Here is a 72,089-nt window from a genome sequence, read left to right on the forward strand (position 1 = left end):
TTTTTATATTGCACAATGTTATTTATATTTATAGGTCTGACTAAAGATATTTTGGTTAAAAGGTGCACTGCAGAGAGTAAAAGAGTAAAAGAGACTAACAAAATAATAATACTTAAAAATATCCAATTTATTATAATTCTGATTATCTTTATGTAAATCTACTATGTAAATAGAATTAGGTGTCTTGCTGAATGCTACTATGATACTACTATTGTATTTCTAGTAACACTGGTATCACTAAATGGGATCTAATCTAAATACTGCTGTGTTTATTCTAGCAGTACGTTTCAAGAACTATATTTGTTTTATTGTGGAAGAAAAAATAATTAAACTAGAACTACACTGGGCCCACATCAAAGCATTCGTCCTATCCTGCAATTTCAAGGATCAACAGCCACAAAAACACAGTAAAACCTATGATTTGTAAATTTGTCCTAAACTCATCTACTATTTTTTCCCTAAAATGTTCATAGAATAAATACACCCTGCAGTCAATTTACTGAGGTTAAGTTTTGCATGGGTTGATGGTACTTGGCCGTACTATTGTCTCCCTGGCTATATGTTTGAACCCTGGCCTCCTCCAAGAGCCTGGGGATAGGCCTTGATTTGAGATAAGTTAAGCAGAAGGAGCAGTCTGAACTATGTGGTGCAGATGGGATTTCCTTGTAGACCAGTGACGCACTTTGAGAGAGGGATGGACACAATGTGCTGTGCCTCTCAAGTGGAGGGTTAGTCACAAGTCCTGCTTTCTATTCACACTAAATAAAGACTTCTGTGAGCTGCAGGAGCTTTGACAATGTATTAGTTACGGTGAAGGTCAGGTTAAGAGAGTGGAAGGAAATATGTAGACATTTCCAGGAGGAAAAATCACTGAAGGATTTTTTGTCATCACATGTGGAAAATGTACTGTAAAAGTTGTATGTAGATGTGAGCAGTTGCAAGGTAGCATCTTTAAAACACATTTTATATGCAAAGCAGGAGAGCTGTGAAATTCTAAAAAAAAAAAAAAAAAAAAAAAAAAAGTATTTGATAAAAAGAAAAATTTTATCTTTTGCACATTTGTGTTTTTCTTTCAAACCATTAACATAATAATAATTATTATTATGCAATCGGCAGTACTTGAACCTGATCTGAGGCAGTTACAGGCACGTTGTAACACATGTCGAAACACATGTCATTTTATTCAATATTGCTCATCCCTTCAACACACTTTAATTGGGCAATGATAGATATCAGCAGGCAAAGAATATCTCCTTGTAAAATATAACAAAACTACTATTTGTGTGTTAAAATGTCATACTGTCAAAAGAAAGAGCGTATTTAATATTATTGTGGTATTGAAATTGGTATTGCATAATAAACTATTTCCTTGACCAAAATTGTTTTATACTTTAGTACTGCAACAACACTACTTCCAAATTTCTTTTATACTAATCTTATTCATGTTATATATGATGGTGCTTTCATTTTTTCCAATGATGATGCGGTCTCCTACAGGATCCAAGAAGAGCGTATAGCAAAGGTCTTTCCAAATATTTAACCAGATAAACAAGGCTTCATCCTGGTTAGGGGACAGTAACTACAAAGACAAATATTACATTCAAACATGAGCAGATAATGGTGAGAAAAGCTTTGCACAGACAGAACCCATTTTGCTCTGAGAGTGAGTGGGACTGTGAGAATATTAAAACTGCCCACATGATTGCACAAGTGGGCAATGACAGAAGACACAGTAAAGAGAAAAAGAAAAGAAGCACTTGGAAACTGTCTAATTGCACAGTTCAAATAGCAACCACTTTGTATTTTTGCGCAATAAAGGCCAGTGTCATTCAAATAATGCAATAATGACCTATCTTATGCAAATTAGCTTAAGTGACTATGACAAAACAACAGGCTACTGATTTTTTCTTTTCCATTACTCTTAGCAATCTATTGTACCCCTTTTCCATGCATAAAGTACACTGAAGTAGCCTCATTTTCACTTATTAGAGACAAATTACCTCAGGATGGTCCCCCAAATCAGAATATTCTTTAATCCTAATACTTTTTTGGATAAGTACTGCAGTCCCTGGACCAAAAAGAAAGCTAGTTACAAAAATATGCTAACAATTTACAATGTGAGTGCATGACTGAGCCCAATTAACTCCAAAGAAAATCCAGTTTTTGCCATTATTTTGATGAAAACCTCCTGCCCAGGCTTTGAAAGTACACAGTTCATAATTTATTTTAATTGTGTGATAATCAACCACTGCTATGACAAAACTAGAACAGAATAATGGTAGCAAACATCCAAAAACTGTGAATTTATCAGGTCTTGGTTACCATACCTTCCCAGCCTCTCCAAAGCTTCAATCCGGGGAGGTCAAATTTTATCACCGTGTACCGCCAGTAGCATCAGATCCAAGTCGAGTCCTGGTTCTTCGTACTGCAAAAACAACAACCAATCGAGAGAAAAAAAACACTACTATATTAAGATTTCACGCTTTTTTCTTCTTCGATGCTTTGGTTGCTCCCTTTAACACACGGTCTCGACGCTGCTCTGCGCTCCAACGCCAAAAAAGTTTTCAAAAATTGGACCAAAAATGGGCGATCCTTTCACGTTTGCGTCGCCGGAGTTGGAAAGCTTTGGAAGTCGCGATCAAAGGGCGTTGTTACTGACAGTGGCCCTCACGATAAATAGTTTTTTTCTGGAGGTTGGTGTTGACATGCTGCTCGTAGTAAAAGCTAGATCTGACTGACGGCACAATCCGGAAACGCGCTGTCTCTCTTCTCCCTGCCTCCCTCCTCTCACTTATCAGCACTATGCATAGCAGTCTTGGTCTATTCTGTGCTCTGGAGATGTCAGATTAGTCTGTCGCAGACTATTCTACATCAGATAAAAAATTTAGTTGCTGTTTAATTACAAATGCCCTGGTAAAACGTTAGAACAACTCATAGCAAGGCATAATAAGGTACAACTCTAACCTGATTTATGCTATATTGTTTCCTCATTATAAACATACTGTACCTGGAGTTGTGTTTTGTTTCATTCACACGTTTAACACACAAACCCTGAAGGTAGGCTAAGTTCTTTGTTCATATGAAAAACACTGTTCCACCTTGTGATGTAATTTGGTAATACAAGAAGCGCTCCACTGTGTTTTTACTCCATACCCTTTCACTAGAATCATTTGGATCATTTCAACCCTGACATTGCCCATCTCTGCTGAACATAAGGTGAAAACTTGAATGTGTGAACTTGTGTGAATGAAACAAAACACAATTTCAGGAGATGTGAGGAGATAAAAAAACATTATAACATGGCTTAAAGCTCACAAGAGTCAGTTTTGTGTTATTGTGTAACGTAGGACCTTTAGTAAACCTATAGGACTACATGTTTTTGATGAGTATAGGCTACACTGATAAAGATTTTTACAGCTCTGTCCTATTTGTTTATAAGACCCAAGAGTTGCTAATAAAACATGTATTTACAGGTTTTATTGCTGGCAATTGGCATTGTGTTAATTGAGCCTAATGATGATGTGTAGCTGCAGCAAATTCAGAGGAAAAAGACTACACCTAATTGCTTCCAGTTATCATTAGGCCTTCTTATGCCCAGTACAGCATCAGTCAAAAGTCTGGACACACTTTTTCATTATTTCTTCTTTGTTTCCTTAATTATGTATATTGTAGAATCTATCTGAAGGCACCAAAATATATGAATGGACACATATGGAAAGTAGTAAACTTTTTTTTTTGCACTCACACAACCTGTGAAGTGCAAGACATTTCAGGAGAATTTATCATGAATTTAATTGAGAGAAGGCCAAGGGTTTGCAGCACTGTAAATAAAGCTAAGAGTGGCAACACTGAGGATATATATATATATATATATATATATATATATATATATATATATATTTGTTGACCTATTTAACTTTTCTTACACCTTGCTTCATATAAAGTAGTAAACATTCAAAAAAAAAAAAAAAAAAAAACATTGAATGAGATGGTATGTCCAAACTTTTAAATGTTTTGGTATCTTATCATATTATATTTTATTTGATCAATACAACAGATCAGACAATGATTCAGTATTTCATTTTGTGCACAGTTCAGTGATTTCTTTGTCTGTCAAGGGTGTAGGCTGTAGTTTAGTGAATTCGGGAAATTGTTTATTTGAATGTTGTCATCAAGTGGTAAAATGTTTTTGTCTATTAAGTTAAAGAGCCGTGACAATGAGGCTATCACACTCATTACAGCTGTTTTACTCCAAAAAGTATATTGATTCTCACATGTTATTGTGTTTTCAGAGATGCAGCAGTAAAACTAACTTGAATCAGGATCTGGCCCAGTGAAACAGCAGTGGATGTTTCTATGGTTACAGGTGAGAGCCAGTAAAGCATCCAACACTCATTAGACACACCACATCTTTTAGATTCGTTAGGGTCATGAGGCAGAAGTGGCAGGCTTATTGAAAACAATTCTTATTTCGTAAACATTAAACTGTGAGTAAAGCCTCAGAAAGACAATTTATATAAGTGCTTTTTTGTGTTTTATGAATGGTAGGCCTAAAGCACATTCATTTTAATGTATTCGGACATTTTATTACTTTGTACTTGAGAGTTATTCGGACTACTAGGTTAAACAGTTAAACAGCTAAACAGGTGTTGTGGAATAAATCTGCAGTGACCAAGTAGATCTTAAAGTTTTGAAGCCTCATTGAACGTGCATTCTTGAGAAATGACTTTAAATCTGTCTTTATAGCTGAGAAGGAGCCTGACAATATTTCAGAAATAATGATCATGCACATTGAAGTAGGCTATTAATGTTCCTAATTTAGGCTTCTGAAACTTCTCAAATGATTTGTTTAGTTACATTAGGTTTCCTACCCACAACAGCGTAATGCTTCCCTCTAGTGGCATAAGTGCACCATTTAACCCTATTACTGGTGTTTAAAAGTGCACTTTGTAACTTTTTGATTGGGGGTCCGTCACCTTACATGCATTTAATTACAGGTAATTTTATTGCATTCTGACCGTGAGCGGGGTTACCTTCCCCCAGACCTGACCTGTAACTTGGTCTGGATTGTTATCCATGAAGATAGAAAGGTTTAATGCCATACTGTGAAATATTCCAGACAAAGCAATAACATCTCCATGTAGAAAGTATTTGACAGATCCTACACCAGAAACATTCCATATTGCACCGTTAAAGAACAAAAGTTACCTGAAAGACTCGTGTGAGGTCTCTTTTAAAATTAAATCAAAGCCAATTATATGTGCCATATGAGCCATATCATATCGGCTGAAGAGTGAAGAGCCATCATAGTCATTACAGAGATTAGATCAAAACTTCCTTATTTATGTGGGGAAAATATTTTTGGTGTGGTCTGGACTTAGTGGCCTGCAAAGAATTGAGTGCTTGAGCAAACAATGAGTCATTAGTGCTATGGAGCCTTCTTGGAATCAGCCACCGAAGATGTTTCTGGAACAGACAATTACCCATCCCCAGCGTGGTTTCTCGCTCCTCTTCCTGTTCACCTGTGCGCGATACCTGATCCAAAAGTGTAGCCTTACTGCACTCACACGCTCACAAACAGACTGACAGAGAGAGGTAGAGAGAGAGAGAGAGAGAGAGAGAGAGAGAGAGAGAGAGAGAGAGAGAGAGAGAGAGCTACAGCATGACATTAAACAAACTGGGGGGAATGGAGATACCAATATTTGTTCAGTATCTTTACATTTGTTTGACACACAGAACTGAGAAAGAACAGCACGTTCCACCTGAAGACCAGCTTAACTTTGGGTAATGTACAGTTTGTTATGCTTATGAGTGTCCCGTTTTGAATTGTTTACTGATTACAAATATGCTATACAATAAAGACAATTAGACAACCATAGATTTCAGAATGATGAAAAATTAGGACAATTAAAGTAGCAATTAACAATTTAAAATTAAATGTTAATGGAAAGAAAGAAGTCCTTAAAATGTTATATAAGAGAAAGCTGAAACCCAGACAAATAAACAGAAACCAGACAACAGAAATATTTATTCTTAAATGGGAGTCATGGAAGTGGTATACCAAAAAGTTGGGTTACATGGAGACCCAAAAATTAATAGGACTTTGCATTTGGTGAACAAATGTGCCATTGCTGTGATAATAGAGTTTTTAGCATTCAAAATTACCACAATTAAATGAATAAAACTGAAAATATTTCTCTGATAGTTAAAAATGTTTACCCCTTTTTTTAGCATGCAACTTATAACTTCAGTGACATAGTTTTTCAATGGGAGATTCGTACTTGGCTGGACTTGGTCTAGTGCTGTCCAGATGGTCCATGGGTAATTCCCCTCAGAAGAGCTCGTCACTAATCCCAAAGGGAATCTGTACTGCCTTGATCTCACGCCTGTATAGCAAACTAAAGCCATACTATGTTAACACATTACAGCGTTAGCTTATCTTCTGTTTCTGCTGCTGGGACACTGCAGGTCAGTCAGGTCAGCATATCAATTTTTGCCATTTTCCTTTCTTTATATTTTGCAAGTTATTGGAAGCTACAGTGGAGTTATGTGTCAGCGGGGACAAATACATAAAATAGTCCAGTCCAGTGGTTCCCAAAATATGGAATCCTGGCTTATTCTGGTACTCCACACTTCAAGTAAATTTGGTTAAATGTGTTTTTTTTTTCTTTAATGCCTTCTTGCACTATTTAAGATATTGTTTAGCATGTGTTCCTATTTTAGTCTTTTAGTTCTTGTTTAGATCAGATTTTGGTGGTCCTTTTCAAAGCCCTTTGTGTTTGTTATTATATTATTCTCAATAGAGTCTTGTTGAATTAACAGTAGCATTATAGCCAACATGGTATTTGTGTGTATACTCCATGTCTTGCTTTTCATTAAATTCTAATTTGAGGGTAAAGGAGGTCAAGTGGTAGGCTACTGTCATCAGGTTCAAATTTAATTGAAGCTTTAATGGGCCAGAAAGAGGGGCAGGGGAGTAATTTGGATTCCCTTTGCCCTGAAGTCTATTGTTTTAGGAAGTAAATAGACTGTGTAAGTGTTACCTTTTATAGATATAAAAATAAATAAAGAAAATAAATATAAACAGAAAAATAAAACTATATGGTTTCATGTTTTAACACTGGATTCATGTAATTTGTATTTAGTCTAAACTCTATAAACATTTTACTGTTGCCAAATGCAACCCAATACTGTTCAATGTTGAAAATCACAGCCAGCAGTTCCTGGACAGGTTTAGGCTTATTTAAAACAAATTATGTTAAAGGAACATGTTTATTACTAAAACAGACGTCTAGAATGTGGGGAATTTTGAGTTATATCTAACATTGATACTTAATTGTGTTTCTTTAACATGCTTTCCACTTGGACATGTGCACTGCCATTGGTGAGTCAACACAACACAAAGATGCTATGCTCTAATTAGTCTACCAAAGCATATCAACAGAAATCCAAATATATAGCCTAGTTATTTCTTTTTCTTATGATTATAGTCAGAATTACCTCACATTACCTCTTCTGGCATAAATTTTACCAAGCATGTTTGATGCTGGATGGGAAGCAAATGCAGCATGCACTTTAAGCCAATTACCTGAGCTTCTGTAATCTGTTTGTGGGCAGAGTCAAGCATGTATATAAGAATGGTGTGTGATTGTGAAGCAAAACGCCTGTGTTTATACCCATTATGTAATCAAAAGAGTACTTTGTGTTTAAGAGAAGGCGTATTTAAATACAGTGGTTCTCTGATGATGTGGAAAATGCAAATTACTGTGGAACAAATAGGAGGGTTAGGTAGGTAGGTCTTACACAACTTGACAAACACAAGCCTACTTTGTTGATTGCCGCAGACACATTTTTACATTTTTTTTTAACATGGCTTAAAAAGTAGATCTTTTTATACTTATTTGTGGTCCAGTAATAAAAAACACAATCTGAGAAATACAAACACACAGTATGTAAACATGCAGTTACTACTTTTTCCCTATAGATGGCAGTGTCTCGTTATTTTACCTTTACTACATCCGCTTAGAACGTCCCATTGTAGCGAATAGACAATTGAAATAACCAATCAGATTGCAGTATTCTGTACAGTAACCTTAGGCAGCCAATGAGAGGCCGTAAAAAGATGTTTTGCACTGTAGGAGGCGGGATATCCAGATGATTGACACGTAGGTTTGAGCTAGGGCCAGATTTTCAGTGTGTGGATTGTAGTAGAGATTTTTGGAGGCTGTGGGAGAGGGACGAGCGCTATTTGGAGGAGAACCGCGTGTGAGGCCACCTTCGATAAAAATACACTTACAAACTGTTGGAAATCACATAAGGTAAGGTTTAATTTCGCCTCTCTTCAAATCACGTGATGTTACCTTCTGATGCATTTGATTGAACGCGTTCTTTCTTGTATTTTCATGTGTTTTGTATGTTAGTTTAGTTGCCTCAAGGAAACGTGTAGCTACTACTTTTACGTCTCAGACATACATGTGTGCTTTTATTCGTAAAAACGTGTAGTTGTCTGCAGTAAAGTCCGCAATTTTGGGCTCATGCCTCCGATGTGAGCGGTTCATGGCGTCTATCTATCTTCCATGTTATCCCAGCTATCGCATCACCTCCGCTGCGGACTCCCCATGCTGTTACTCGGTCATCGGACATCTTTACCGTGGTTAGATCGTCCGCAGAGATGTTAAATCCTCAAAATACACTGTGAGTGAGTTGTATTATTGGGCAAAAGTCAGTTTTGAACAAAAAGCGCTCAGTGTGGAGGTGGATGTCGTATTTCCTGGAGTAGAGTTACGTCGTTTACGGTGAGTTACCTTTGGCGGTAGGTTCAGAAAGATGGACGCTAACTTCAGGGCTAACATGCATTTTAACACCCCCTCTCTGTGATTTTGGAGCAGCCCGTAACTTCTTAAAAACTACTTGTCGAACAAACACGAGCAGAAGAAGGTGCCCTACTGCTTCCTTTGAGGGATTTAACGATGCCCCCCAAAATGAAATGAAAATGATTGAGTCCTACATGTTTCTTACTCTTACAGAGATAGACTATAGAAATGCAGTATTTGTACTTTGATAACACTGTGGACCTTTCCCTAACCGACATATTGCATGGACTCTGCAACTTCACAGACACGTCTCATGAGGTGCTGATGTTCAAGTTAAAAAAAATCCATCTTTGATCAAGGTGTATTTTAGCCTAGTTAGTCTTCTCCAAGTCCCCACCTCCCCTTTTTTCAGAGAGGAGATAATATCAGACCCACTGTACATGGCTGAGAAGAGCATACGGACAGTTAAGTATTATAACTGTTGAAATCCTCTTACAATCCAACCCCTGTCTCTGTGAGTGTGACTAGTCATCACCTTACTCAGCACAAGATGGTCTGAGTTCCTCTTCTCCTCCACTGAAGCATCTTTTTATTATAATAAAAAGTCTTGACAGAGGGAGACTTGATTATATAACACATATCATCATCATGTGGGCATATATCTTTAACTCAGACTCACTTAACTAAAACAAATCGTATTTAAAATGTATAACTGAAAAATAGCTACAGACCTACAGCCCACTGCAACCAAATGTGCTTACAACTCCACATCTAAAGGCTCCTAATATGACAATAGAGTTGATTTTACACCTATTTTTTCATGGTCTCATTACACCAATTGAATGTTGCACGGATCACAAAAGCCTTTGTACTGTATTGCGTTACACGGACTATGGTTATTTAGAGGTGCTGTGGGAAACTGATTGCGTTATTGGATGCCCTGGAAATCTGCATGTATCGTGGCTCATGTTAAGCCTAATGATTGGGTTAACATAATTCTCTTTTTGTGTATTTGAGAGTCTCACAGACCTGTAATTTTGCCCTGATCTAACCTTAAATTTGTCTCAGTGTTCATGTAATATCTTTGCACTCTGCGGTAACCAGGAAGTGTAGAACAGTAGCATCTCTGTACAGCCCACTAATGAGAAGAAGGCCTAATTGGTTGATCTTGGTGGGAGAATTTGCTCATTAAATTTAGCTAAAACCCTCTGGTGTTGAAAATAGAATGGATACAAGCTTTGTTTCTGTGATTGTTTAGTGCTATTGGAGACTGAAAAGAGGTTTAAAACAACTGAGGAATGCTTTTACAGGATGACCCTGGAAATGGAGGTAGCCTAGAGCAGTAAATGTCAGCAAACCAGGTGTGCAGATGAGTACATGCCATGCAGTTTGATATATTCTTTCACCTATAGGCTATTTTGATTGGCCAAAAGCAGAAATGGATGGCTAATAAGACCAGGGAAATGTGTGGATGTTGGAAGAGGCTGAGTGAGAGTGACAGAAAGGGAGAGATATTGCTTAACCATTCGGAAAGGCTATGGGAACATCCCTATGTGTGTGTGTTTTTACTGTGGGGTTGTGGGTTCAACAGGAGCAAAACTTCAGACAGTCCCACGATTGGTTTTATTCTGAAAAAGTTGCATATTATAATAAAATACTACAACAATGTTGATGCTAGCCAGATGATATGCTAGATTCATATCATAATCATACTATTAACTATTCAGATTTTTGCAATACCAAAAAGTTACATGATGTATATTTCCAACCTTCTATCCTTTGTTATTGTTCAGGTATTTTTTTAATTACACCCTATCATCTTTCATTGTTGTTGCAGTGGATAGTCCCAATAATTAGATAGACTTATTATTCTACAAAGCAGCACTCGACCATGACATTGAGTAATAGCCCCTAGCATGCAGGTCTGCTCACCCAGCAGGCATTGTAGGACTTTTGATTCAAGTAGAGGACATCAGAGAGCCATGCATGAATGGAAACTGTATTGCACTGTTCAGCTTATTACCCCAACAAAGAGTTCAGATCGTGGAGGGTGGAGCAATAAGTGAAAGAGGGCTACAGATACACTGAAGAAGAGCAGTAGAGTGTATGGTGTTTTTGAAGTGAGCTATGGGTATATTTGTTTTGTTGGAGGGGCACTACTTAGAAGAAAAGAACATCCTTGTTGTAGTACCAGGGGGGCAATAGCCTTTTTCTGTTCTGAAAGAAGTGATACAATGAAAAAGACAAAAAAAGCTAGTATGAGTGAGAGTAAGCATGTGGTTTTGGCTTCAGTCCAGACATGGTTAAAAACAGATTAATCAGCAGAGGGTCACATTCTCACACAGAGAGAGTGGACAGCGTGGGGCAAATGGCTGCAGTTCTGAAAGGCCATGTCCCAAACACACTGTAAGATATTGTGTTTCAAATGCACTTTGTATTGCTTTTGATACTGATGTGTAAATAAGATTGTTGATGATGATATTATTATATAAACCTAAGCAAAACGCTCTATTTATATTTGGTTTGAGGAGGAAATGCAAATAAAATGCATATTATTTAAAGGGCTGTACTTTTAAACCATGAGGCAGGAACTTCATTTTGACCTATTTGGCCTAGCCACTTAGTCATTTCTCTTATTTTGATGTTCAACCATAGTAACAGGCAAGCTTGTTTCTGTATGGTTCTGATCCAACTGTATGATTGGATTAGACAAAAAGTCTCTTCTGCTTATTACTTGGCAATGTCTGTTTAAAAAGGCTATAAAAGGCTTCAATTTGAACTGGAAGAAGAGAATGTCAGGTATAGGACCTGCTGAAAACATTTGTTGACTTGATCTTTTATATTGTAGATATTTGGGTAATTCTGTATCACTGATGGAGCTAATATTAAAACTTGTGTATTCTGGATTCAGTTGGGTTATGCTTTTTTTTTTTGCCCAGTGGTCCTAGCAATAACTCTGAAATAGACAAACATGACCAATATTACATTTTCTTGCAATGCATCTGTCTGAACAAAGTCGAGGAATGTTGGGAAATTTTAAAGTAAAGCTGGTGTAGAGGAAGTTGCTTAAGTTTGAAAACTGGAGTGTGTTTCTGGCAAAAAAAAATAGGATCAGGATACAGAGAGTTGACCCATTAGCATCCTCTAATTAGCTGGTTTAAGGAGTCTGTAGAAGACATTGAGGTTGAGTTGAAAGAACTTTGTGATGTGTTTGTGTGTGAGGGGAAACCAATATAAAGAAGTGTCAAGGAGGAGAAAGCAGTTGCCAGTGAGGTTGGTTAGATGCCTTGTTTTTTGGAGTTTAAGTCCAAAAGTCAGTGGTAGTTGCAAAAGTTTAATGTTGCCATGATTCTAAAAAATCTCTCTGTTTCAATGGACTTGATACACAATACCTATTCCAATACCATGAGAAAAAAAAAAAAAAAAACACTTTCTTTAGACAATAGAAATAGAATGTAATTTTCAATACAAGCTTTGATTCAATAGTTTTAATATTGATTAGCATCTGATTCTTGATATTTTGACAACCCTACAAGAGCTGAGTTGACCAAGTTTCTAATTGTTTTCATTGGACTTTAATTTTGGAAAATGCATGCTCGATTGTCATCTCAAATACACTTTCTGGGCATATTTGTCTCAAGGGTATTCTTGTGTTTACTATGTAAACAGTTGGTTGCCGTAGAAGAATGAGAATGAATAAGACTCCTCCTGAGAAACTGATTATATTACACAAGGCTCAATAGAGCATTCAAGGGTGTGGCTAAACAATTTTGGTCATATCCATTTCCACTTTAACATTTCAGACAAAAATCTTAGAAATATTCACCACAATGAAACCAGAATAACTTGCCTACCCACTGTAATAAGATCCTGAACATGGACTAATGATGTGGAATATAAAGGGAGTTAGGGATACGGAAAGAAGAGAGGAGGTCATCTTTGGGTTCTGTGCACTGTCCCATTGCCACACTTCCTGCTTCCTGTTTAGAGTTCAAAGGTCGTGGGCCTGGGATTAGCTGATACAGTCGTCTGAGTAATCTGTCTGGCCCTGTCATTGACCGTAAACTGCAGTCACTCAACATCTGGGTAATGCTAGGGTATCTTTGCTCTGTTTGCTTGTGTAATATGCAGCACGTCCGCAGAGTAGTAAGTGAGAAAATGGTTCTTAAATTGGGACATCTTCTGTGGTCGCATGGGAACCACTAAATTTAGAGCAATGGCTTGAGGTTTGCCCTTGTTAGAAAGACGTATTGAGTTCTGAACAGTCGGTTAGTCACTACCTGCGGTGCAATGCCCACTTTTTACACATAGATATAGACAAACGGAATTCTGATGTTCTTTTTTAGTCAAGATTAGTGTTATGTTCTCAATCTGATGCTTAATTTTATGTGTGTGTGTTTTTTTTATATTGCAGTACTATATTAGATTAAACTAGATTAGCTTTTGGAGAAATTCATGTTGGTCTATCTCACTGCACTATGCTAAACCACTGCTTGTCCAAGAGAAATGGACAGTCTGGCGAATATACCGTACATTAACCTAGCGGTGGGACTAGACAGTGACCGTGATTTTGACAAAATCCAATACAAATTCATAAATAATTATCAGTCTGCGCACCTGGAAATTGCACCCAGTTTTAATGCTAAAACACATACTGCTCACTACTACTTTTCCTTGTTGGATCATAACAAATCAAATTCGGTCACGAGTCTCTAACCAATTTATTATTATTATATTTTGCACTTAAACACTCAAGTCTATTTAATTACTACAGTCATACTGTGAATACATGACTCCCTTCTCCCTCTACCAATAACTTACTTACTGTATTCTTGCATTCATATAGCCAGTGTGTTGCTTTAAGAATACAATAAACCACATGTTCATCCTCCACTATCCCTTATCATGTTAGACTTCCTGCACTCATAAGGTAATATAACTCCTAATGTAATCATTGTCTGTCATTTGTTTTGCTTTGGCACCTGTTGTCACTGCTCTCTGTGGGATGTAGGTCTCCACAGCAACACCACACCCACCATTACCCATGAGGCTGTGTTTTTTTACTGTCATTCTTTACCCAAATACCTTTTATCCCAACTACCTAGAAATTTTTAACTGCACAGTGCTTTTTATGCCTGGCTGGTTGCTTTAATTGGAGAAAAGGGGAAAACAGTGACCAAACCAGTTATGAGCTATTCTTCTAATGTAATAGTTAAGTCTTAGAAAATGTTCCTACTTTGCAGCTGTCAAAAAGATGTAATACAAAATGAGTTAATGATTAGACATGGCTAGCAGTACGACGCTAGTAATTACACACCTACACTAGTAATGACATAGTACTAGTCAGTTAAACATCACTTGGGAAACTGCTTGTATTTGCTCAGACGCCAACGAAGAAGATACAAGGGTGTAGTTATGCAGAAGACCCAACAGAGAGAGGAGATAGACTGAGATGGAGATGGATAGACAGACAGACACAAAAACATAGAGGATTATCCCGTGTGTAATCTGCTGTTGGTAGGGTCATAGTGCAGGGACATTTCTACACCGTCATCCACACGTGATTAGGCCTGTCACACTTACACATTTTGAAGTACAATATACTATATATACTGAACAAAATCACAATAATATTCAAAGTATTTTAAACCACTGACATAATAAATCTACAGCAAGATGAACCCAGTAAACCGTATTGCAAGAAATATGTCCAGCAATAAGTAAATGGCACAATTAAACACTTCAGTAGCTGATTCTACTCTAATATCCAATGTATCGTAGATGGTAATTATTCAGCCAACTACAGCACAAATGTAAAAAAGATCATTACTATAAAAGTAAGAATAAATTCACTCCTAGTACAAAGAAAAGGTACAGACCATAATTATTGAACCTTTCTATATTGAGTCAATATAGTAATTATTGCATCAGGTTTACAGTAGACGTGATTGACTGCCTATGACAACCTGGCTTATTGCTTGCTTTGTCTGCATTTTTATCACCATGTCCAAGTAATTCTGCATGCTCTCTGCATATTCCCTTCTGTTTATGTGAGATGTTGCGTGACAGATGGACAGATCATACAAGAGTGTACCAGATTACTACACAGTGTTATGTCCAAACAAAGGCTCAGTGACTATAGGACAACATGGAGTTTAAAAGGCTACAGCGTGTTGCATCAGTGCTGAGCAGTTACCTCAGGGAAAGAGATGTCCCTCTGCAATCGGGATTACAAGTAGAGCTTTTTATGATAAGCCAACATTGTTTTAAATTAATTTTTATCTGTTTCATAATAATGTAACCAGTGTAAATTGGAAGAAATTAGTCTCTAAACTTTAGTTCCCACTCCATGTTTTGGAAATGTTTGTATTCAAAATTTTATATTCCCCTTTCCCTCAAATGTAGCCTAAACAAAACAAAAAAAAATGTTAGGTGTAGTTGTGTCAACCAATTAGCTGGCCTTGACATTTTCCCAACCTACAATGTAAATACTGTATTTACTAACCTTATCTTTTAATATTCCCAGCAGCAGATTTTGTAGTTTGTACTGTGAAACACCTTTGATGTAGTGGCTGAATGTTATTGCCTGGGTCTAAAAACATAAAACTAAAACTGTACAAATTTTATTTAAAAAAAATCTGTTTTGGTTATACATGAACTTTGATCCTGTTCCTTCCTTGCCTTTTACCTCGTGAGCCCATTGCCTTGCTGTGGGGCGGATGCCTGTGCTCTGTGCGTGACAATGAAAAGTAGCTGTCATGATTTAGTCCCTCCATGTAACAGCAGTGGTCACTTTAAACACGTTTTATCCATGGTAATAATCTCCATTGTCACTTCTACGCTGGCACTCTAATCTGTATTTTTGCTGCAGTAATCTCTTGTCTCCATGGGGATTTATTGATGCAGATTCAACCATGAATGCCGCCACCATGAAACCACTTCCTGCTTTGTGTCCCTCAGCGGAGTTCACGGTTTAACTGAAAAACAGGGACGCCTCTTTTGAATCATGCCGTTTTTGTTTTTGTTTTTTCTTTTTCTTTTTATTATGACTGCAGCTAAAAGACATGTCTCATAAACATTTATCTGTTCTGCTCAAAACAGGTCAGGAGGAGGTCATTGCCATGACAACCTCATAAAAACCTGGATCTTAGTTTGTTAAACCTTCTCGCTCTCCTCAGGGTCACATTGACCCGAATATATTATTTTTTTCCTTTTCCTTTTTTCCTTCTTAATAATAAATACATTTTTGGGTCTGATTGACCCTCCCCAAGAGAGCGGGAAGGGGAAAAAAATTCTTCGGGTCAGTGTGACCCCGAGGAGAGCTTGAGGGTTAAAAGCAGTGGCAATTTTCATTACACTGAAACTGGTGCACTTAATTTATAGTAATTTTGTTAGGTTTTTTTTTTATTGGTAGAGCAGTTAGGGACTACCACTGTTCTTTACATGTTAGAATCAAGTTTCTCTCAGTCATGCAACCATAGTTGAAAGGGCAATCCAAAAAATGCACTTGCAAATACTTGATTGATTATAAAACTAGAACCTGCCCCTGTTGTAGAGGTCGAGTTCTCCTGCCTGTAATGGTTTACTGAATGTCTCTATCAACTCTTCACCCCATTTCATGCCACTTGTGCTGGTTCAATTAAAGCCTTTGGCCAAAACAAAAAAAAAAATACAACAAATTTGAGACTGATGTAGTGTTGTGTTCCTGTGAATAAGATATTTTAAGTTTCCCCTCCTTGGCTTTCCTTTCATGCCCTTTCTCCTCCATCTCCTCCACCCCCTCCTTCCGTTGTCTCTCAGTCCCTGGCCTGGTTTCTCAGAGCGTTTGGTCCCGTGGGGTGGATGAGCGGTCGCACGGCAAGGATCAGACAGAGAAAGTGGAGGATGGAGGAGGAAAAAATGGCAATGCCATTTTATAGGGCACATTTTTGCTGAGAGGTGAAAAGCAGATGTAAAGAGACAGTGATCTTGTTTGAAGGTTAAAGCAAGTCAGAACAAGACGAGCAGAAAGTGATAGAAAGTTAAAAGGAAGGAAAGCACCACCACAGGTAAGATGTTTTTAGTTGTCGTCTCTTGCTTTCTTAGACAAATCCTTTTTGAAAGCTCATTTTATATAGCTAATCCCAAGTGACAAAACTAAACTACCTAATGGAAAATAATTGTCGATACAGAGGTACAAAACATGTAAGTGTTTAAGTAAGTATTATGCTAAACTTAAAGGAAAGAGTGAAAGGGTAAGAAATTTAGAAATTATTTTATTCTCTTAGAAATGTTACGGGACATAGGGATTCATATGTGATAGATGTGTTTTAAGGTATTAATTTTGTAATTTGCAATTTTTGTAATTACAACCATTTTGTAATTTGTAGACGGAAAATCCAAACTTCACTTTAAAAGTGCATTGTGTAACTCTTCTGGTGGAGGGCCTGTCATATGCTTTACACTATGGAGATTGCTTTGTCTGGAATGTTTCACAGTGTGGTATTAAACCTTTTACCAAACCAGACCAAGTTACAAGTCAGATCTTTGGAGAGGCAACCCGCTCTAGGTATTTTTGAGGTATAAAATTACCTTTAATTTTAATAAATGTAAGGTAGAGCTGTATAATGCCATGTTGTGGAACATTCCAGCCAGAGCAATGTCATATCCATAGAAACAAGCAGGTGATGGAACCCCAACCAAAAAGTTATAGTGCATCTTTAACATGACTAATTATGTACTTTACTGCAAAGCCCAGATAAGAAATGGAATAGTTTGATCAAAGCATAAGATTTAACCAAAGAGTTTTCAAAGTCTCTCTGGGTTTAGTACATGTAATATTGTGCCGTATAATTGCTCTTCCCACACTCTGGATGGACAGGGATACAGGAGGGGTCTTTGGACTGATAATTCCAGTGGGTGATTGTAGAGTTTTGAAAAGAGGCCCGGAAGAAAGCTATTTGGAAAGGGAGGGAGAGTGGGGGTACGATGAGTTTGGAGAGGAGAGAAAGAGGGGCACTATGGGCAAATGAAGAGGAGGATGAACTGAGAGGAGAAAAGAGAGTGAGAGGTAGCAGAAGGTCCCCGTGGTGCAGAGAGAGAGAGAGAGAGAGGGCCATTTTGAAACAGCCGTGACAAACATGTTGTAAAAAGCTCTAGTCTGATGCCAGCTTTCAGAGTCTCAGGGGAGAGAGGAGAGCAGCATCAGCATATGGTTTTATTTAGTATGACATTTAAGGTGCAGGTATACTGTACTGTAGGATGTTAGGGATGTTAGGGTTGTAAAAAAATGATCAGTATCTGCATTGAACCTTTCCAGAATAGTTAGTTGTCTTGAATAGCACTATATCTTTTTTTGATAAGATCTAGATATTTTTTTGTCATTGTGATCAACAGTGGTATTGATCCTCAAGCCTCAAGTTTGAAATGTACCGTAACAACGCGATTTACAATTTGCAAATGCTTTACAATAACTTATCAGCATTAGGAGTACAACACTTAAAAAGCATAGTGTTATTTCAGCATTGAAGCTCCATTTGAGCAGATACTCTCTTGAAGCCTGTACAACTAGGAATGCGCCGATCCAGCTTTTTCTGTGCCGGTATTATAGCCAAGTATCTGCGAATACCAATATCAACCGATACTGGGACAGAGACTGAAAATGTAATTTATTTCCTTTAATCATAAACAGAATGTGATGAAAAATCATCCAAATGGGGTTTGTAACTGTTATTTATGATTTAAAGTAACTATAGAAGAATAACTTTGGAAAAAATACACATTTAGTATTACAACGTGTTTTTAGCCAACATTGGCCAGTAAATCGTCTTATTATACCAATTTAAAGACTAAAATAGAGTATAGACTAAATCTTTATCTTTGAACATATATCCTATCCATCAATATTTCAGCGGGACTATAAGATACCAGTATCTTATTGGCGCATCCCCACTACAGACATTCAGATGCTTTGACGTAATATGAACGTACGAACAAAGCTTTTTTTGCTCTCTCATTTTGTCACAGTCGGCCATCCTCCCTCCATCCTCACCTCTGTCATCCACCACTCTAATCTCCCCCGTTTTCATTGGCCCATCATACGTAAGATGAGCTATTTTTACACCTGCCCCCCTCCTCTTCCTACCCTAGTACACATACCTACATTGTGGCTCAGGCAGGGTATTGTGGGTGAGTTTGTGTGTGTGTCCACCTTATTGAAGGTGGCGGTGCGGAAAGGGGTGAAAATCTAAGTAGCAGGGGTAAAATACAAATGACAGACCAAATAATAGAATGAGAGGATGAAAGGATACACGTGACGAAACAGGTTGAGGAAAAACAATGTATTTTTGGCATTGGAAGTGAATGAAAAGTAGGGGTGCTGGGCAATCTGCTGAAGAAGATTAACATGATTTTTTTTTCTCATTTTCAGCCATCTAAAGTTTCTGAATTTTTATCTTACACCAACAATACAGATTCTTAGTGCAATTTAACACAAAGAAATCTGTCTGAACTCTGCTCCTTTTTACTAACAGAGGATTAGCTGTAGACCTCTTGACCTCTACTAGTCCAAAACATAGCAGCAAGCTATAGGCCTGTGTAATATATTGCTGAAATAAATGTAGATGATAAAAGGGAATACTGAAACCAAACTATAACACAGAATTATTCTCCAAAAACTATTTTAAATGTGCAATATTGTTAAAAACATGAACTGCAATTGATTTAGCTTTATGGTGCACTGTGTAACTTTTTGGTTAAGGTTCGGTCACCTGCTTGTTTCTATGGTTATGTCATTGTGGGGGGTTCTACATGTATCTGTTGTGGACTGCTGAACAGTCCACAACAGTCCGTACTGAAACGTAAACTATAGGATTTATTGTGACAGGCCTAGGAAGATAAAAGCAGGTGAAGAGCACATCCACTGCATATCAACCTCGACATGTCCTTGAATGTAATGTCTGACGTCATCAGAGAATCGCCATCACGCTTTCTGTAGGGCAATAAGACATGTACATGCAGTCCTGCCTACAGATATTTGGGTTGAAGAGTGCACACTTGACCACAGCCACGGGGTAGAAACTCTACATATTATGAATTGAGTCATTTATATTCCCCCCTTCTCCTCCAGCAGTGTCTTTTATGTAGGAATGTGTGTGTCTGCATTTGTGACTTGCTCAAAGACGCTGGTTGGGACGTCATGATGTAATCCTAAGTCATGTGTCTTTTGTTTACGGGTGTAAGAGGAAAGCTAATGGAAAGGCTATTATGTGAGGTCATACCAGAGCAGATGTAAAACACAGATTTGCTAGAGGTTGGAATAATCATGTATTCAAATGGTTTTCAAACTGCTGGTTTGCACAGAATTAAAATGTGTGATGTCTGTTTAATATTGTGTATGTTGTTATTGACAATGCTTATTTGCTTAGATGTGGACTGACTATCAAAATATCAGTACTTGGAAATATGTAAAAATGTACTTTGAGTTTATCATTTACAGTAGAAATGCAAACGGAACTGAAAAAAACTAAAAAAAAAAAAAGAAATAGAACTATTTCTGCTCTGTTAGTTTTACGTTAATTAGAACCAATGCATTTAACACAATTTTTAACAAATTTCTGGTGGATTGACAATTATATCGTCTGAGTATGTTCAAATTACAATGTTAACATCACCCAACCTCACTCCCATAATGTTTTAAATCCATACCCTCTGACGTTTTCAGAGTCTTGAATATGATAATGTCAAACAGATGGTGGGCAAGATGCAATTTTTCTGTATTGTTTAGATTGTAAGAAACTCTAGAAGAAATCTGATCATATGTTATGATAAAGTCCATGGTGATCTCGTCAACAATAGACCCTATAGGCATATTGGAAATTTTATGTAATGTTTCTCTATGTACATGCTGAAAATGAGGCCATTAGTGGGACAATTATAATGGCTATAGAAATCAGATAGGTGACCTTGAAATTTGTCAATACTTTCTTGTAATATAAATAATGCGTTAGTTAATATATAGTGCTGACATACTTTTTTGACCCACTTTTACAAATGAAAAATGACCATGTGGGTCATTTATAAAATATACTTCAGGCTAAAATTCATGTTGTGTGTGTTTAATAATGTATGTGTGTGCCAATGTAAGTGAAGCAAAGTGATTTTTCTTTGGAAATTGTAGCTAAATCCATTTTAAACCTTTACTGCAGGTAGACTCCTCATATTACATCATTTTTAATAGTCACTATCGTCACTGTGCAGGTTCACGTGTCGCTATGACAACAGAAGCGGGCACTGAGACGGAGGTGAAGGAGAAAGCGGAGGAGTCAGCAGCTCAGCCCGACCAGATCGACCAATCAGAGAAGGCGCCCGAAGAGACCAAGGAAGTAGTCATCGCCGAGGGAGACAAGAAGGAGAAGGAGGGCAAAGGGATATCCCGATACCTGCCGTCATGGCTCAAGAAGCAGAAGTCCCAAACCCAGGTATGTACTATTCTATGTGCATGTAATTATAAAGAGACAGGATTTTATTGTTTAAATTCACCTGGTGCTTTTACAGACCTCACCCACTAAGGACGATCCGACATCAGATGAGGCTGTTGGCAACGAGACAGAGCAGAAGGAGGGGGCACCCCCAGAAGTGAACGGACACGCCGAAGAGGAGGAAGAGGAGAAGGAGGAAGAGAAAGAGAATTCAGAGCAAGTGAATCAAAAGGAGGCAGAACTGAAAGCAGATGTCAAGGAGGAGACTGAGGTATTTAATAATCTTTCTGGTTATAATTATTTGTTCTTAAATACATCTTAAATACAACTTAAATACAACACTCTAAAATACATTTTCTTAGAAATATAATTTACAGGCATACAGCAGGCCTAGACTACAGCATTGCAATAAAATTTTTCACTACTGACTTAAAAGACTGCAGATGAGTAAAGAATAAGATTTATAATCACACCTCAAACCGGTCTATTTATTTATTCATCAGCATTACGCACAATATTTACTTGATCCTGTCTGATTTTTTTTCTTTACAAAGGTAAAATATTTTCTCTGGTTTTGAACATCTAAAAAAAAAAAAAAAAAAAAAAAAAAAAAAAAAAAAGGGGGCATAGAGAAAGCAGTAACATTGTCACTTTCTCTGACTCAGAAAATCGTGACATTTTGAAAGGAGCACTACAAAAACCAATGGACTTAACTATTCTAGAGCAAATTATTGATAAATTATGATACATTATTATAATATTAGTTGTATTTGAATATCCAGAATCTTCATCACTCCATATTTTCACAAAATCTGTTTTTTGCACTATAGTTCCCCTCAGTTCAAATGCCTTAAATAACTGAATAAAACATTGCAGAGACTTCCGCATTGTATACAACATAGAGGACCATTCTCTCAGACACTCGCATTTCTGTCCAGTGATCACATTTAGACCACCCAGGCCCGCCCATTGACATCACTGTAGTCTCCACTCCAAAAATCCTGAAAAATAAACGCCTTAATTTTGTAAGTAGTCCATTTTGTTTTAGTGAACTCTGTTTAGCTCCAGACAAAGAATAGTGAGGGAGACCAGCTATAACTACACTTCGGACAGTTTTATTATGTCACAAACTTGATTATATGTTTACCCAGAGGGACTGCAGTCTGTAACCTTTTAATTGTTGCATTGTGGTCGTTTTTTCTTGTCAGACTGTGAGGGAAGAGAAAGTAGAGGAGGAGAAGAGCGAAGACAAGTGTGCAAAGGAGGAGACGAAGGCTGTCCCAGAAGGAGAGAAGACCGAAGAGCAGCAGAAGGAGCTAGTAAAAGAGACATCAGAGGCTCCTGCTGAAGGGGAGAAGGAGACCCAGACCTCACTTTTCCAGTCCCCCCTTAAACTAGTGAGGAAGAACAAGATGAAGCTGGTGGTGTGTCATGTGACGCTCCTGGATGGGACCGATTATACCTGTGAAGTGGAGGTGAGACAACCAAAACTGCACCATAGGTCTTGTGCGGTTGTTTTTTTTTTGTTTGTTTGTTGAAATCTGACAAATTTAATAATGATCTCATATATTTTATTGGTTATATAAAGTAGTACACAGCATTGTTACTGAAATAAATATATTAGGAGTGGAGCTGGCAGAAGGTTTTATGTAGCTGTAATGAAATTATTTTTTGTTTTGCTTGAAGTTGCATTATGTAGCTTTGCCTGTTTAAGGGTTGCCACTTGCTTGTCTCCATGGAGATGTTATTATTTTCCTAGGAATGTTTCACTGTATGGCATTAAAGCTTTTTTCCATTCACTCAGTTCCAATCATCTGCTTGCTCTATTGAGATACACAAGTCTAATGCCACTGTGGGGCATTCTAGGCAAAGCCATGACATCTCCATAGAGACAAGCAGGTTGCAGGCCCTCCCCAGAAAAGTTATAACATGATACACCTTCAAATAACCAGTTATTCTTGTTAAATAAATAAACCAATTAGCACAATATGTTTAGATCTTTAGACGATCTTGAGCAATATTGTCCGTCTGGTTTACTTTGGCAGGTCACCTAGGCAGTACGTAACCCCTGATGTAATGGTTAATACCAGTGTGCTTGTTTGCGGTAGAGCCATTTAACTTTCTGACTCAAAGTGAAGCGACGGCACAGGCAGGATCTGGTCCAATGGAGTTTGGGCGTGGTTTATGGGGGATAAATGCCGATCAAAGCAGAGCACACTGCAGGGGCTTGTCTAGTGCCCACCACACACACAAACATGGCAGATTACAGGGGTCCCACCAGATTAGAAGCTTGCATCTGCTGCCTAACAAGCACGTGGGCCATTATAGACCCCCCTCACATGCAAACAGGACCTCCCCACATCACATGCCCTTCACACTGGTATCACAGGTTTTAGGTGACACGTATAGGAATTTACAGAGCACTGTTTTCGTCATTCCACATTACACACACACTCACTTTGAACTGTATAAGTATTTGGGTTGTAGGCTTGTAGGTTTCAGCTTTGTGTTGCAGCATTTTGAGGACTTTTTACCCATTTATAAGATATACACATTAGTTTTAAATTAATCACTATAGCTACTGGCCTAATTTTTCATCATTCTGAAAGCCATGGATAGCCAAGATGGTTAGAAATTTAGACATAAAATCATGGCATTTTGAGCACTCCAGTAAGAATACATAGTAGTTATTAATATGCAGTGATGAGATGATGAGATGGCATAGATTGACATTGTCATTAACAAAGTTTTTTAGATTTTATAAAGTAGAGGTTTCTAAGTGTCTGTCTACCATAGACTGTATAAAGAAGATGTCGCTTGTAGCGTCCATAGCCGCTCAAATGAAGCTGGAGATGCTAACGATTACAGGGGCAAATTTGGAGCCAGACTTTATGCTATGAATAGGATTTTTTAAAATGACAAGATAGTGGAGAAGAAAAGAGGATCATATAGAGCGAGTTAATATGAACATTTTAAGACAAATATGATGTGGCTCACTACAGCAGTCACGCAGGGAGGGGCCACAATATTCCAATGCGAACTTCATATTTGGAACGTGGTGACTAGCGTGTTGGCTATGACCATTTATATATACAGTCTATGGTCTGTACCAACTGAGAGAGAAGTGTACATTTTTGTCTAGAGCATAGACTGTATAAAGAAGCAGACTATGGGAGTGTGGCATCACCCATAGCGTTCAGCTCCAGTCAGTTCCATATTAGGTAAAAGAATTTATTTACAGAAAAAATTGTGAAATAAGAACACCGGCATAATGTAGAGCGGGTTAAAATGAACATTTTAAGACCAAAATGATGAGGCTCATAACAACAGTTAGAGAGAGGTGTGACAGTTTTTCAGTGTAAAGTCAGCTCCCATGTTCACTTTTTATTTGGAACGTAGCGGCTGGCAGGTTAACTATAGCTACGGTGTATGTATGTGTATATATGTGTGATATATATATATATATAATATATATATATATATATATATATATATATATATATATATATATATATATATATATATATATATATATATATATATATATATATATATATATATATATATATATATATATATATATATATATATATATTATATATATATATATATATATACATACACACACACACACCTACCTACAGTCTATGGTCTAGAGTCATGACAAAGCCTCATCCTAAGCTACAGTATGGCATCACCCATCATCAGTGTGTGCCCATGTGTCTGTGGCAGTTTGAACAGTAGCTCTTTGTCTGTCAACAGATAACGCTGATACAGCAGCTCAGCACCATTGTCCTGGACTCACACACATCCATCCAGCCCTCCTGCTCTGGCATAGTTTGGTCGTGAGCGAGAGATGCACAATGCATTCCAGAGATTAAATTTTATTTTTTGGCACACACTCCCAACACGCAGTTTATATTTGTTCTAGAGATGTCACGATATCATAGTGTGATGTTATTATGAGAATGAATGTCACAATTTTCTGATTGATTATTGAGGTGACATAAAGTGCACTTCAGATTTTGGTTTACCTTTTTTAAGTATAGAAGAAATTGAAATGATCTTTTTTGCTTCTTACAATTACTATTTTGTTATGGATAAGAACTTGTTCAAAGCAAGCACTTGGTTGGTCACATGGGCTTTTCTAAGAATTTCATTAGTATTGGTTACAACAGGATTTAAGCATCTCATTGGAATTAACCTACACACAATAGAGTAGTATTTATAGGGAACACAGTTAAATAGTGAGCTAAAATATGCAACATACTTACTATAGAAAAATAATTGTTACTTGCTGTCCTAATAGGAATTGAGATTTGGCAAACAGGAAAACTCTAAAAAAAAATTGTAAAATCAGATGTGGTCTAATAAAACTGAACGGTCACATTCTTGAACCATGAAATTTCTGTCTCTGTATGTTTGCCTGTGCATTGGAGCAAGTATAGGAAAATACCACAAATATTTTAGTGTCCCTAGACATTAGAAAATGCATGCTTTCTTCCTCTCTTTTTGCAGTTTTTTGAAGCCTGTCTGTATGTCCATCTCTGAGAACTGCTGCTTGCTGAGAATAAGGAACAAATATGCAAACGTTTCATTCTTTCTTTTTTGTCCTCTCGTTTCTGTCTGACCTTTCATTTCTCTGTGGGGCTTTTGTTTCCTGAATATTTCCCTTTTTCAGAAATGAATGTGTGGTAAATGTCATAGTCGTAATTTTGGAGACGAAGCTTTTATCTAGTTTTTGAAGCATTGTGTCCTTATAGATGGAGATGGGTGGCTATACAAAAAGAACAAAGCAGATGTCAGTTCAAATATTCACAACTTTTAAATGAATCTACTTGCACTATAATATTTCTTTATGTAGTTCAACAGCTTCTTCTCACTTTTTGCGGAGGGAATTTCAAATTTAGGTACAATAAGGGGACAGTTATGGACATTTTTAGTGGGGCAGTAGGGCATTAATAATATCAGTGTGGCAGTTATTTATTTACATAGATTATACCAATCCATAGGTCGGACCTGTAACTTGGCTTTGTAACGTCAGCTGCTTGTTTCCATGGAGGTGGATACAATTAAGACTAATATTTTTTAACATACTAGGCAAAACCATAACATTTTCATGGAGAGAAGCAGGTGAGGGACCCTCGGCCATAAAAGTTACACACCGCACTTTTAATGAATGAACATATTGAATATAAATCTGTATGCCGATTTTCACTTTTGTATCGTCTTTTTTTTTTTTTTTTTTTTTTTTTGTAGAAACGAGTGAAAGGCCAGTACTTATTCTTCAAAGTTTGTGAGCACCTCAATCTGATGGAAAAGGATTACTTCGGCCTCACATATATAGACAACCATAACAATAAGGTATAGTATTTGTCCAATAACACAAAAACACATAACAGGTAGGGCTAGTTTCTTCAAATAACATCTAACCTCTTTTGTTTTCAGTGCTGGTTGGACCCCACTAAAGAAATCAAGCGACAGATCCGCAGTAAGTTTTATATTTCACCCTTTTGGGGTTACGTTACCAAGGTTTAAAAACGTGACAAAATGGGGTTGGATACATGACACTGGTTGATGGCAGTTGTGCCAGTAGTGGACACAAGCCAAAGGTTACCAGATAGTGATCATGCTGTTGCATTATTTATTGATCTTTTTATCAAGTGTGGTTAAAAGAAATGTGGCTCCTGTTGCCACACCTAACCTTTTGTTCATTGGCAAAATGCAGCAACTGAGAAGCAGCCAAAAAGAACAGCCATTTTAATGAAAGTCTATGGTATATGTAGTTTTTAACTTCTGAGTTTCACAAAGATCAGTTTCAATTTGTAGCATCTTATACTAGACATTTCATTATTGCTATTAAAATGTTGATTACTACATTTAAACAATGCTAGATTATGCTGCATAGACAAATTGTTATTAATGCAAAACTGGGCCTATCTCTGTTAGGGGTTGTTGATGAATGGCGAATGGAGCTTATCCCAGGAAGTCAGGTTTTAGTTGTGTTGCTCTTTTGAATGGCAGTTTGGCATTATAATTTGTTATCTTGGTGCATCAAATGAGTATTAAAATAACTTCTGAAAACTCAAGATGTACTGTATATTCTATAACAAGGATCTGATAATTTTCGTGCCTGAACTTACATAATATTCTTCGACATACTGGTATAGAATTTCAGATATATCCACCACAGTCTAAAGTCTTAAATCTACAAAGTCACATCACCCTAGCTCTTAAAATGTTATTTTGAAGGAAGTGAGAGTTTGGGTGTGTTCTGAATCCATAGGTTTACTGAGTGTCAGATGGTGTTTTAAGCGTGCATGCCTGTGTTTTGTGGCTGTCTGTGGCTGAGCCTGTGGTCCAAGGATCAGTGGAATGTAACAGACTGAGCAGGCTAACGGTATATATATATGTGCATGTGTTTGTGTGTGTGTTTAGGAGCGCCATGTGTGTCTGCCTTTATATGAGAGAGTGCATGCATTTGGGGCCAAATGAGTCTCTCTTTAACTCTCTCTCCAACTGCTAAAACTGTCTCAAGCTTTAACACATGAACACAGTTGTTGTGTAGTTCCCATTTCCTAAACCATAACTTGATAACATTACAGGTTAGGGCTGCACAATTTTGAAAAAAAAAAAAAAATCTAATCACGATCTCATTTCTTACCAGAAAAAAAAAAATGCAGTTAGGATCACAATACGTTTAAAAAATACGACCGTTCAGAGTGCACATTGTTATTAACATTTGAGAGAAAACTGAAATATGAGGTTATAAACGAAAGAAGAATTTTAAAATAAAAATACATTTTATTCTTGCAGAGAACAATCTATACTCTTAATAAATGCGGCCTTTATGAATTGATAATTGCGCCAACTAAAATAGCAGAAATGGCTATTGTAATATGTTGTGCAGTATGCCCTATTATCGTTCAAGTTGTTTTGATTTAATCTGAAATAGGTTTGAAATTAGGGTTATGGATTAAGAAAGGTTGAGAAGGTAGATAAAATGTACTAAATGATAATTTCCTATGCTTTGCCTGTCAACCTTGTCTAGCTATGTTTTTGGTGATCTGAATTATGAAAATATATAGTCAATTAAATAAAAATTATACTTTGTTTATGGCGATATATAAAATACATACAATTTAATACAACTAATTAAAACTCTATAAGGAGTTGATAAGAATCCAATTCGTTCATCACACTAATAAACTCCCTGAGCCCTTAAATGCTGCTCTTGGCCGGAGCACACTTTAAATTCAACCGAAGGAGACAGGGATTTGGCCCAGAAGCCCTGGATTTGGTCCAGTTACCTTTCCAGCGTGTGTGATGGTTAAAGTTTAACTCAAGCACTCGTGTCACCTTTTAACCTCTTCTAACCTTCTGAGACAACACAGTTTTAACATAATGAAACTGCAGTCTTTTATGTATACATACTTCTGTATTGTATTGATAGATAGAATTAAATTTTCTATAATTCTGTAATCCACGCTTGAACAGGCAGTTTCTCACAAAGTAAGTCTGAAAAGCCCAATGGAAAAAAAAAAAATCCAACCGTACAATTGAGTTTAAATAAGGCCATTTCGATTTAGTTCCTCTTATTGGTTGTTGAACATATATTCTTTGCACACATGGAAATCAAAACATCCAAACAAATAACAGATTAGCTCCTGGAATTTTCAAAAAATAAAATGTATAATGGCTGTACATAGTCTTTTAGTTTATGTATAATGTAAACCTATTGAAAATGTGACTTGAATAGCCCAATCTGCTACCTACTTGTGTTACTTGTTAAAGTGATGAGCGAAAGAAGCAAATACACAAATATAATGCCTTTTTATAAGAAGAAAACCTGAGCATTGAAGTCGGGGGATTTACTGTGCTCTGTGGGGAGAATAGATGTTTGTTTAGAAACAGGAAGTGGCCACAGGGGAGAATCCAAGCACTGAACATTGGGAAGAGCACCAGCCAATCTCCCGAAATACAAATCTAATATACTAGGGTGAGAAAGACTGTTTATTGAGCTGCTTGATTATGGAAAAAACAAAGCAACTATTGTTATTGTTATTATTTGGTCATAATTTCTGTATTTTCAAATGTTACGCCACAAAGGAAATAATACACATACATACTATTTACTATGGATTGTTTTATGATTAATCTGAAGAGAATGAGTACTCACATTGTATAAGAAGGATAGGAAGGAAAAAAGGAATTTTACATTTTTTTTATTTTTATTTATTGCAGTTCATAATAATAAAATATTATTCACTGAACACAATGTGAATTTAATGCTTTAGTTGCTTGTCTTCATAATTTTTGTAATTGTTTGGAATATAAGTGAAATCCTGACTAAAATGTGATTTTTCAGATTACATCTAATATATACTGCCTGTTTTGCATATTCATGGGATGAGTCATTGTATTCATTTATGCATAAAAGATAGAGCAGTCTGTCGGTGACCTTGAAGGAGGAAATTATTTTGTAGTGATGTTAGCTCCCAGTGGGCATTCTTTTGCTACATTAGTTTTATTGTATTGAATGCGCAAAGATATCCCTGGATGTGGCATGTTTGGTGATGTCTTATGATTTTGAATATGATGGACGATTAAGATTAGTGTTAGATTAGTATTTATTTTTCACAGTCAGAAAAAGGTTATGTAATGGTCTGCTGCATGTTTGTGTGTGTATTTGAATGCTATGCAGTAGGATTACTGCATCTAAAAGCTGTTCTGAATTAGTTGCCCTCATTCACACCCAGCTCAGTTTTTCTCAGCCCCCTACTGCTGTTATTCCCAATATTTCTTACCAAAATGGGTGATAAATATTTAAACATGAATGTGGAAGTTGAAATTTTGTGTGTTGTTGTTTGTGAGTTTATTGTATTTATATATATATATATATTTTATTTTTTTTCAGGCAACAACTGGCAGTTTTCTTTCAATGTGAAGTTCTACCCTCCCGATCCCTCACTGCTCACAGAAGATCTTACAAGGTATTTGCACAAAAAGGCAAGAGGTGGAAGGTATGGCAAAAATATATAATACATTTGACAAGCCAGATCATGATTTCATTTTTAATACCAACAGGAGGTAATGATCAAACTTTATTTATGCTTCATGATGCCTCATGATCTACTTAATCTACTTTATCTTCTTCTTATGAAAGTTCACTCTTGGCTGTAATTGGCTAAATGGCTCTGTCAGTCACTCAGACCATGACAAAAGTTAACCAATAGGAAGAGAGGGTGGGGGAAAGTAGATGGCGTGAATCAGCCATACCTTTCCTGAAGTTTTAGAATGGTCTTAATCTCACCACACATGATAATAGTAAAGATTTTTTTTTTTAAATTGAAATGACTGTTTATTCATTCTATAGTCTAAAGACTGTTTTTATTATCTGTGTGCAATGTAAATGGATTTCATCAACCAGTTGTCACAAAAAAAAAAAAAAAACAGTTTAAAATCTCTGCCCCTTGAATTTATTCATGTTTTTGCATGACACTACTACTAGTACGCATACATATTCATGCTCATTACACGTGGTTGGCTGGAGGCACACAGCATTTAGGAGTGGAATGTATGTCTAATGGGGCGGTCAGCTCCTTAACCTGAAACACAAAACACACACACACACGCATTTGGAGACGTTTACCTTAGATGACCAGGACTCATGGTTACAATGGTGATTTTCCACAACCACATGTAGTCTTTTGTTTGGAGTTAAACTTAAAAGGTTATTATAGTGTCATGCTTCTTAACCTCCTACACAGAATTGTAAGCTCAAAGATGAAAGATGGTGTTTTGAATGGTGAATTGAAATATTGTTTGGGGGCAGTAAAGTGTAGTGAGGAAAACCACTTTGACTGGATGACTGAAGTTTAAGAATGACCTCCTTATGGCTTTGTAACACACAAATGTAAATAGTTTTATCTGTGAATCTCTAAAAGTTTGTGAAAGTCAAGGTTTCTGCTCTACCATCAAAAACAAAAACCATACAATAAAACTTAAATTGAAAGAAAGACATTTAATCCTGCAAAGCTGATTGAAAAGAGGGCAATTTCGCTCCACTTCATTGTTGTCGTGAACACTAGAACTGTTCAAAGCTGCGTACAAAGAGGTTTTCATTTTCCTGTTTAGACTCAGAGTGAGAGCTTAAATCCCTCTCTCGTCTCCTTTCTTTTTGTCAGGTACCTGTTGTGTCTTCAGCTTCGTGAGGATGTGGCCTGCGGTAAACTGCCCTGTTCCTTTGTCACACATGCTCTGCTGGGGTCCTACACACTCCAGGTAGACCTATCACAATAAATACTGTATCACCCTATCAACCACTGCATGTAGCAATATTTTTCAGGCTCAATTTTTATTGCGTGTGCACATTTTCTTTGCACATGTGAGGAACATTTTGTATTTTCTTTCTTCTAAGGTATGATTTGAACTGTAGATATTGTTATAAGTAACTTGTATGACTCAATTACAGTAATTAAAAGCGCTGTACCTGATTTTTATGTTTAAAAAAATAGATTTTTTTTCAGTGGTCCAAAGTTATTCTGAGCATAATTATTCAGTTTATAAGTGCTTTTCACAACTTCCAGAAGCCAGAGCGGAGTTTTGGCATCAGGGTTATGCTAACAATGCACTTCCTGATTTTCCTACAATGAAACACTTGATGCTCACTGCTTGCAACTGGCATATTTGGACATCAACAGCTGTTTATACATTAGATCTGTACTGGCACTGGGCAAGACAAAAAAAATTACTTAAACACATGGAAACAAATCTGATACAGGGCATCTCATTTTTTCACTGTTTTATTTATTTATTGATTGCACCTCTTGTTCTTTAGCAACATTTTACAGTGACACTTAAAGGTGTACTGGCGGAGGGTCCGCTACCAACTTGTCTTCATGGAGATGTTATTGTTTTGCTTGGAATATCCCAGGGTATGACATTAAACGTATCCATCTAGCAAATATTCATTAATATCAAAATTACAATAATTCTTCCATAGAGAACAGTTCCATAGAGCCAAGCATGTGCAGGACCCTCCACTAGAAATGTTACACAGTGCGTCTTTTAAAGTAGTTTCAATGAGATTGTTTGTTGGGATATTTTCTTTAGCACTATATCACACTTCAGAATATTTTTTTGACAGGTATAACTGCAGGTAGAGCTTACATGTGCTGTTATCTGCGGGGCTGTGCATGTGGGCGACTGTCTAAACAATCTGACACTAACCTGTGTTTTGGAAATTACAGGCTGAACTTGGAGACTACGAGCCTGACCAGCCCAAGCCACTCGATTACATGAGTCAGCTGACATTTGCGCCCAATCAGAACAAAGAAATGGAGGAGAAGATTCTGGAGCTCCACAAGTCCCACAGGTCAGTGAATACAGAAAAGTCATCAATTTCAGCTTCTGGTTTACTGGTGACATATGATACAGCGTTTGCTAAATTTTCATAATTTTGAAACACATGGACGCAAAAGTGTCTCTTTATTCACCATAACTTTCTTGCTGTCCTGTCACCACCTAAATTCATAAAACAAACAAATCTTTTTGGTATTCAAAAGAGATATTTTGTCTTGTTAACTGCTATGGAAACAATACAGAAAGTTTAGTACTTGTAATCTTCGCATATTTAGAATGTGACAACAATATAAATGTAAAAAGTATAATAAACACAAGGGAAGAAAGAACACATGATTACACATCAAAGTATAAACATGATGTAAAAACATGAACGAAAGCTGCCCATTAAAAATACAAAGAGTGCCACATCTTCATTGAACATTGTTTGTGCTTGTGTTGTTCTAGGGGTATGACACCTGCTCAGGCTGATGCTCAATTTCTAGAAAACGCCAAGAAGTTGTCCATGTACGGCGTGGACCTGCACCATGCTAAGGTAACACCGGCATCCTCTTTTCTCTTTATCCTTTTCCTGTTGACAAGTGGGATTAGGGCCGGTGCCTCTGATGTGGTCAGTGCTGGTGTGTGCATGTGTGTGTGCGCGCACATGTGTGTGTATTTGTTCATTTGTGTGTATGAATGTGTGCGTCTGTGGCAGCTGTACAAACACTCGGAGGCCATCACCATGGGAACAGGCTGTCTCTCTCGGTGGGATAGAGTGCTAGCCATGGGCAGCAGGCGTGATTCTGCTCCAGAGTCTAAAGACCTCTGCACAGTGTAATAGACCAATTATTATACAAGAATGTGTGGGCATGTATTTGTCACATTGTGGGGGGGGGAAATCTGTATACACATTGCATGGGGACCTATCTGATATCTTATTCATTATTAGATCAGCTTGGTTCATAGATCAAATGCGTTAAAGGAGGTTAAAGTTTGGCAAGTATGTTTAGGTTAGATTAGTCTTCAGGACATGAATGTAAGTCATTGTAATGGCCCAGAAAGATTGAAAACCTAACCATGTGTCTGTCCCTATACAAATGTTAGGTCCCCTTTAAATTCATGCTCCAGTTGTTTTCCAATCGAAGAGGGAAGTGGTCGACCATTTTAGCAGCATTCCAAACATGTGGGAAGAGCTATTTCTGTCCTCCTCTATTTAGTCTGCACATTAATAATAACCCATTTCCAAAACAAGTATCATGAATCTAAGCCAGTTAAGTAATCATTAGTTTACAAAAATCTAATGTGTATAAAATAATGCGTTGGCCTCATAGCCATGCCCAATTAACAAATTTTGAAGTGTGATTTTTTTATGAAGTATAAACGATGTTTATGAATATAAATGATAAATGATAATACTGATACTAATTTATGCCACTGCCACAAAAAGCCCAGAGCAGACTTAAACCACAAAAAATATTCTAAATGTACAATGCTGTTAAAAATTCATGAGCTGCATTAAATAAACAGCAAAATGAAACACATTCGAGGATAATTTACATGTGTAATAAGCCATAGAAGTTATTAATTTAATGTTATAAAAATTGCTAAAAAATAACCCAGAATTCCCCGGTAGTGCAAAGAAATTGTACACATCATAAATATTCACCCCCCAAAAATCCATCTTGCATATACTAAACAATTAGTCAATATAGTAATCATTGTGACAGGCCTATGCCCAAGTTCTATTCTACTCTCCAGACCCTGTTGCATTAATTGGTGTCACTGGGTCATCCTCAGCCGATCAGAAAGACTTTTAGATAAATGGATAGCTACTGTATTGATCATGAAGGAAATTCAAGGTTCGGCAGCAGTAACATAGAAACAAACAAAGCAAGATAAAAAAGAAATGTAAAATTAGCAGTTTATTCCCTTGCATTCATCATCATCATCATTAATCAACTACAGGGATGCTTTGTACAGGCGTAAGGCATGTTGGCCAAAAAAAGCAAATTGGACCAGTTCTTATTGACATAGATGGTTTATTTTTGTATGTTCCCAAAAACCTTGAAAAATGACTTGGGCAATAATGCTATGAGCTAATGAATGTTTGTTAAAGTTGAAACGGACCAGGACCGTGATCTGTGCAAAGTAAATCTGTCTGCTTTTCGTCTCCTGGCAATAGCAGCTCTTTGTTTACTTGGGCATCTGAAAGCCAAAGGGAATGATCTGGGGTTGCATCAGTGAGTGCACTTGTGTGATCACAGGCCAAGTACTGAACCATGTCCGCGTGCAGCAACACCACGATCGATGGGTGGCTAATAGCATGCCAACGCCATGTGATGTGTGCCTGAGTCAAACTGTCCATTATCAACATATTGTATCCTCCATTAGTGCAACAGATTTTTCCTGTGTATTCACTTCTGTAATCAATAACCCTGTAACCAAATGGACTTGGACTTAAAAGCTTTGTTAGTGAATTGTGAACCTAACCACTCTAGTTGGGTGATGGGAGAACATTACTTTATCTGGATATCTGCCTGGCAGTGTTAAGCAATCGAAATTGATTTGATACGGTTCAGTAAAAAACAAAGGCTAAATCATGCCTGTGATACTAAAAGTCTTTATTAAAGCACTAAGCTTGTGCAAAGTTAATTTGAAAAACACCCATTTTACTCATCAAAACAGTGACATTGTCAAATGTATTGCAAAAACAACTTCCCTTTCTCCAAACAAGCAGCACAATGACAGGTCTTTCTCAAAATATTTTAGTAAAATACACCAAATAAATACCCAATATATATATTGCCAATATATCCATACAACAGCCCACAATGTTGATTTTGTACCAGCAATTTAAACAATATGATATATCGATATTTCAGTATACCCCTATTATGCATCTAAAGTTTTAAATGCATCCCCATAAAGACATTAAACTCACTATGACAGGTTGGACAGGTTGTATTTTACTAAAATACATAAGATAGTAATGTTTAAGCTTTCACAAAAAACTGCATACATTTTTCCCCAGTTTGGCAGTTTTTTCAGATTTCAGACTTTACTTCCTGGTTGGAAATCGTCGGATCACTCTAGGGAATTTAATAGCTGTTACCTAGCAACCATATTGTACACTATACCAATCTATACTACTGTACCAAAATGTACACAGAAATTAATATTTGCCAAATAAATGTATAAGTTAAAATGATGTTTAAAACAACAGAAAAATAAGTTTCGAGCTTGTAAATTGTTTTTCAGCTTTTCTTCACAAATAGATTTTTAATCAGGCTAAAACTATAATTTACATTTACAACACGAATTGGCCCACCAAATTAGGCAAAAATTAGAGAACTATCAAAAGCACTTTAACATGTTTTCTCATTTCATAGGACTCTGAGGCAGTTGACATCATGTTAGGAGTGTGTGCCAATGGACTCCTGGTTTACAAAGACAAACTCAGAATAAACCGATTTGCATGGCCCAAAATCCTGAAGATTTCATACAAGAGAAACAACTTCTACATCAAGATCAGACCAGGAGAGGTATGTACTCACACTGACGTTTCAACATTATGTCTTGTTTTTTGCTCAATATATTTTTCTTTTTCAGGCAGAGCAGTTTGAGAGCACAGTGGGCTTTAAGCTGCAGAACCATCGGTCGGCCAAACGACTGTGGAAAGTCTGTGTGGAGAATCACAGCTTCTTCAGGTACACTTCACACTGTAGATGACAAGACTGTTTGCTTAATAATGACACTCAGGATTATTCAGGTCATAGTATTATATAAGGTAACTAACATAAGAGCTAAAAGATTATATTTAGGTTTGCGTGATCCCAAGTTATTCCTCACTTACCTTTATGCATTCAGAGTATCTTAATTAGATTAATTTATAAGCACTTTTCTGAACCGTTTAACCTGTGATGGCAAAATGCAGGTCTAAAAACTAACATGCTAACCACACCCTTCCTGATTCTTGTACAGTAAAACACTTTATAATTAGATCCAGCCAGCACACAGCTGCCTCTTATTGTCCCCAAGAGCTGTTTATACGATGTATCTGTTCTGGGTCAAGTTAACTTTTGCTGAAATACATGGGAAGAAAATCGGATACAAGTTATTTCAGTTCAGTCTATACTGGAAAATAGTCCATTTAAATATAAAATGTGGTTATATATTACGTTTATGTTGATTTCATATAGCTGGTCACATACAAAAGCAATGGTAATCTACTGAACAGCATGAATGATGATGACTGTTTGGTCAGGGTGTTCTTAATTATGAATAAACCAAACTTCCATACTTGGCTGTTTAATCTGGGATAAACATCTGAGCTTTGTTATATATTTCATTAAGGCACAGACTAAAAAAGGTTGATAAGGCTTTGGTCTATCTCCACAGAAGGAACATAGAGATAACCAATTTGCTTTGCCTGTATAGAAAACAGTGCAATAAGCTTCAATATCCTGTCAGAGGAAGAGATTCAATATTTCTGCATGTTGTCATAGAAACACTTGTACCTCATGTTATTGCCAAACCTGAAACTCTACTGTACTGTTTTAATGCAGGTTGTCAAACTTTTCTCACCCATATTTTTAGTTACACTGATAATAGTGTCTATTTAAATTCTCTTGTATCCACTGTATAATAGCAAATTCATTGTCACACAGTACCATCTGCCTTTGAAGGTAGCTTATATGGCACGAGTCTTTTTTTACAGAGGTTGTAAATTAATTAAACCAAGGTCTAAAATGTATTTGAAAATAATATAAAACAGTAGTCCTTATTTTTTTATTTTGTGCATAATTGACTGACCTTTGCCCCTTTCACATTTTAAGAAATTGTAATTTCTACAGCCCAAATCCATTTGGTTGCAGAAATTGGCTAAGTATACAAATTGTCATATAGTTGAGTAGTTAATACCTTTGTACTCCAGTTTAATTTGTTTACATTTGAATTTGTGGTACAATATGGCTGCAGGTGGTGTTTTCTTACTGGCAAAGGCTAATAAAAACACTTTCAACACAAAATCGGTCACCATCTTAACATCTTATCTCATCCTTTCAGGTTAAACGCACCAGAACCTCCAAACAAGGCACGGTTCCTGACTCTGGGCTCAAAATTCAGATACAGCGGCAGAACACAGGCTCAGACCAGAGTGGCTAGTTCCCTCATAGACCGACCTGCGCCCAATTTTGAACGCACCTCATCTAAACGCATCAGTCGCAGTCTCGATGGAGGTAATTGTCAGATCCATAGAAAAGTTTGTTTGTGAATGCATGAAAATGAATGAAATTTGCCTGTGAAAAAGTGTGTGTGGTTTTGGATATGGACCGCTCATGGCTCAGTAGATACAGGAAATAGCTGCAGCATATGTTTCCTTTTGAACAGAGAGGGAGATAGAAAAGACAGTGGTTAAAAAGAATGTAAAAAACAAAGCGGTTTTTAAAATGAAAGAAATGCAACAGGTCTGTGCACCCTAACATTACTACACAATGATTCATGACAAATTACAGGCTAGACTTTAGCATTTTAGACATTTTTACAATTGTTTTAAGTTATTTCGTTGAATTATCAGGTTGTCTGATGCAAATATGTAATTACTATACTATGGGTAATCCTTCAGGTTGTTATCTAGCCAGCAGGCATGAACTTTTTATGGTAGCTTTTGTTACGCTTCGGCTGTGTTGCACTGCCCTCTGCTGGAGAATTTGTAACACTGCAGCATCCAGATTACAGTGTTTTTAGTTTATTATACATATATCATCAACATAAATCTGCAAATCTATGATGAATAAAATTGCACTCATATGTTTAAATTAGTTAGGTTATAAGGTTTAATCTAAAATCTTTATCCTTCAGTTGGTGGTTTTCAGATTCTAGATGCAATGCCATACTCTCAAAATTATATTTTCCTATTCATTACATTGTAGTTTCTTTTGAAATATCTAAAAGGTAAATTCACAAATGTTGAACCTGATCATTTCTATTAGTGAACTTTATTACAACAAAAATTTGCATTTTAACAACATAAATTTTTGCTTCCCTCCATGTGTATTAAATAATATAGGCCTATAGAATGCCATCCAGCAATACAAGAAAAACACCAATAGGTTGTTTTAATGCTCTAAAATGTGATGTCATAATTTCAGGCTAATTTCACAAGTGTTCATTTATGCAAACAGAGAAAATGTTTAAGTTTGTGTCAGTTTTTGTTGCATATGTATTGGCCTAGTCATTACAAAAATATTAACCATAAACCAGGTTATAAAAAATCTTCAGTCTGACAGTTAAACAGCAAAATCCATCACGATCTGCTCTCCAGCTTTATTTTAGACTATGGGGATTCTAAAATTTTTAGATGTTACATTAACAAACCTATTGCTAAAATATATTCTTGTGCTTGTTTTCCAGCACCAGTGATAAGCATCACCGACACCAGCGCAGGAGAGAATGGCCGTGAGCCTCATCTAGAGCTTAACTCTGACTCCAAGGTTTGTATCAGTACATCATATGAGGGTGTATAAAATATGTTTTTTTTTACGTGTTATGACATGTCTACAGGCTTAGAATGTTAGTATGGTTACGGTCAGGAACATATACAATGAGTTTATTATTTCTTAGGGGAATTTGGCCATTTTGCCCTGTTCACTTTTCTTCTATTATCTGTATTAATTTAATCATGTGTTCAACAATATGGGTAGTATTCATAGCGGCAGATAGACAGCAGTATTATGAGAGTTCTTTGTTCGCATGCCCCCACTTTTCCCAACACTGCTCCCTGCCCCCTCACCCTCTTACCCCCCAGCACTGTGGACTTGCCCCAGTCTCTTGCCCCTCGGTGGCTTCCTGTTGAGGCTGTTTTGACACACTATGTACTCTGCACTGCATTTTTAACCTACTGTGATGTGTTTTCACTGACTAATGCTGTGTCTCTTTTCCTCTCTTTCTCCATCACTCATTTGGTTTCTTCTTTTGCATGTTATCACTTCACAATATGTTCTTTTTATTTATTGTTTTACCTTTTTTGCCTGCTATTCCACTCTGCACACTAGTCCATGTTTATGTTTCCTCTTTCTTTCTCTTCATCATCTTCCCTCTCCTCCATCCCTCCTTCCTTGGACACAATTTCTGAGCTTGAGCGCGCCCTATCCGACATTTCCGAAGATGACACCCATACTGAAGACACTAGCGCCCCTGACAACTCATGGATCCTACCCGCCACTCTCTCCCCTCTTTGTGATTTTGACCATCTCCCCATCCTTACCCTTTCATCATCACAGCCCTCCCAAATGCCGTGTAATTCGGAGCATTTGGAAGCAGAAGAGAACTGCGAGATTGGAAGTGCAAACTGGCAGCGCTGGTACTGTCTTAAACAAAGGATCAAGTACTTTTACTACCTTTTGTGTTTTCTGGTAGTTATGGGCCAGAAAGTACACATTATGACAAAAATACTAGCAGCAATGTCAAAGAAACTGTTCACTTCAAATTTGTGTGAGGCTGCTGAAAAAGTTAAGATATTCACAGCCAGTGTCTCGAAATCAATCACTATTAACTTCAAAGTGTTCAAAAAGTACATAGTTTTAAAGTGGCATTGTTTGTTAACATATCTGGCGTACCACCTTCCTTCTAAGCTTTTAACTTGGGTTTCCACTCTCCCTTGGGTTCAAACACATCTACACCTACCTGTACTTACATCAAGCACTCTAGCTCCTGTCATCTACTCCCTTCCCCCCTCTGCCTCCTCCGCTCTCTCCTCTCAGCTCTCCTCCTATTTTCTACTCAATCGCTCCTCCCTCTCTCCCACTCTCCTCACCGCCTCCTTACACCAATACCTCCTCAACCCCTCTCCGTTCTTCCTTCCAATTCTCCTGGTGGTTTTTCTATTAGTCGTAATGCTCACTGCTAGCCAGTCATTGGTTCTGGCCCTAATTCTGGCGACGCCTCTCGGCCTTACACTGTTTTACATGGAGAGTGTGATCCCTCGCCAAAGAAGAGCAGTACTTCCTATGTTTATGACAGAAAACGCCACTGAGTTTGATGATAGCCACTTTACAGCTAATTTGAACATGCAGGAATACATGCCGTCACATTTAAGGCAACAAACATGGACTCAAGATATGTGCGATCCTGCTGCGTAGAGAAAATGAATACACTAGACCCCTACCATCTCACCCTATATTGCTTTTTCCACTATGAGGATCTCCTCCTTGCTTAAATTCTTGCTTCAGTTTTGCCCTTTGTTCTTTCCCTCAAACCTCACTGTTTTAATATGAAGAATTAGTAGTGTTCAAATACCTTTTTAAGATGTAAAATTTGTAAATAATGAGAAGACGAGTAGACTAAATATAGCAAAATATTGTAGGGTAGTCATAGTGATGCCAGCATTTTTACAAAGGCGGATGAGGATTAATAGCAGTTTTATTAATTTTTCCCCTTTCCCTTTTTAATATCGTTACCTTTTTCTATATTTTCAGAAACATACAGAGCACATTTTAGATTTTGTACTTGCTTGAGTTGCTTCTGTATAGTTGTATAGTACAGTTCAAATGTATATAAGTCGTAAATGCAGTATTGTAAATGTATTTGTTTTTCCACGTTTTGCCTTTGTGGTATGATGCCAGTTCAAACATATAATAAAGTATAACATATATGACTGTATATAGGGTTGAACCTTTAAATCTGTTATATGTACAGCAAGATGCACATGAGATAAAATGTGAATAAAATAAAAGCTAAATATTTATTGTTTTAGTTTAGTGTACTCTAGCCAATACAAAGATTAATATACACAACTCATAGAAGTGTTATTTTCAGCTTGCGGAGTTCAACAAGTGACGAATACACGTGCTAAGACGTGTCTAATATAAATCCCATTAACATTTCCCATAATCCATTTACCGTTTTAATTTTTATTCCCATATTTATTATTTTGACCATTATCACTAATATTCAAGGTGGATTTGAGTCCTGGTGATGATGAGGCTGCTACCACCCAGGTCTGTCAGCACTATACAAATCACTTATTACATAAACATAAGGTTGTATGGCTGCTAAACCTAACCTATCTCTTTCAATGGTTTTAATGCACCCAACAGTTACATGGAGACAGTAAAGCTGCTCCTTCTCAGGTTTAAACTCTTACTTGTTTTCATAGTTGTCTGTCAATCATTGGTTCTCACTTGGTTTGGTGGTTTCACAAGGTTTTATGGTCTGAATTTCCAATCAAGAAAAAGTTTAATGCAATTACAAAATCTAACTTTATGAATTCCTATTTCCTGTATTGGAAATGCAGTCCTGTATTGGCACTGTTGTTGCTGGCTGTGGCTTTTGGTTTCACATTTCAATTTATGGTGTTTTGTGGTTCTTAAAGCTTTTTGGGTTTTCAGTTTTGAGTCTTTGTATTGATTGTTTTTTCTTTTGTTCAGTATTATTTTTAGACATTCACTATTATTTGGTTCACACAGTTTCTGCATATTTTTTATTTTGCCATATGTCTGCTTTTCAGAGTTCTGTGCATGGGGACAATATTTATGTGAGGCACAGTAATTTAATGTTGGAGGTTGGTACTGGCTCCCTCTGATGGCTGAGAATAAGAACTACATGTTTCTATGTACTCTGACGCCATCAGAACTACAACTTCCTGTGTTCTGTATCAGACCGGCCTCTTGTGCTGTCAGCCTCTGTGCATGTCTTGCCTGTGTACTGAGCTTTGTAAATGCAAAGATTTTCACATGTTTTATTGTCATTTGGTTTTGTGTCTGTTCCAACAATGCAGCCACTTACAGCTAGCAGGGAACATTCTCTTGTCCATATGCTATAATCGACTAATCATGGTTGACGATGATCAAATAAGTCATATTTTGAAAATCTTAATTGTTGTCTGGACTATACAAACTGCAAAAGGAATACAAAAAGATGTTTTATATATAACAACTGTGGTGGCATCTAATTGAAATGTCTAAAAATTTGATCATTTCAGATTTTTATCAATAACACACTATACATATATATTATCTATTTGGAAGCTTTCAGTCACCATATTCAGTTAAAAATGTACTTAAAGTCTCACTGTATAGAAATAATTGTTTGACTATTAAAATAATCTAAGTTGTGACCCTAATGTGATACAAAAGTTAAAGGGGCATTGTGTAAATTTTCTGATGGTCCATCAAATACTTGTTAATAAATGTTATTGCTTTGTCTGGAATGTTTCACAGTATGGTATTAAGCCTTTCTATGTTCATTGTATTGAGACCAAACCAGACCAAGTTACAGGTCAGATCTGTGGAGAAGCAGAATGCCTGTTTTTCTAGATATTTTTGAGCTGTAAAACCATGTGTAATTGAATAAATGTAAAGTAGAGCTGTTTAATATCATACTGTGGAGCATTCCAGGTAGAGCAATGGCATATCCATAGAAACAAGCAGCTGACAGACCCCCAACAAAAAAGTTACATAGTGCATCTTTAAATCACTAATGAGATCTCTGGTGTATTTTTTAACTTGATAAACATTGCTGCTGCCCTGTTCCCATGCTGTCTGTTTACAATGGCTGCTTTGTGATAAGGTCAGAGGTGTGGGAATGTGATGTCCAATGCGTTTTTATGCATGCTTTGTGCATGTTAAGTGCTTCAGTGTTAATCAGTGTTCGGAACCTAACCCAACTAATACGTTTTCCTGTGCAGCCACATCCATCTGTGGTGACTGGCTTTATGCAAACAGTGTGAGCTATAACATACTAAAAGCAAAATGTTTTCCTTTTTTATAGAACAACATGGAACTGAAAACGGTATTAAGAGTTGTGTACGTCTGTAGACCTGTTGCAGTCATTATTATATATATTTTTGGAGCTCAGTATTCATAGCTTGTACATTTTCTCTGCACTAGTGGGGAACTTTTTATTTATTTTTTGGTAGTTTCATAATATTTGAACTGCATTTGAACTGCAGAAGATTCATTCTGCTGTTTATTTTATTAATTACTGGGATTATCCTGCTTTAAGGTGGCATACATTAGTTTCAATAATACTGTTTGAGATTAAGATGTTCTGGCTCAATATAACACACTTCAAAATCTGATATAAGTAAATAAGTCTGTAATATTTTCGTTGCACTAATACACCTACACAATAATTACTTTTCTGCTATCAACAACAGGCAATATTGTAATTTATATGAAGCAATTGTGCTGTAGAGCAAACAGACTTATTTTCTAGTCGAGCTGTGTTTGGCTGATTCTGACTCCAGAGAAGATGTGCTTTCTAAAAGGTCACAGCTGGTGTAATATCATTATCAGCTCCATGTTGTGTGTTGGTGTGAGGAAAAAATGCTTAATAAGATGGAGAAGCCTTGTTTCACTGCAGCACTGAGTCTACAAATAGTACTTCAGTTTAAAATGCCAGTACCTTTGCTGGAAACCCTCAGGGAATTAGTGTTATTTTTAAATGTTAAGTCCTCCAGTGAGACTTGGCATCCATCTTATTGTTCTTTTGATTGACAGACTGAAGTTCCTGTAATATTTTATGAACCAAGTTTGCCCCCACCCCTTCCTCTCTTTCTCTCACCTGTTACATACAAATTGTCTTACCCAAACTCCGTCCTCTCTCCCTCTTACCCCTCTTTGTCTTACCCAAACTCCCCTCCTCTCCTTACCCATCATCCCTCTACCCCAAACCCAATAGGACCATGATAAGACCCAGGATGAGGTTCTGAAACACCAAGCTAGCATTAGCCAGCTCAAGCGCTCCTTTATGGAGGCCCCGCCCCCCTCTCCTCCTCAGCCCAACCTGTGGGAGAAACGCATCACGTCCTCTCCTGCTACGATACGCGTTCAGCCCCAGCCAGTGGTACGTCTGTGGATGTTTGTGACTCTGCAACTTAAACAAAAGTGCTGGTGGTTGCAGTGTATTCATTTTTCACACTAATTCATATTTTTTTCAGCAGGATATTTGTTATAATTCATGGGTTTCAGATCTGTTATAGGTGACATTTTGACGACACTCTACCATTAATATTTTATTTTAAATTGGTATAGCAATACTCAAAATTTTTCATTATTCTGAAACCCATGGATACATCTACAGCTTATGTGTTTGTCTTATTGTGTGGAAACTAGTGCACACATCTTTCTATATTCTCTTCTATCTCTGTGTTCTTATGTCTCTGTAGAGTCTTGAAGATGAAATAGCATCAATTCTTTTTGGTACAAACTCTGGATATTTCTCTGGTCTTTACACCTCAACATCTTTGTCTTCACACTCTGCCAATGAGGTGCTCCTGCTAGCTTCATTAGCATGTAGTTTGATTGCACTGTCATGTTCTACTGGAACTGGAATTCCTGCTCCTGGCCTGTTTTTCTAGCATATATTATTATGCTAAGCAGATGAAATACCCATATTCCCTGATTTAGGAATGCTTGCAGTATTTTGTACCATCAAGCATTCAGTCTTAATGAGCACTTTAAGTCATTCTAAGCATGGTCAATTAATATGCAGTACATGTTTAGCACAAGCTGTGAATGCTATAGAGGACAATAGCTGTTTAGATGAAGCCTTTGGCATGTATTGTCTATAAAATGCTGTAGGAAATTGCTTTGCTTTGTTATCGTTTACCTGTTTGATGTTTTGTCAAACAGATGATATGCTTTTTTTGTGTATGTTGTTTACCTAAACACTATTTTCTTTTTTTCCAGCTCCTTTCTTTATTTCGTCTTTTTTGTTTTTTTCCCCCAACAATGTTTAATCCAAGTATTTTGTGCAATGAAAGAAAAATGTGATAGAATGTACAGGAGATGATTAAATTACATATACAGTACAACCCTTAACCCTTATTGTTAATGGTGGCATTTTAGGTTGCCATAGGGATGTCATCCATCTTGTGTGATTATCATGGAAACATTTTTGTTGTGCAGGTCACCGTGTCCCAAACAGAAACTTCTCCAGTCGAAATCGTGACCCCTGAACCCAAAGAACCAGTTAAGGTGCCCCTAACTTTTAATGTTGTCTTTCCATACAGATTTCATGGTTTTCCTCATCCTCCATTGGCTACATCTGTCCGTCCATGCTGTGTACATTTTAACGTGTTTTCAAAGTTTCCACAGTTTGTCATTTTTTAACTCTTTATTTTCAGTGAAACCTGTGTATTTGTATCCCCAATGATCATTTTATGCTTTTGTTTCTGTTTCCATGCGTCTGTTGTGTGTATGTGCATCTCATTGTGAAACATGCGTGTGTGTGTGTGTGTGTGTGTTGAATGTGTGCATATAGACCGCTGAAGTTGAAATTGAAGAAACCGTTGTTGTCCAAGAAGTTTCCAAGACCACCAAGCCTGTGATCGTAACAGTTGAAAAAGTGCCGAGCGAGCCAGTGGTGAAGATAGAAGAGGCCATGACAGTAACTGAGGAAGAGAAATCCTGTAAACGAGAAAGTGTATCATCTGAAAGCGAAAGTGAAGAAGAAGCAGAGTACCATCCGAATGTTAGCATTTCTATATCTCATACCCAAATACCAGAGGAGAAAGAGGAAGAGATAGAAGAGCAGGAGAAGCAAGTGAAAAACGACACACCAGCTGATTTGCCCCCCATCACGCAAGACACACCCCCAGCTGAGGTACAAGAAGTAGCAGAAGAGACCAAAGATGTAGTTGAATCCAAAGAAGAAGTAGTGGTGGTAGAGGAGAAACCAGCCGCAGAGCCTGAGATGGAAGAAAGCACGGATGACCCCATGGTGACCCCTGAAGAAGCCCCCAACGGCCTCCCATTGCCTGACGACGCTCCAGATGCTACACTAGAAGAAGAGCCCAAAATGAATGGCCAGCCTGTGACTGTGGAGACAGTGGAGACAGAGCGCCACCCACAGGTTATTTGTTGCACTGAGGTAAATTCATCTCCACGGCGACTACGAAAACGCCCATCAGCTTTTCCCAAACGTAGACACCCATTTGGCTCCTCCTACTTCCTACTTTCCGCAGTGCTGGTTTTTCCTTCCTGCTTGCATGAATATATTTAAGCCCCATACTATTAGGCAACCACATTATTCATATCAATATAATGTTTATGAAGCCATTTTAAGTTAAGAGACATGTCTGAGTGCTGGTGTTTCATTACTGTCATATTCACCATTATACAATTCCGTATTTAATGGATAATATGATTAATATATAGTAGCCAACTTTCCATAGAGCTTTACATTATTGTGCAAAAATGGGGCTTAATTTGGGATTGCATCGTGCTTTGGGGTGCATGCTTTTGCCTTGTTATACTGTGTGTGCATGTTTTTGTATTGTGTGTCCTTCACATGTTTGGCAGTGTTGTTTCCCTTTGGCCATTTTAAAAACTATTACTAGAAACATTATTGCCACACATTTTAGAATTTCAGTCATTTCAGTGCCATCTATGCATGTTTACGTTTTGAGCACATTTCATTCATTCACAGGTTTGTTTTTCATCCCACTGACTTTTTATGTTTTATTTATGTTTGTAATGTGGTGTTCTCGAGTCTTGGGTGTCATATTGTAACTGTGTTGATGTTGGACCACACTACATTGCATGAGCCATCTCATTACTGTTGTCTTTCTGCTCTTTAATGAAAGACTATTGGGGATGCTGTTTTTGCATGCTTTTCGCTCGTTTACGCCAAGTGCTTAGAAGCTTTTTATAGCTCATTGCATTCAAAAAACATATCTTTTACTATGTTAGTTACAAATGATCAAAATACTAACAGTCTAATCCTTTTTGTATTAACCTCTTTCTTCCCCCCACTTTCTCTCCTTTCTCCTTCCTCCTCTTTAGCCTCCGGTGGTAAAGACAGAGATGGTGACTATTTCAGACACGTTTGCAGCCCAGAAAACTGAGATAGCCACAAAGGAAGTGCCCATCGTTCACACGGAAACCAAGACCATCACATATGAAGCCGCACAGGTGCACAATACAGCCAGGCACACTAGAGACGCTTGAGTAAATAATAATGCATGACTTCAATGGCTTATTTCTCCACAGGAATATAAACTAGATCCATTACTATTTACTGTCAGTTCAAAAGTTTAATACAATGCTTTCTTCTGTTGTTTCAGTTGGAAGGAAATGGCGATGCCGAGCCCGGAGTGTTGATGACTGCTCAGACAATCACCTCTGAATCGCTGTGTACCACAACAACCACACACATTACCAAGGTTTGTGTTCAAATAACAGTTCTGTCTCTTGTCCTCATTTAAACTATAAAAGGCCCATTTATTCCATTTTATGATCTATGTTAGAATATTTTCTCCTCATCACAAATGTACCTGGAGTTGTGTCTTGTTTCATTCACAGACACACACACACACACACACACACACACCCTGCATATTTGGTTATTATCTCCAACTGAAAGCACTGTTCTACCTTATTATGTGTTAATACAGTAAGTGCCCCACTGTGTTTTTAAATTCCATATGCCTTTTTATGTATATTTCAGTTTGAGATGTTATTTAATAAGTATTTTTTGAAATACTAGCAAAAATCCAATTTCTACTCCTATTAAGCACAGAGACAATTTCTTTTTTTCTGTTGTACCCCATTTAACCCCAGACTGCACTTTGGGAACAACTGAACTAAACGTATGATTTCTTTTGTGCTTTCAGACTCTAAAGGGTGGACTCTCAGAAACCAGGATTGAGAAGCGCATCGTCATCACCGGGGACTGTGACATTGACCACGATGAGGTCAGTTTTATTCACACAACAGGTCATAGATTCTTTCATAGTCCAACATGGTCCACTGTTTTTATTATTAGCTGCTTCAGGTGATATTTGAATGAAGTTCTGGTGTCAAGTGGTGCATTGTCTGTTCATGAACTAATTGATTTGGAATTCAAAACCAAGACACTTTTTTATTTATTCTACATACATTTGAAATCATTTTATTTTAATTTATCCACTATTTATGTTGAATTTTTGTCTTGCTATTGAGTTCTCATGAAATATTTAAAGCTTGGTAACATTTTTTCACACATAAAAACTTGATTATTTGATACATGCATCTTAACCATAGACTGTATAAAGAATTGGACTAAGGGTGTATGATGTCACCCATAGCGTTTGGCTCCAGTCCAATAAAATTCATCAAGGCCAGTAGCTATAGGACAAAATCTGGAGCAGAGTTCCATATTAGGAATAGGAATTTATTTACGGACAGAACAGAGAAATAAAAACACCAGGATCATTTAGAGCCGGCTAACATTTTAAGACTAAAATCATGAGGCTCACTACAATAGTTACAGAGAGAGGGGCGACAATTTTTCAATGTAAAGTCAACTGGAAACATCGGAGTTGATGGAGCTTCCCATGCTCACCTCCTATTTCGAATGTGGCAGCTAGCGGGTTAGCCATGTCCATTTATATATAGTCTATGATCCTAACTGCATGGTGCCTTATAGTCTTATACATGGTCATTTATGTTGCTTGTTTGTCTTCTGCTGGATTTAAACATGAGCAAATGTAAGAAATACAAACAAACTTACATTTGACACAATCAGATTCTCATTAATCTGATTTGATGATCCAAAAAAAAAACAACCTTGGATCAGTAACTTAATTTATAAATCCAGCATTTGTGTCATTTTCTGTTTTTGCTTCTTTTGTTTACGTTTCCCGCACCACTGCCTGCTGTGTGTGATGCTGACCCTGTGTGGTTGCCCGTGGCCACTACAGGCTCTAGCCCAGGCCATAAAGGAGGCAAAAGAGCAGCATCCTGACATGTCTGTAACCCGAGTGGTGGTTCATAAAGAGACTGAATTGGCTGACGAGGAGGATTGACTGACACAGGTAATCACAGAAAGTGGAGAAGTAGTAACATCGAATAGGTGATATTGGCAAAATTGTATCACTTGAAATTTTTAGGGTTATTTTGTTGACAGTATTCAGATTTGCAATTTATCGTGGTTCATGTATCACACAAAAAGTGGATTGTAAAAATAAAACACAACAGTAAATAAGTATGACTATTTTAAAAGATAAGACTTTAATTGATCGGATTTCTTCTATTTTTGATCAATTGTGTGTTAGAAACAAAATAAAAATGAATTTCAATGTTTATTTCTTAAAACAGACTATCAATACAAATAATACTACAGACTAATTTGCCATTTAACACAAAAACACAGTAAAATGGCTGTCTTCAAAGTCTTAACTCTCAAACCAGATGACTTTACTGACATGACAAGAATCATTGACCATTAGAAACCTCTCAGTCTCAGTTAGAATTCAAGTCGCTCGGCAATCCCTATAAACAACACAATATTATACTTTTTTCAATTTATCTTCCACCTCTATAGCTGTTGAACTTTATAAAGTTTGGATGTTGTCAGATCCTGTGGCCAAGTGGTGCTCTGTTTCTAAATGAATTCTTTATACTTTTGCAGAGCTGAAGTGGCCATGGTGACCTTTGACCCACAACCACTCTGAGAAACCTTGACTGAGAAGGAGAGGACACATCTAAACCTCTGATTTCCAAAACAAAGAAAAATAATATCCCCGCTGTCTCCGAGGGAACAAAAGAACCACTTTGTTAGCATAACATTTGTAGCATGTTTTTATTTTTTTAATAGTGAGTTCTCTTTAACTGTTTATTTTACAAAGAAAGAAGTTAGTGTGTCTTATGTGTCACAGAATGAAAATCTATAGGGATGCACTGATAATCAAAGAAGAGAGTAGATATGAGGCTAACCTGGTAAATTATTGTACTGTTCGGCAGTACTACAACATGGGACCTTTCTGATGGAAGCTTGTTTGGGGGAAATTCATTGCCCTTTGTCACTACATGTAAATACAGAATGTGTTTACCAAGCAGAGTGGTTACAGTTAACAGTTCACAGCTTTCAATAGGACGTCAACACTTTTTTCTACTGTTTTTGTTTTGTTTTTCTATAAAAAAAAATTTTCAACCTCATTCCTAATGTGACAAGAAGGTACAGCTATTTTATAAATTCTTTTAAAATTGACATATTTGGAAAATGTATCCTAATGATAAATAAACATTGGTTTTAAAGCATTTAACATTTTTCAAAACATTTTCAGATGTGATCATTCAGTGTATCCGTTTATTACATTTTGGCCAAAAAAGTGGGAGATAGACCTGACTGGGAGAGATAAGCTGTACACTTTTTTAATTGGGAAAATTAAATGGGAGATTGTTCATGTAACACTTTAATTCAGATGAAATATATAAAGCACTTAATCTGCTTTATCACATTTAAACAAGAGTAGTGAACGTAACTTGCTTCATAGAATTCATTTGTTTTAAATGCATTTAAAATGTACTGTCTTGATATGTTTAGGTCTAGGCCTCCATGACTATTCCGTTCTGGTTAAGAAGAACATTCAATCACAGCTTTTAGTTTTAACTTTTGGTCTAAACTTAACATTCAAAATGGTTACAACATGACTAAAAGGACACAGTGCCATGTGAAGGGATGTTCAGATGTTTTTGTTGGTCATAATACTCAAAGCAGTTTGAGAAATGCCACAGTGAAATGTAACAACTTTGACTGGACTTGCATTTAATGTTTATTTTGAGCCACCTGAAATTTGACCACTGCTGACTGACTCAAAATGTGGACTGATTAAGTGGTTTTATTTATAACATTCATTGTAATTATTCAGGCTTTTACTGGGCACATTAGCTTTGCTGTTACTACGCCGTTAATGACATTCCACACAAGCTTTAACCTCTAGTTACAAAGAGGCAAAACAGTAGAAAATGAATTTAAGAAGTTGATGTTGGGCAGCTGTGGAGGATCGCGCTTTTCCAAAAATGTTTTGGTTTAATTTTACTTTTGTCTTCTTTGTAAAACTAGTCTAGCTCTGACTGCTGGGCCATGATTTCAATATTGTCAATTGTTTGAAGAAAACATCCCAAGTTCCAGCCGTTGTATTTCCTTTTCCATGACATTGTCTTTTCTTGGGCTTGGGCCTTACCACTGTTAGTCTGATCACAGGAGCTTTGGGGTGTATGGTTCTGGTTTTCAAAAAATGAATAGATATTTTGATTAGTTTTTATTGTGTACTTAAAAAGAACATCTTTAAAAATATCCACATATTTTTTATTAAAATTTGAATAACATGAATGAACAGGTGACATACAGTGAAACCAAATTTTCTCAAAAATATGTGGAATATATTCATAAAAATGTAATGGTAAAACCAGCCATGTGCCCTATTGTTTTCCTTTTAGCCATTGGATAATTGCAGTAGAACTTTATCTAGCAGTTTCAGTGTCTTGTGTCTCCCCACACACATCCACAGATTCCTTGTGTTACACTGTTTAATAATAAAGCATTGTTATATTTTATGAGTGCACTACTGTTCTTTTTCTTCTATTTATTAACTATTTTTTCTTGATCAGTTTTACTCCATTATAGTATGTTTTATGAGTTACATTCAAAAGTTTTAACAAAAAGAAAAAATGGTAGATACACAAACTTAAGAAAGTAATATGCAATTGAAATACAGGTTTATACCAGCAAAAATGCTTCAGAAGTCCAATATACAAACGTAACATGGTAGACATAGACTGTATGTATGTAAGTATACATACTTGTATATATGCTTTTATAAACAGGAAGGCTGCAGTTTTCTTCTGCTTATCTCTCACATAAAATAATCCTTCAGAGACCGCTGTAATGTAAATCCAGTCAGGTGTGGATCATAAACTCTTACATTCTGCACTTCTGGAGTTCAGCCTGGTGAGGGCGCTCCTCCTCAGACTCATCGACAGCTCTGTTTCAACTAGAGAAAACAGGAAAGAAAATTCTTGCACTTGAGGTTTATTTTACAGTACAACATTCTTTACATCGATTATTTAACAAATTATATTAAACGTCTTATTTTTATGTAAAAGTGGCTAATAATAGGCCATTTTAGTTGTCAACCACGAACAACTGTAACGACTTCCAAAATGGTATGTTTTGTGTCTATGAAAGCTACATTTTTCAAATTAAATTCATGTATTGGTGCCACTATTTGGAAAAATAAACTTTAGTTACTTTTTTATTTTTCATTTATGTATTTATTTTGGGGCAAGTAACCAATTTACATTATTTTAGAATGGAACAAAAACAAACAAACAACAACAACAAAAAAACAAACAAACAAAAAAAAAAGGCCTTTTTATGGGTTTCAGCTTTCGACATTTTGAAAACTTTTTCCTTTTCAAGATATAACATTAATACCATAGACTGTCTATGGTTAATACTGTCAATGGTACTGATTTCTCATTATTATGAAACCCGTGGATAGACCTATCTGCCCCAGGGTTTCTATAGGACTAGACATTTCTCTCATTCTTACCCTGTCTGAGTTTCCAGTGAAAGTAAATGATGAGCTGGAGGAGAATGAGACACACAGAGATGAACAGCACAAGTCCACAGAGCCCCAGAGGAAACGGGATGCCCTCCCCTGAGCCTGAGTCAGTGAAGTGTCTGAAGAACAAAGCCAGGTCAGCCCAGGGCGCAGCTAAAACCCCCATCACCAATCCAGGACACTGCAGAATACAACAGGTAAGGATAGAAATATGAAGTTTGGTCGTTTCGCTTTCAGTTTTTTCTGTTTGGGGGTCTGCCACCTGCTTGTCTCCATGGAGATGTTATTACTTGGCCTGGAATGTTCAACAATTTGGCATTGAACTTAAATATTACATTAAAGTTTTTTCCATGGAGACAAGCAGGTGATATTACAGGTCAGATCTGTGGATTGGCAAGACCTTTCATGGCAATAATTTATGTTTTTCAAGGTATTTTTAGCAATAAATATACCCATAGTTGAATAAATACATGATGGAAAACTTTAATCTCAGCAATAACTACTCCATGGAGACAGAAAGGTGGTATATCTTCCACCAGAAAAGTTACATAGTTAATACAGTTAAATACACAATGGTATGGTATGGTATGATCAGAATTCAATGACTAATCTGATAAATTAATCTTTTAAAATACACACAAAATCGAAGTGAGTTTAACGTTGGAAAATGCTGTTATAATCTAAGTAATAACACCTCAAACCATGAACATGCATTCCTCAAATTAGCTTAAACTGGTATATTTTAAGTTTTTTGTAGTATTAGCATTTTTTACAATCTAAAAGTTAACCTAACAGCTTGTATACATTTCACTAATTGGTCATTAACTTTACAATATTCAAGTATTGATAAGTATGTGTTGAGTGATTTGTAGTAGTTTGCATGTACTTACACTGTGTTCCTGAAAAAATCAGACAATATTTCAAATTCTTCTCAACTCCATTCGGAATCCGACGTCAGAATTTGTGAAGAAAAACATCTGTGCCCATATAGAGCTAATAAAACTCATAAGTAAACACATAATTGTCTCAGATTCACATATTCATAACGTGATTCTGTTTCCGTTCACAATACCTTCTGTGTATTGTGGGTCATTTGTAGCAGCTCTTGTGGTAGCTGAACTTTGCTCAGGTCCAACAGTCAAAGCTTGTGATTTGCTAAGAAGATTAGCTTAGAACTACAGGCTAGAGAATGTGGTGATAAATGTGTATATGGCACATTATATTCAAGGTTAACTTTTCTGCTAACGTATTATATTTTTTATTTTACATGGTTCTTATTATTAGACATTGTTTTGTTTGTTCTCAAAGGCAACTTATTAAATCTACTGAAATCTTTCTCACTCTTTTCTTCTCATGCCAGTTGACATTTACTGGGGATATTCGATATATTGCCAGCAATATTAAGGGGATTATTCTTGTTTTTTTTAGGTCAGAGTAGCTACATTTTCCAGACATGTCGACACAATATTTTTATGCTATTTTTCCCATTTCTATTAAAGCTAGAAGAGTAATGAAGCTAAAGGGGTTTTGTTATTCTTGCACAGTTCAATAATTTATAATATATCTGTGAAAATACATTCTGTTATTACTTTTACGAAATAGAAAAGCTAATTTAGGAACTTAACTACAACTTTACGTTGTTGGGGCTTGCTATAGGTTTAAAAATATGAATCACTATCACTTGAAATATCTGGCCATCCCAAATTCTTTCCCAAATAGAGGTTCTTTTGAACAGACCAGAATTAAATAATGTTGGAAAACCATAATGATCCTCTTTGAAGTAATCCAAAATTCTTGTTGTTAAAAAAACTATAGGAGCTATATTTTTGTTACAGTTTCACTGAACCCCCCTGACTCCTCTTTGTCTGCCTCCTGGCTCATAAAGTGCTTGAGCTGTATCAGAAAACATATTTATCTGCTTCCTGCTTTGTGCCAAATTGGAGACAGTATTTAGAGTGTGTTATCTCTCTGTGGTCCCACTTCTACCTCCTCTCGTCTCTTTCTCTTATCTTCAAAACACAAAAGATCATTTTCTGCTCCTTAAGGCCATATTGATCAAACACAATTGGATTAGGTTAAGCCTGGATTGAATCAACCTTGACTTGTTTGTTATAGCAAAACAAGGACACTGTAGGACGTACTGTACAATGTATTGAGTCGTATAGTCTTTATATAATTTAGGTTCACCATTATATTATGCCAGCTGGTCAATGCAGACATACATTGGATAAATACTTTAAATAATTGATTTAAATAGCACCTTTCAAAACTCAAGATGCTTTACAGTGCACCATTTAAAGACGAGGCTGCCAATCTGCGCCATCTGCCTCTCCACAACCAACACTTGCGCACACACCACTTTCTAGGTATTGTGTGTGAAATGTCTTGCGCAAGGACCCAACCGTTTTCACTAGAGCCACTGGCGTCCCACTGTGGAACCTGGTATTCCCGCCGTCTCCCATCCAAGTACTAACCAGAACCAGCACGAAATTGGAGAATCTTTAAATATCAATAAAGGTACAGAGGTATTGAGTACTGTACAGAGGACTTGCAATTTCCATAATGGCCACTAGGTGCTGTCCTGATCTTAAACACTGGACCTTTAAATGCCATATAATCACTTTTAATATTTTAATAACACATTCATATTTTATTTGTACGGTAACTGTCACACACCTGCTCTATCACACAACAGAACTCATACCACATGTAGCTGCATTCTGTCTCTCCAGATGCTTCAAACCACTGAAACAAAAATGTCTTTAAACGCAGCTTCCATCACAAAGTTAACAATCTATTCTTCTTGTTTGTTCTTCTTTGTTGTGGTAAAAAAAAAAAAAAAAAAGAAAAATAACTAAATAAAAGAACAGAGAAATCTCCCTGTCATGGCAGTATTTTGATGCTCGTTTATCTCGGCGTTGCTGCCAGGCGGTACCTCATTAAAGTGCACTGTGCTGTTTTCCCATGAGGCCGTGGGGGAGCGGTGAAGGTGGGAAAATCAGCCACGTTATTTGGTTCAGTTGCTGTGCGAAGTGCTGCTTAATTGAGTGATGCTGTCGTCAGGATCAATGCTATTGATTGGGTTTGTTGTTTCTCTGATTGATTTGGAGATGGGGGGGACTATATGCAGTTTCAGGTAGACAGAAAGTTACACAGGTAGAAATGTATTTTGACTTACTCTTAAATCATTCATATTTTAAGAGCGTGACATGAATAAACCCTTTTGTAAATGAAAAGAAATCAATACAGCAAAAGTATAAATAAGTTTATAACTTTAGTACAAGTAATACTGGAAAGATTTAGGGCTATTACTTATTACCTTTAGGGTAGAGCCAACATGACTTAAAGAAGACATTTTAGTTATAATGGATGACACAAATGGATAAAGAGCTTTTTTGGCAATATTGATCTAAAACAACTTGATAAAAGAAAGGGGGTCTAGACTTCCGGTTAAAAACTACAGCTCTGATTTCTGCCTGCCTCTTCTTATTATGTCACTATAAACATCATCACAAAAATGAATATCTACTTTTCATACTAGTTTTAGTTAAAGTCAAGGTTAAGGTCCTCTGCATTTGACCCATCCTTCAATGCTCAGGGGCCAATCTCTGTGATTTGGTTGCTGGGCTTGGTCAGGACTACCTTAGTTGGTACGTTAAAAGGGGGAAACTGGAGTGCCCGGATTAAATATTGCCTGACCAGCCAGTCCCTTTGAATTGGACAAAAGAGCGTGGAAAAACCTTCGTCCAAATTTTAGGTGATCCAACCACAGTTTCTAATTTGTAACACGTGTCTCTCAAATGCGGAAGACACCTCCTATCGAAAATTCTTTTAAGTAATATTTGGGGGTTCCATTGTTGATTCTGTAAAAATCTGCAGCTTTTCTCAGTCCCTTGTAGATTCTCCTTTTTTATGTACAAGTTGCTAAATTTGTTTTTGAAGTGAACTGAGAATGCGTCTTCTCTAATTGGTTAATCCACCTGTCAATCATGCCCTCTGAAATCAGGGAGACAGGATTTGGCTCCAGATCCACTTGTCTTTGTAAAGTTTTGTTAAAGTGTGTGGTTCTCCTGGCCAGGTAAGAGGAAACCCACCCAGACACAGGGAGAAATATACAAACTCTGCACAGGAACCTTCTTGCTCGTGAGTGCTATGGCCATTCAGCCACCCTGGTGTCGTATTTTGGTTTCAATTTTTATTTATTTATTTTTTTTACAATAATTCTTGACAGTCATTTCAAACTCTGCCCTGTGACTCACTGGTAGAGAAACAGTGCATATGCAATTCTGCACAGCTCACTCCCCCCTGTTCTTCCAGTTCCTTCTCCCATATTTCCCTGTTCGCCTGTCAATCACAACAGTGTATGACCCCTCACGTTTCTCCTTCCCTACATTATATTCAAGGTTAACTACGGACTTTTTAGCTGATGTTGCTTTATATTTTTATTATACATGGTTCTTAAAGGTGTGCTGTGTAACTTTTCTGATGGACTGCTTGTCTCCATGGAGATGTTGCTTTACCCCCCTCTCTGTCTGTAGTCTTCTTGTGAGTGGTGATGCAGCAGAGAATCCGCTGTATTTCTGAGCAGTCCGCCGCGTGGGTGGGTTTGGCTCTGCGTGTGCGTCTAAGTAACTGTGGGAAACGAATCCTGCGCTTTATTGATCTACACCAAGATGAAACAACTCATACTCTCCATCACTAACACAGCTGTCTAATTGGGAGGAGCTGTATCACGTTAATGACGATAAAAGCAGTATTCTTTACCTCTCTTTCTTCTCTCTTTCTCCCTGTTTCTCTCTAGCTCTTCTCTCTCCCCCTCTCTCTCTCTCCCTCTCTTCTGTCTCCTAATCTCTCCTCCTCTCTCTCTCGCCCTGTTTCTCCCTCACTCTTCTCTCTCTCTCTTTTGTCTCTCCCCAATATCTCTTTTCTCTTCTATCTCTCCCTCTCTCTGTCTATCTATGTCTCTCTTCTCCTCCGCTATCTCTCTCTCCCTCCTCCTCTCTCTCTCTTTCTCTCCTCCTCTCACTCTCTCTCTCTCCTCCTCTCTCTCTCTCTCACTCTCCCTCTTTCTCTCCTCCTCTCTCTCTCTCTCTCTCTCTTTCTCCTATCTCTCTCCTCCTTCTCCTCTCTCTCTGTCTCTCTCTCTCTGTCTTTCTCTCTCTCTTTCTCTCTCGTGTCTCTCTCTCTCTCCTATTCTCTCTTTCTCTTTCCTCCCGTCCTGTCCGGTCCTGTCGTCTCCTTTTTCCTCCCCTCCTTGAGTCGTCACCTTACCGTGGTGGAAGGGTTTTGGAGCCTGAATGATCCCAGGAGCCGTGCTGCTGGGGGACAGCTCACACCAAGAGCGGCTCTCTCTCTCCTCCTTCTCTCTCTCTCCCTCTCATCTTTCTACTTCTCTCTTCCTCTCTCTCTCCCTTCCTCTCATCTTTCTACTTCTCTATCTCCTTCTTTCTTTCTTGTTCTTCTCTCTCTCCTTCTCTTTCTTCCTGTTTCTCTCCCTTTCTCTCCCTTTCTCTCTCTATCCTCCATCTCGTGCGCCATCTCTCGTTTTATTGATGATTTTACTGAGATGCTTTCAGTTGTTTGCACAGACGTTGATGGTTTAGTCATTACAGGTGATTTTAATGTACATGTGGATAATGTGTGTGACAAAAATGCCAAAGAGCTTAGTGTTGTCCTTGAAACTTTTGGTCTGACTCAGCATGTCAGTGAGCCCACTCACAACAGAGGGCACACTCTGGACCTGCTCATTACAAAGGGTGTAAATGTTTCAAATGTCAATGTGGTTGATGTTGCTCTGTCTGATCATTTCTGTGTCTTCTTTGACCTGTCTGTTATTCCCAAACCACCGGCTGCTCCTACAGTTGTTCGAAGAAGACACAGAAATGATAACACAGGTGCACTGTTCATGGAAATGATAAATTTTGAAATTGCCTCATGTTCTAATGTTGATGATGTGTTGAACTCTGTGACTTTGAGTGCTTTGAATGTTCTGGATGCCATCGCCTCGATAAAGGTTAAAATGGTTAAAGATAGGCAAAAAGCTCAGTGGAGGAATGATGACTCAGTCAGGGCACAGAAAAGGGAGTGCCGGAAGGCCGAGCGGAAATGGCGCAAGTCAAACCTCCAGGTTCATTATGAGATTTACAGAGGAAAAATGCATATGTACAACTACACTTTGAGTAAAACAAGAGAGAAGTATTTTTCGGACATTATTGGTAATTGCAGTAACAACTCTCGTGTCCTGTTTGCCACAGTGAACAGATTAACAAACCCTCCAGCTCCACTGCCACTAGAACTAATCTCCACATTTAAATGTAATGAGTTTGCAGCTTTCTTTAATGACAAAGTTCAGAGCATCAAAAATGCCATAAATTCCACAACACAAATAACAAGCATGCAGCCACAGAGACACTTAGAGCTGAGTCACTTTGCACCTGTAACTGACAAAACAGTTTTAGAGATCTTTACCAGTCTGAGTTCATCTACTTGCTGCCTGGACATGTTACCCACTAGATTTCTAAAGTCCGTCCTCAACAGTTTACTTTCACCACTCACTCACATAGTTAACATGTCACTTCAATCTGGAACATTCCCAAACGCATTGAAAACTGCAGTCATTAACCCTCTCCAGGCAGGTGTTGCAGATTTGCAACAGCTAAATTCCAATTACCTACTTACTCCAAATCCATATTTTATGAGTTTTTTTTACTCAGGAGCCTTTTCTCCCATCCATGCTGATAAACGTGGACGATGCAGACTGTGCAAGAATGACTACACACAAACGGCCTGCCAGAAGTGCAAAATACTTTTTTTGTTTACAAAGGATAAAAAAGTCAGGATTGTATATTACTAACCCATATTATAATTTTCCCCAAATATCAGATTTTTCCTGATACTAAAAATTAATTTGAGCCTGAGAGGGTTAAGCCTCTCCTAAAGAAGAGCAGTCTTGATGCCACAGTACTGAACAATTTCCGACCCATCTCAAATCTGCCGTTTTTTGGCAAAGTCCTTGAAAAAGCTGTTTACCAACAGCTTACGAACTTTCTTGAAATGAACAACTCCTTTGATGTTTTCCAGTCAGGTTTTAGAGCCCACCACAGCACTGAGACTGCTCTTATCAAGGTGACAAATGACATCCGCCTGAACACTGATGCAGGCAAAGTTTCAGTCTTGATCCTGTTAGATCTGAGTGCTGCTTTTGACACTGTCGATCATGGGATCCTCTTACAGAGACTAGAGGACTGGGTGGGCATCTCTGGTACTGTACTAAACTGGTTCAAGTCCTATCTAGAAGACAGGAAGTATTTTGTTGAAGTTGGAAACTGTGTCTCAGATCACATGGCCCTGACCTGTGGGGCCCCCTGTTGTTCAATCTCTACATGCTGCCATTAGGCCAGTTAATAAGCAGCAATAATGTGTCCTACCACAATTATGCAGATGACACTCAGATCTATGTCTCTCTGGCAGCAGGAGACTATGGACCAGTGGACTCACTTGGTCACTGCATCCAACAGATCAGTGTGTGGATACAAAACAACTTTCTCCAACTAAATTCTGACAAGACTGAAGTCATAGTGTTTGGTCCACAGAAACAAAGGGACAGTGTCAGCAGTCACCTCCAGTCTCTCTCTCTAAAACCTTCAAATCAGGCAAGAAATCTAGGGGTAATAATGGACTCAGACTTGAACTTTAACAGCCACATCAAATCAATAACATCTGCAGCCTTTTACCATTTAAAAACATAGCAAAAATCAAAGGTTTACTGTCTAAAGCAGACTTGGAGAAACTTATCCATGCGTTTGTCTCCAATAGGTTAGACTACTGTAATGGTCTGCTCACTGGTCTCTCCAAACGAGCTGTGAGATGCTGCAGAACATCCAGAACGCTGCAGCTCGGGTCCTTACTCGAACTAGGAAGTACGAGCACATAAGTCCTGTGCTCAGGTCTTTGCACTGGCTTCCTGTGCCTCAGAGAATAGACTTTAAAGCAGCTCTGCTTGTGTACAAATCTCTCCATGGCCGAGCACCAAAGTACATCTGTGACATGTTAGTGTCATATGAACCATCTCGCACTCTGAGGACCTCAGGGACCGGCCTCCTGCTGGTGCCCAGAGTCAGGACTAAACAAGGGGAGTCAGCGTTTCAGGTTCATGCAGCTAAAACCTGGAACAGTCTTCCTGAACATGTGAGACAGACTCTTCTGTGACGCTGTTTAAATCCAGGCTCAAAACATTTCTGTTTAACTGTGCATATAACTGAAAGGTTTTCATTCCGCACTCTTCTCATTGAATTACTTTGTGTACGAATTGTGCTACAAATAAACTTGCCTTGCCAGTTTTTCTTCTTCTAAGTTCCCTCTAAAATGCAAAATTTGTTGTCTTAAATCAAGTTGTCAAAGTTGGAATATTTGGCTGAAACCAAATTTAATCTTAAGGAAGACATTATGCTTTTGCCTGCTACTTAGTTATAATCTCTGACACACACAGATAATTATGTTGTATTTCGGACATTTTAGATATAGCCATATTGATCTAAAACAACTTGAAGCTGCACTATGTAACATTTCTAGTAGAGCATCTGTCACCTGCTTGTATCCATGGAAATGTTATTGCTTTGACTAGATTGTTACGCAGTATAGACTAAACCTATCTATCATGAAGGAGCAAGCAGGATGCGGCACTACCCTACATTACAAGTCAAGTCTATAGAGAGTTGTCCCTTTTCGCAGAAGGAATGATTGAATTTTTGAGCAATAAAAACACCTCATGAATAAATGTTAGATTAATATTTTTAAAGTCATACCATGGAACATTCCAAAGTAATAATATCTACATGGAGACAAGCAGGTAGCAGGCCCGCCACAAGAAACGTTGTGCAGTGCACCTTTAATACAAACAAGTCTACTGATTTACAGGCTGGAAACTTCTGGCGCCAGTGACCATGCTGTTGGCGGAGCCGACCTTATGTATAACTGCAGATCAGACTAACGAGCAGCAGCTTTTTTTTTTACCATTAATTTGTGGCTACACTGTATCCTATGTATCACCAATTAAGAAGCAATGACGTCTTGAACACAGGAGTATAAAGATTACTCAAACATGCACGAATCACACTAAATACAACTTTGAAAGGGTAAATGAGATGAAACAACTTTAACATGGTTAAAAGCTCTAAAATGTCGATTTAGAACAATATGTTTCCTTTTCATCTTTTTTCTGGCCAATTAGAGATTTCTTTTGAAACACCTTCTTGTTCAAATGGGAACATCTTTAGTCCCTGTCATGCTGAGCGCATGTTGAAACTGCCAAATTATGACCAAGACTAAATTAGTTTTGGCAAAATCTCTTAGTGTGGCTTTAATTGGGGGTTTTAAGTCGCACATGACAGGAACAGAGGGACCAGAGATTTTTCATTTGGGTAACAGTAACTGTCAGCAAGAAATATGTCACTGCATTTTATGAAATAGTGGAAAAGACAGTAACAAGTAACCAGTTAAAGCACTTTTTGATGTACAAAAACTAGAGAGATCTGAAAATGTATGATATTTACTTGTTTTGAATGTATGCAGCAGCTTGAACAGCTTAAATGTTCTATATTAAACATAATGGATTCTTGTGAGCATTAAGTTATGTTACTTGGAGCTGTGTTTTGTTTCATTCACACATGTTTGAGTAGGTCTTTATTGTTAGTCTGTTTACATTTCCAAAGCTCAAAATTCTTTTTTCCACTTTGTGATGTCATGAACTGGTAGTTTTCAAGTTAACAGTTACCTTTTACCTTTTGTTCAGTAGAGATTGGCAATTCTAGAGTTGAAATTGTCTAGTGAAGGTGTGTGAAGTTTAAAAAGACAGTGGAGCACTTCCTCTATTATCACATTTCATCACAAGGTGAAAACAGTGTTTTCAGATTAATAGAACTCAAAATATGCAGGGTTTGTGTGTTAAACGTGTGTGAATGAAACAAGACTCAACTCCAGGTATGTTTGTGATGAGGAAACAACATTTTAACAGATTAGAAAATAGTGTAATATGGGCCCTTTAAAATTTTCATTCACATTTTCTTCAATTTTTGCAGTTTTTGGGTAGACTTTACAGTCCATTCACATTTGTGCTTTGCTTTTATGCCTGCAAGATATTTACAGGCTCGTTTAGCACACTTCTGATCGATTGCTAAAAAATCTTGTGAATCGCATTATGGAGGTGGTCCAAAAAATATTACGTTTTGTCCTGGCCCTCGACCAGCGCTTCTGGAACCCATCTTCTCTTTCTGGCTCTGCTCTGTCTAAATAAATAATTGTGAAATTGGATTTGGTGAATTTCAATAACTATACACTCTATTGTGCTTTTATTGGAAGACTACTTGAATTGGAGGTTTGGAGGAAATGAGGTTTCAGACCTAATAGAAATTGCAAATGGACTTGCAATCATGTTTTAAATTAAAATCAAATCTGTTAATTGTAAATATATGTTTTTTCTCTTTTTGTGGTGTCTAAATGTGGCTTAGGAGTATTATGCCTTTACATTAGACTTGTCATGTTTTTGTAATATTTTAAACCCCATGTCTTTCCTTATTCATTTGTTGATTTGAATGTGTTTCAATAAGCCTAAGTTTTACAGTAGTTTATTTATTATTCATTTCCTACTCGGGACACAAAAGTGTTGGAAATCCTTTTGCTCTAGGGTAGACTATTACATACATTTGGCCTGTCATTCTGTACCAATGATAGTCCAACCAACACAGTAACTCATTCAAATGGGCAAGGTTGATTAAATGTCTTGCTCAGGGACACAACAGTAGTTTGCAGTGATGGCAGTGAATAACTCTACTTCACTATTCCAAGTTGAAACCATATTTTCATTAACCTACTTTGGTTGATTGCATTACAAAGAGTATAAACAAATTGAAATGTTTGTCTTTTGGCATGAATTTTTCACCATCAACTTTGCTACTTTCCTCATGTTTTTTTCCACTGTTGTCATGGAAACCCCTTAGCCTTTTAGCACAAGTTATGCCACACTTTCAGACGGGATAAAAACAGTCCATTTTGGGGTCAGTGGAGATGCTTATCGTCATAGTTACAGCTGTATTGTTAACGAGACCGAGGCGCCTCAGGTTATGTAAAGGTCTGACATTTTCCTACAGTAATGGCAGGTGGAAGGAAGGCTGAGTGCAAAGATGTTGACATTTATTGATGCAACAAAGAGAGCCATAAGAAGTGATACAAAATAGTTCTATGAAAAACTCCTTTAGGGCTCTCGATTCATGGTTTCAGCGTATTCAAATATGCAACATATTGATAAGAGATAGACCGATATTTGGACTCTTAAGTGTATTTGCCATCATCCTTAAATCTCCACCACAGGCTTATTTTTTGTTTTGGCTGACCTGCAGCCTAAAAATATGCATAAAGCTTTATTTGAACACTTTGAACACACAAATAGATGACAGTTGAAAATGTGACTACACATCTATTTTATGGGTTTGTGGTGTAAAAAAATGGCAGTGGGTGAGTTTTTAGTGAATTTAAATTAAATAATTTGGGTGAAAATTGGCTCTACATATTGGCCCAAAAATATCTGCAGAGCTTATCAGCCATTGGTCTGGATTCTAAAAAAAAGAAACATATCCTTCAGTCTTTAATTTTGAGTACTTTTTTCCCATTCAGAAGATATAATATTTTGTTTTCAAATAGTTCATCTCTATAGCAACGGTCCTGATTTTTCATCATTCTGAAACCCATGGATAGGGGGTCTCTGGATTTAAGTGTCACAGATTGCACTGAAAGAGCCTCTGGTGTTAGAAATGATCCTTGGCTCAAAATTAACCACCTCGATTTTCATTTTGTGCTGCAGGGTTTTACACTGTGTGCCCAAAACATCTCAGCTTCCAGTATATACGCAGCTCTCTAAGTTCTTATGTGGCAAAGTTTTATTTTTATTTTTATGCAACATTTTAGTTTTTGTTTTTTTGTTTTTTTGGCTTGTTGCTTTTTAAATATTGAAGTTTTCTTTACTCAGTTTTCTATCCCTTAAAACGCCAAGTGTTGATTTGTTTCGATAAGACTTTGTCATATTCTTGTCACACATTCAGTTTCAAAGCTAGTCATCATTTCGAAGTACAGTAGTTTTCACAATTGACTTTGTGTTGTTGTGTGGAATAATCACCACTTTACTGCTTTGGTGGTGACAGATTTCAGCTGCATGAAACAGAAGCATGGACACTGTTTTGACAGACACACGGCATTACTTAGTTTGTTACTTTTTTATTCTTTCTGTTTATATTTGTACTCATAAACTATTGCACTTGTTATATGACAGCAGACTTGTAGATAGAAAAAGAAAATTCAGGTCTGTCAAATGGACTAAAAGTTTGTTGAGTTGACAGAATTGAATTTTCTTTCTTCTTCTTCTTCCTTGGATTGTATCGTACCTGGACAACTGAGGGATTACACATTCTCTAGTCCCCCTGTTTAGAAATGCTCTGTATACAGTTTGCAATACCAATAATACTATATAATTCGTTTTAGCATTCTTACTAAAATTAATGCAAATAAGTATATAATTAGTATTTGTACAAGTTCAAATAGGCAGCAAATTGATAGTCAAGTTATAATTATGTTTTATAAAAGGAACAAAATGAAAAATACAAAATAATATTAATACCGTGGTATATATTGAGTCATCAGTCTTTAACAGGGCTGTATATCAATAAGAAGTACAATACAAGCCTCGATACATAGGCCACGATTTGATACATATCTTGATACAGTGAGCTTTCGATTCAGTACGATGAATTTCAAATTGATTCGATACGGTTCATAAAAATAATGGATATATCATGGGGTTGATACTAAAAGTCTTTGTTAAACCACTTCTTGTGCAAAGTTAATATGAAACATTCTCCTTTTAATAATCAAAGCAGTGAAAATGTCAAATGTGTCGAATAAAAAAAATTCCTTCCTCTAAACAAGCAACAAAACTGTAGCGCTGTAACAAAATAATTGAGTAAAATATACCAAAAATACTCTTGGCGATATATCTATACAGTAGCCGACAATATCGATACTTTATCATCACATTAAGCAATACAATATATCGATATTTCTGTATTTTTGCACACCCCTAGTCTTCAGTAATGGTAAAACTTCATAAATACATTGATGTATGAATATTTTGTTATACTCCGTTCTATTCTTATTCATTTATATTTGTTAATGTTACTATTGTTAAGAAAGGAGAATTTTTGTCCCACAGTAATGGCTATTAGAAAATACAGTTTTTATGAGTTTCATAAACATATACATGGGTCCAGAATTATGAAAAGTTAAAAATTTTGCCATAGCAATTAATAATATAAAACAAAATGTATCTTTAGAATGGTCAACTGTCTTCAAAATGGCACCACATATTGAACATTCTCACTCATATAAATCTAGGAAAAAAAAAAAAAGATGCACTAGTCTAGTCATCCTTTAAAGATGCACTGTGTAACTTTTAGGTTGGAGTTCCGTCACCTGCTTGTTTCTGTAGATATGTCATTGCTCTGCCTGGAATGTTCCACAGTATGGCATTAAACAGCTTACCTTACATTTATTCAATTATAGGTGGTTTCTTAGCTCAAAAATACATAGAAAAAACAGGCATTCTGACTGTGAGCGGGTTTAACTCTCCGTAGATCTGATCTGTAACTTGTTCCGGTTCCATTCCAGACAAAGCCATAATGTCTCCATGGAGAAAAACACTTGACGGACCAGAAAAGTTACACAATGCAACTTTAGATATTATATGATTGACATGAATAAAGGCTTCTCCTGCCCCCTTATGAGAGTCTCACATCATCACATTTAGAATCTCAAATCAACCAATTAAACGGGGGCTGGGGGGATGAGGAGGCGGAGGTAGAGGGGAGACTTCAGGTAACGAGGAATTATGCGCCGTGGTAATTAGCCAGCACTTTAGCGAGATAAGAGATGGACGAGATGGAAACAGCATGAGGAGGTGAAGAAAGACTTGTCCTACTTGCGCGTCACTCAAATATCTGTTGTTTTTCATAATGAATAATCATGAAATGTGTGTGGAGAGATCAGGCCGGCACTAATGGTAGGACAGACTCGAGATATCCGTGGGCGGATGTGAGAGACCGAGGGAGAGAGAGGAGAGCTGGAAGAAAAAGGCTATACACAAACTAAGCTACTTGCACAATATTTGGCATCGTAATATCTGGAATTATTTCATTTGTGACACTGCAAGCTGAGGGAGAGTTGACTGACGAGAGATGGGAGTCAGTGGTGAAATGGCAAGACTAATTAATTTGCTAATTAAGCAACAGTTTGATTGACACAGACAAATTGGAAGAGATGGCGATGAAGCTAGAGAGGAGGTATAAAGAACACATTTGTAAAAGGGGACTATTCAAAACTGTATTTGCATTGGCACTGCAAGATTAAGTGCAGTTGAATCAACACTAGTAATAATCAACACTAGTTAATGGAAAATAGGTCAAATTATATAGGTATTAGGTAATAGACTATATACAACTTTTACAGAAAACAAAATATCTTCTCTTTATGGGTCTTATTATGTCTAAAACCTGTTTAAGTCCATATAATTGGCTTTCATGTCTTTGTAAGTATAATTTTTTCAACATCAGTTAAGTGGCAGTTTTTGGGAAAAAACTGTATTTTCATTTGTTCTTATTATTCTAATCGTGCTATTGTGCAAATTAGTTTTGGTCCATGTTAACATTATGGTTGCTAGGTAACAGTTATGGACTTAGCTCCACTAATATCATAGGCTATTTGCTGCTTGTCTGTCCAACCTGGGAGTACAATTAAAGTCACTTTTTAAAGTTAAATCTTTAACTCTAATAACTTTTCTGGTAGAGGGTCCACCGCCTGCTTTGTCTCCATAGAGATATTCTTGTTTTGCTCTGATTATTCCACAATATGGAAATTAACTTGGTAATCACAATGGAGACAGGTTAATGGTCAGATCTATGGAGAAGCAAGCCTGCACATGGTAAGAATTTATGTTTTTATGGTATTTTTGAGCTATAATACAAATTGAACAAAATCAAGGAATAAATTCCTACCATGGAACATTTCAGGCAGGGAAATAACCTCTCCATGGAGATAAGCAGGTAGCAGACCCTCCACCTTAGAAATTGCCTAGTGCATCTTTAAATATAACAACAAATTGCGAAATTAGTAGTCTAACCTGTCATATCCACTCAAACATGTTCTGAAAAGCATATGATCCTTGTATTAATTCAGTCTGTATTTCAGTTTTCTCTCAAATGTTAATTCCACTATAAACATTCTTAAACTGCCCTGTAAACTGAATCTTTATTTTAAAACATAAAAATACATCTAATTTCAATTGCAATTCGTTATTTTTGATGGAAGACACAAGGAGAGAGGTGACAAAAACATTGCAACAGATGCCATGTGATAATGGATAAGCAAGAGGCAAACGAGAGACTTATCCAGCCACTAATTTAGTTGCTATGGTGACAGTTAGCATCAGGACCGACTGTGTTACGTAAGTGTGGCTAGTGGCATCTTTCTCTGCATTTGTACGCACACACAGCACCACAGCTGTAAAGCTTATTGACCATTGGTGGTAGCCTTGAGACAATTTTTATCAACTTTTTTTTTTTTTTTATAGGAATATATTTGAATTTTTGAAACAATATTTTCTTCCGGAGGGAAGAGAGATGTGGCAGCCAGCATGATGAGAATAGCGATTTAAGTTGGAGGAACTTGATTATGAGTGATCGCATTTGGCTTCAAGCATTTTGTTCTAAATAAACAACAGAATAGACAACACAGGGAGAAATTTACTCCTTTTTGGCATTGCTAGGAAATCATGCAAATGATTCCAGTGAAGGTGTATGAAGTTTTAAAAACACAGTGGAGCAGTTACCACATGACATCACAAGTGCTTTTTGTCTAAGAGAAGAACTCAGCCTAAATATGCAGGGTTTGTGTGAAACATGTGAATGAAACAAAATACAACTCCAGGTCTGTTTTTGATGAAGAAACATTATAACATACATAGATCTGAAAAAAACTATTATAATGTGAGTGGGGCGCCGTTGGCAAAAAAAAAAACTGTCCTTAGGCAAGTCACTTCACCCACATTGCCTAGTATGAAAGTGGTGTGAGTGTGAGTGATGGTGGTGGTCGGAGGGGCCGATGGCGCAAATTGGCAGCCTCGCTTCCGTTCAGTCTGCCCCAGGGCAGCTGTGGCTACAGTAGTAGTTTACCACCACTGAGTGTGGAGTGACTGAATAATGAACTGTAAAGCACTTTGGGTATCTTGAAAGGCACTAAATAAATGCTATCAATCAATCAATCAATAATATTAATAACATTTAAATATCAGCTCAAATTTCTCTTTTTCAGCAGACCAATAATGATAATGCTGTATGTTTACATTACACTAACTGTTTACATTATATTATTATATTTACAAAACTTAACAGAAATTTGGGCCTTGGATTTAAAAATTTGTGTGAGTAATTATCGGTCTGTTTGCTTAAAAATCAGTTTGAAATGATCATTTACAAAAAATACAAACACATAAACAAAAAAGCCCTACTATTTTATGCTGAAAATTACATTGTAGACTATGTGCTTTTATTATTTTATTATCTTCCCCAAATAAAGCGGAAGAAAATGGATGGATAGTTTTTCTGCAGTACAGTGGGGCCATGTCGTTAAATGGACTAAACCTGACCGCTGTGCACTGCTAATTATAAAGCAGATTACAATCAAACACAAACCTGGAATTAGCCTTTTTGTAATTGATAGTTTGCTTGATTTTAATAGCAGATCTGTTTTGCTGTGAGGTGCCCATATCCACTGAAATAGCCTGTTCAGTCGATCCAAATCATCAATTTGTTGCTTAATTTACACTGCTCATTGACAGGTGCCATGGTAACGGAATAATCGATGCTATATCTTACAGAGGGGGACTTAGTCTGGCTTCTTCCAAGCGTCATGCTTTGCTGATTGTTGTTCAAATTTTCCCTGCTCAAACACCAATTAACACTAGGACAAGGTATTGCTAAGGATACCTGGAATGGTTTCAGATTTTTTTAAAAGATGGTGAAAATGACAATTAATTTTAAATGCTTTTGATATTAAATTTAATATCCTTAAGACGTTTTTAGAAGATTTTTTATCATTAAACTTTTTTTCTAGAGATTGTGGTTTTACTACGTATATTGGTCATAAAAAGTATGGTATATATTGCTTTAAATAATTTATATTTGGATATAATGTGCAGCTTATATTAACTGTGCAGTCTCTGTACATCATGCTATTGCACGTCATGAGCCATATACCGATTAAATGAAATTTTTATTTGATTTATTGTTATTTTATAAAATATAATTAAACTTCAACACATTCTCTTTTCTATATCTATAAATATTATATCATATCACTGCATATTATATTTAATCATACCCTGTGACTCTCTGCCTTTTTCCCACTATTAATACCAACTAAAGCAATCCGGTATTATTTTACATTGAATTTATAGATTTTTGTATATGTGCAATTTGCAAATCTGACATGCATACAGCAATAGGAGTTCTATTTGTTGTTCAGTTTTATCTTGGCAGGGTGGTGATTTAATACATGTATAGTTTTATTTATAGCTATACACATGTCCAAAACCTTTTTGCTGCTGAGTGCCATAGTCACTGTTTTTAGTCGAGCAATAAATCATAGAGACACATTCAACCTTACATCATGTGGTAGGTTTTGTACAGAGAAATACACAAGTGAGCAAAAAGTGTAGCCTTTGTGGAGGCAAAATTATGATGATTTTTTTCCCCCTCAATTTAGAAATTTTACATAATAAAAACAAAAACAGATAAAAAAAAAAAAAAAAAAACTCTCACCATTCCTCTCTTCACATTCAAAGCACACATAAAATTACACACTAAAAATTACTGGGCAAACAAACGTCAACTCCCCCTCAAGCCCAGCAGAATGATGAGAACTTTAATTTAATTTTAATTTAATTTAATTTTGTTTTGTTTCATTGCTAAATACATACCTCCCATAAGTACCACAAAAACTCAAAGTAGTTTAGTGCAACTGGTAGCGACAAATTCCTTTCTGAATAGCTGAACAGGTAGCAAAGACGCTGATAAAAATAAGCCTTTATCCGCAGGTTTAATAAAATATTTCTGGTGTTAATTTGGCTGTGAGGAGCAGCTGTGTGGAGCGCTGGACTGTAATTGAGGTCTTGTATTCATTATTTTTACATTTTAGACCAAGACCGGATTAGAATGGAAGTAGGTCTGCCCCTTTGGAAGGCGAAACAGTTAATTCATTAGTCACTTCTGAAAAACTTCCTTTTGTGGCTGACTACACGCTGAAGAAGATTGAAGTTTTTTATATAGACAGGAAGGAACTTGAGGCAAAATTCAGGCAAGAAACAAGAACAATTTGTCACATTTAACATAAAAGTCATAATTGCCATCATGGCAACGAAGAAGTTGCTACAGGCAAGATTCACATAACGTTTAGTTTTCTTACAAATTATCTGTTATTATTTTTTACATTTTTAATGGTTTGACTGAACGTGCAACTTTTCTAGTGGAGGGTACACGACCTGCTTATCTCCATGGGGATGGTGTTGCTTTGCCTATATGTTCCACAACGTGGCAGTAATAATCATTTTGTCATGTTTGCCTTAAAGATGCACTTTGTAACTTTTCAGGTTGGGGGCCCAGTGCCATGGAGATGCTATTGCTTTACCTGTAATGATATATAATATGGTATTAAACTTAAATATGATGCATTAATTCATTTATGGGTGTTTTTATTCCTCCAAAATGCCTTTAAAAACATGCAATCGTACTCTGAGTGGTGTCGCCTCTTCACAGATCTCGCCTGTATGTTGACCTGGTGGCGTCTCCTGCTTGTTTCTATGAAGACTGAAAAGTTGAATGCCATACTTTGGAGATATTGGAGGTATAGCAATAGCATCTCCATTCAGACAAATAACTGGTGGACACTCTACCAGAAAAGTTACACAGTGCATCTTTAAGTTATGTGCATGTTATGATTGCAACATGTTAACTGTTATACTTCTCATTTTAATGTGATTACACCAGA

The 72,089-nt window shown here is 37.0% G+C and overlaps 2 protein-coding genes and 1 long non-coding RNA gene across 10 annotated transcripts in view; 1 reads left to right on the top strand and 2 right to left on the bottom strand.

Annotated features, from left to right (window-relative positions):
• The window catches only part of itpkb (inositol-trisphosphate 3-kinase B), a 29,270-nt gene extending 26,548 nt beyond the window's left edge, over positions 1–2,722 (bottom strand). For both annotated transcript variants that reach the window (XM_055149559.1, XM_020933579.2), the window contains exon 1: positions 2,328–2,722. The gene's annotated coding sequence lies outside the window, so the exon portion shown is untranslated. The remainder of the gene's footprint in view (positions 1–2,327) is intronic.
• A 5,436-nt stretch (positions 2,723–8,158) lies between these two features.
• Positions 8,159–51,939, top strand: epb41l2 (erythrocyte membrane protein band 4.1 like 2). 7 transcript variants are annotated; one of them, XM_055149193.1, is made up of 24 exons: positions 8,159–8,318; positions 21,051–21,271; positions 21,348–21,542; positions 22,480–22,746; positions 26,531–26,635; positions 26,720–26,762; positions 30,189–30,264; positions 31,459–31,555; positions 32,524–32,648; positions 33,083–33,170; positions 36,007–36,159; positions 36,227–36,324; positions 37,682–37,854; positions 39,029–39,108; positions 41,572–41,613; positions 41,713–41,745; positions 44,297–44,461; positions 45,526–45,594; positions 45,881–46,489; positions 47,404–47,532; positions 47,685–47,783; positions 48,234–48,314; positions 49,302–49,415; positions 50,012–51,939. In XM_055149193.1, exons 2-23 carry the CDS (start codon positions 21,065–21,067, stop codon positions 49,404–49,406), a joined length of 3,039 nt encoding a protein of 1,012 aa, XP_055005168.1. In that variant the 5' UTR covers positions 8,159–8,318; positions 21,051–21,064; the 3' UTR covers positions 49,407–49,415; positions 50,012–51,939. The 7 variants fall into 7 exon arrangements, with proteins under 7 accessions (XP_055005168.1, XP_055005173.1, XP_055005169.1 ...); XM_055149198.1 differs by lacking the exon at positions 45,881–46,489; XM_055149194.1 differs by lacking the exons at positions 41,572–41,613; positions 41,713–41,745 and adding an exon at positions 42,123–42,176.
• Positions 51,940–52,221: 282 nt separating this feature from the next.
• On the bottom strand, positions 52,222–53,918 carry LOC110175246 (uncharacterized). Its single transcript, XR_002319221.2, has 3 exons — positions 53,840–53,918; positions 52,938–53,130; positions 52,222–52,376 (listed from the first exon to the last, which is right to left on the bottom strand). It is a non-coding gene; the product is annotated as an uncharacterized LOC110175246 (long non-coding RNA).
• Between the last annotated feature and the right edge of the window lie 18,171 nt (positions 53,919–72,089).

Source organism: Boleophthalmus pectinirostris, unplaced genomic scaffold (assembly GCF_026225935.1).
Source record: "Boleophthalmus pectinirostris isolate CB_2022bp ecotype Guang Dong unplaced genomic scaffold, ASM2622593v1 HiC_scaffold_13, whole genome shotgun sequence".
In the NCBI taxonomy this organism is placed as follows: domain Eukaryota; kingdom Metazoa; phylum Chordata; class Actinopteri; order Gobiiformes; family Gobiidae; genus Boleophthalmus; species Boleophthalmus pectinirostris.

Coding starts and splice junctions, on each gene's coding strand:
- epb41l2 (XM_055149193.1), top strand. CDS start 21,065: ATGACAACAGAAGCGGGCACTGAGACGGAGGTGAAGGAGAAAGCGGAG. Junction 36,160..36,226: donor TCAAGATCAGACCAGGAGAG/GTATGTACTCAC, acceptor TTTCTTTTTCAG/GCAGAGCAGTTTGAGAGCAC. Junction 44,462..45,525: donor GCGTTCAGCCCCAGCCAGTG/GTACGTCTGTGG, acceptor TTTGTTGTGCAG/GTCACCGTGTCCCAAACAGA.